This window comes from Humulus lupulus, chromosome 3 (genome assembly GCF_963169125.1).
Source record: "Humulus lupulus chromosome 3, drHumLupu1.1, whole genome shotgun sequence".
NCBI lineage: Eukaryota > Viridiplantae > Streptophyta > Magnoliopsida > Rosales > Cannabaceae > Humulus > Humulus lupulus.
This window is the reverse complement of record NC_084795.1, coordinates 12,511,152-12,581,168: the sequence shown is the minus strand read 5'-3', so window position 1 is coordinate 12,581,168 and position 70,017 is coordinate 12,511,152. Positions and strand designations below refer to the sequence as shown.

The window sequence follows — 70,017 nt, the reverse complement described above, 5'->3', positions numbered from 1 at the left end:
ACATTTCATCTCTAACAAACAAAGGTAAGTAAACATTCTTAGCGAATAGGAACAACATGCCGATAGTGGGGCCAAATCCAAATTCCAAACTCAAACGTTACTGCTGACGTGGCTTTTTATACTGTTTTCTCCATTTTCTGCTCTCACAAAAACAATTTTGCAGTTTTATATTTTTTTTCTTCTGCAATTTTGCTTCAATTTTCTGCTGATACTCTTTTCTTAAAAATCTCCTTTCTAATTTCTAAATTAGGCTCTTAAATTTCATAACTCTGATATCTGAACCCCAAAACTGAAATTAAATTTAAAAAAAAAACTTTGAAAAGCCTATGAATGAGAGAGATGAGTGGGAACGAGTTCCGGTTCTTCTTGTCCTGCGATATCAATCTTCCGGTGACTTTCCGAATCGATAAGTTGGAAGGGAATTTGCCTCCTTCTAAATCCCTTGATTCAGGTACCAATTTCAATCCCTAATTCCTTTTCCACTTTACTTAAATTCTTTGCGTTTGAGACTCCGATGTGAACTCAGCGTGTGATTTAAGTAATTTAACACTTGATTGCGATATTGGGCAATCTATTTTGTCAGAAAATTTTCTCAATTCGAGCAAAAACTATTCAATTCTAGCAAAATTGATTGTCTTAATTAGCCTGTGAGTTAAAATTCTTTCGTTGCAGATGATGATTCCACTACGGACGAGAGAAGAGCGGAGCTATATGTGGAGTGCGCTTTGTACATTGATGGTGCTCCATTTGGCTTACCCACAAGAACTAGGTTTCTCCATATAAATTCTATACTCATTTTTAAAAATAAATAATTTCGGAGGTTTTTCATATTTATTATGCTTTTCAATCGTGTCTACTGAAAAAACATCTGAGACTTCTATTGTGCCAACCTTACTGTTATACTGTATGGTTTAATTATTTTATGATTTTGTTTTTCTCTCAGGTTGGAATCTGCAGGACCCACATATTGTTGGAATGAACTAATCACATTTAGCACCAAATATCGAGACTTAACCGGTCACTCACAGCTTGCTTTTACAGTAAGCTGGCATTCTCACCCCATATACTTGTGTCACTCAGTGAAATGAAATGCTCCTTCGTAAATCGTATAGAATTTATGAGCTAAAACTTATGTGGAATATTTGCTGACGTTTGTTTATAAATTATTAAGAGATTTGTTTGCTAATAGTTGGTTGTATTTATATTTGTTTCTAACTTTTGAAAAAGATATAGAATTTTTTTGAAGTTTTGCAGTCCTCTCACTTTTGTTGATCTTTAGATCCCCACTTGGATCAATAGTTTTATGATTAGAATAATCTTATGTTGATTTTTCAAATTATTAATAATTACTTCTTTTTGTTAAGATTCAAGGTCATAGATATTGATGCTCGTACTCTTGCTCTTGCTGGTAATGTAGGTTTGGGATGTTTCACGTGGGAAAGATGAGGGATTAGTTGGTGGGGCAACAACTCTTCTCTTTAATAGCAAAAAGCAGCTCAAAACTGGAAAACAGAAGCTTAGGCTTTGGCAAGGAAAAGTTGCTGATGGATCATTTAGTACAACTACTCCGGGAAAGGTTTTGTAGCAATTTCTATTGAATTCAATCTGTAAAACTATGGATCATTTTGTAATAATGTTTATGTACAGGTCCCTAGGCATGAACGTGGCGAATTGGAACGCTTGGAGAAGCTTATGAATAAGTATGAGAGAGGACAAATCCCACATGTTGACTGGCTAGATCGTCTTGCATTCAAATCTATTGATAAAATCAAGGAACGTGAAAACACTAGAAATGGAAATTCTAATTTATACCTGGTTGTTGAGTTTTGTGGGTTTGAACATCGAGTTGTTTTTCAGGTAATGCTAGTTTGTCATGTCAAATTCAAAGAAAGTTGTTGTTGTTGTTGTTGTGTTTTTTTTTTTGCCTGAATTCAAAGACAGCTGTTAGTTAATGTATATATGTGTTTGTATCTCTGTACTATTTGCTTTTCCAGAAAGACATTTTTTTGAGTTCTTTGGAATTGTCGTGAAGTTTATTTATTTGAAATGTAGGAATCTGGAGCAAATTTCTTACTACCATCACCTATTGCTTCAACAAATGAAATTGTCATTGTTTGGGATCCAGAAGTGGGAAAAATAAATCCCTCTGAGCACAAACAACTAAAGCTTGCAAGGAGTTTAACCCGTGGTATTATTGACCGTGACCTTAAACCTAGCTCCAATGAAAGAAAGTAAGCTTCAAAGTCTTACAGTAATCTTATTAGCCTTTTTTTCCTGCTAGTGTGTCACTTGATTTATTTTTAAGTAGTTTGAGGATCTTGAGGTATATGATTCTTCCAATGTTTATTGTTAGGTCGATACAAAGGATTCTGAAATACCCACCAACAAGGACTTTGAGTGGAGATGAGAGACAATTATTGTGGAAATTCCGTTTCTCATTGATGTCTGAGAAGAGGGCTCTTACAAAATTTCTTCGATGTGTTGAGTGGAGTGATGTTCAGGTCATTAATCCATTTTTTATTAAAGTGATTATTGAGCTTGTTAAGAAGGCATGTCTTGAATTCTTGAAGATAAAAAGAGATTGTGCCATTGATTAACCATCGCTATCTTCACGTTGATTTTCAATTGAAATAGCGGGACTTACTATTTGGCATTGTGGACTGCTGGATACAAAACTTTCTCAAGATTTCTATATTGATGTGTTTGCAGGAAGCAAAACAGGCACTAGAGCTTATGGGCAGATGGGAAATGATTGATGTTTCTGATGCATTGGAGCTGCTATCCCCTGTTTTTGAAAGTGAGGAGGTCAGTGCGCAAGATAAGACAGATCTTTTTAGCTAATATGGAGACTATCTTCAGGATTTTGGAATTTCTTTCAAATGTTTAGATTTACATTCTACAGTGCCTTAGATTAACTTCTTGTACCAGGTTCGTGCATATGCTGTCAGTGTCCTTGAAAGAGCGGACGATGAAGAGCTTCAGTGCTACTTACTTCAACTTGTTCAGGCTCTTCGATTTGAGCGCTCTGATAAATCTCGTCTTTCTTATTTTCTTGTGCAACGCTGTATGTACTCTTGACTTGTTATTTGTGTGTGCATGCACGCATGCATGTTCCAGCACAACACTAACAATATTTTCAGTTTACTTGTTAATTATCTCTGAGCCTTTGGTCTTTTGACAGCATTAAGGAACATTGAGTTAGCCAGCTTTCTCCGCTGGTATGTTGCTGTGGAACTTCATGATCCAGCATATGCCAAACGTTTCTACAGTACCTATGAGATTTTGGAAGAGAACATGATAAAGGTGTGAGTTCTACTTTGCTATGCTTATGCTTCTACCTTCGTATAATCTTGAAGTCATAGCATACCTTTCTTGTGCATTGTACCATGTTTCTCTTTGAGAGGGAATATTTTGTACTTCTAGTCTCACTACATGAATATTTTGTAGCAGCAATTTGATAGTACAAGTAAAAAATATATATGTATGTAAAGCTTGATAAAAGTAAAAATGGCTTTAAGGTAAAATTAATGTCTGATTGAATTATTGTGCAGTTCAATAACCACATCCTCTTTGTAACAGTTGCCTCCTGGTGTGAATGGGAGTGAAGATGGATTTAAATTATGGCAAAGTTTAGTTCGTCAGACAGAATTGACTGCTCAATTGTGTTCTATTACTAGAGATGTAAGAAATGTACGTGGAAATACCCAGAAGAAAATTGAAAAACTTAGACAGTTACTTTCTGGCCTTCTCAGCGAGCTTACTTATTTTGAAGAGGTGTGTTTTAAGTTAAATGTCTTTGCAAATGAGCAATTGAGAGTCCATTTTAAGTGTGTTTCTGCTTTGACATGTATAAGATTTTTTTGCGGTATCTATATAATTCCATACAAATGCTTAGAATGGTATAATTAGCTACATTTTCTGTGTTCCTTAAACTTTAGCCTATACGATCGCCAGTGGCTCCTGGTGTCCTAATCACTGGAATCGTGCCATCAGAGTCATCCATTTTCAAGAGTGCATTGCATCCTTTGCGCCTTTCCTTTCGAACAGCAAGTGGTGGAAACTGTAAAGTCATTTTCAAAAAGGGGGATGATATTCGACAAGACCAATTAGTATTGCTCTGTTTCTTAGTCTCCTTTTGTGTCACACACAGACACATGTTCTGACCATAATTGTGTTGTTTGGTGGTCCCTATAGGTTGTTCAAATGGTATCTCTGATGGATCGATTGCTTAAGCTAGAAAATCTTGATTTGCACTTGACTCCATATAAGGTACTAGCAACTGGACAAGATGAAGGAATGTTGGAATTTATTCCATCTCACTCTTTAGCACAGGTATTAAAAATTTAAAGATGCTACTTGTTGAATGGTATCCGTTTACCTTTTCTATAATGATAATATTCAAAATTAACATAGCCATTATTTTCAGAAATTTCTCTTGTAGGAATGAGATGTATATCATATTTAACACACTATATCTGATAATCTGTACACATTTGAAGCCCAAATTTTTGGCTGTGCTTAATTAGTTGTTGCTCAAAAATCAAGCATAAACCTCCAACCCCTTTTAAATAACTGAATTACTGAGGAATTCAAGCCAGTAATTTCTGTTTATTGTCAAGGAACTAAAAACTATCAGTTGAGGATTTCAAATCAGTAATCTATGGTTATTGTCTATAACGAGCTAAAAGTTACCAATAACCAAAAAAATTCATTCTGAGGAGCAAGTGATATTAACCTCGATAGGTCTGTACTGTAGGGTTGCACTTATGCCATTTATTTTAAATAATGCTACTCTGCCAAAAAGTTTGCACGGAGACAATTTTTTTTTTAAAGAAAAGCTTGTACAAAGATGCATATATGCATAATGCAATATGTGACTCACTTACTAATCGAAGTATTTTTTTTTGTTTTTAGAGTTTGCATTGATACGTTGCTTATAGAGTATGCTTTTTCCCCCCTTTTCCAGATTCTCTCAGAACATAGGAGCATTATAAGCTATCTTCAGAAGTTTCATCCAGATGAGCATGGACCATTCGGTGTAACAGCCACCTGTCTTGAAACATTTATAAAGAGCTGTGCTGGATACTCTGTCATCACATATATACTGGGCATTGGTGACAGGTAATTATGAAGAAAAAAAAGTCGCGCATTCCAACAACATAGATATAGACTTAAGTAAATTGTTCAAATTAATGTTGGAATTCAGTTTCCTGACAGGTTATTAACTAGATTTAAACAATATCTTGGTGCATAATTGATATTGGATATTAGTTATCCTGTCCTGTTCAGGATTGGAGCATTTGGGAAACACTAACTTTTCGGTCTGCACTCTATAGGCACCTTGACAATCTCCTCCTCCAGGATGATGGACGTCTATTCCATGTTGATTTTGGCTTCATTCTTGGTCGTGATCCTAAGCCATTTCCTCCACCTATGAAGCTTTGCAAAGAAATGGTTGAGGCCATGGGTGGAGCTGAAAGGTATTTCTTATGAAATTTGACCCTTGTGTTTTTATCTGAACATGTTTGCTGGACAAGGTTCCGTTTGATTCATGACATCGGAATCATCATTGGTAAAGCCACATCTTCATGTTAGGTTTCAACTAATTAATTATTTTTCCCCTGCAGTCAATATTATACAAGGTTCAAATCCTATTGTTGTGAAGCATACAACATTCTCCGGAAATCTAGTAATCTTATCTTGAACTTGTTTCATTTAATGGCGGGTTCCAATATTCCTGATATAGCTTCTGACCCTGAAAAAGGCATTCTCAAGGTAACTTCATATTTTACTCTTCTTTTTATATTTATTATTATTCTTATTAAACTATTTTTTCCTCTTTGATGGAGAGTTTGTTGATGTAATATGCAGCTTCAAGAGAAATTCCGGTTGGACTTGGATGACGAAGCCTGTATTCATTTTTTCCAGGATCTAATCAATGAGAGTGTCAGTGCTTTATTTCCTCAAATGGTTGAGACCATTCATCGGTGGGCACAATACTGGCGCTAAGTATCATACACACAATTTATAGTTATAGACAGGTAAACTCTAGTGAAAAGGTATAACTGTATAAGGTTTGAAAATTGGTTCGTTACCAATCAAAATCATAGTAGTTTCATAGATTTATTTAAATCTGTCCTTGAGTACTTATTACATGTTTTTTGGAACCAATCTTCTATTAGTAATAAGAGAGTATAAGACGAGTTCCTGAAATGGTTTCTGTTTCAGTTTCTCTAATATGTAGAACAGACTGCAGTCAAGTCAAGGTTGAAAAAGAGTGCTTTACAACAGTGGTGTGGTTCTGGATGAAGAGAGAGATCCAGCCAAAGTTGTGCTCAGTATACAGAAGTGTGTATACTTCCATTTTTTATGGTAGATTTTTGTCATAGTTTAGCCCTTAACTTCATTTAATGTCCTTAAGAAACCAAAATTCATGATTTTATTCTATGTGTATATAAGTTAATGATTTTAGCTCTTAACTTTATTTATTTGTACATAAACAAACTACGGAATACTTTCAGACTTTTGCATGTAATTACACACAATGGGCAAAACTGATTATTTCTACAGACACATAGATTATGGACAAGTATAGTGGTTGGCTTAAGCTATTGCATTTTTATATGATTATATGTGGAGATGTACAATATATTAATGTATTATAGCTCATCCAATGTAGACGCGTTTTAAGAGTTTTAAGTTATATTTTAGCTAAGTAACTATTATAGCTCTTTCACCGGAGTGCTCTGATATAATTCACTGAATCCCTTAATAGAACCTTACTGCTAAGTATTGAGTTAACAATACTATGTGTCGGCAGCATTTTTAAATGAAATCTATGTTTTTATAGTTGGTGCAATCATCGTGTAATTTCCTTTCCTCAAAAGAAGATTTTAAAATGAAGAAATTAAAAAAATATATATCATTATGTATTGTTTCGTTAAAATCTTGTGCCCAATAATTCAATAGTTTATTTTAGAGTAAATTTTAGGATACAAAATTTATACTCGTAACATATTAATCAAAATCTTTAGATAGTTATTAGTGACAAATTTTAAGTACAGATTTTGTATTTGCTCCTTTACAGTAGCTACGGTAATGCAAAAGCAACTATGGAAGTCCCATTCTAAGACTTTGGGGAGATAGTATGAATGATGGAATTTTTTTTTTTAGAAAAATGTGGGTTATAGATTTAGAAGGGTAGATAATTATTTAATTATGAAATTATTTTAGGGTGCTTTTCCGGTGCAATTTCTATTTATGGGTATATCAGTGCATTCTCTTCATAAAATGTTTGGATGATTTTGTACGCAATTTTTTTAATGATTATATATATTGTAGATGTTTAGAGTATCTTGCAAATTTTCAAGAAATTATGAATAATTTATCGCACCGAAATCATGGTTCAAATAAGCTATTTTTCACGCGCATAACAAAAATTGTCACGTGTGCAACAAACTATTAAATTTGCAGGATGTTCTAAATCATAAAAAAATTGTGCCAAAAATCATTTAGGTATCAAAAACAACATGAAGTGTATTGATATACCCAAAAATAGGGACGCATTTTAGAATTTCTCATTATTTTATATTCTTTAAAAACAGTTATTTTACTTAAAAAAAATCTCAAATCCTTCTCTTTGTGTATGGAAAATAAGATTTGTCACAGGCTTGCATTTCAGAAAAATTATAAAAAAATATATATTTTTCTTTTTTTTCCACAAACATAATTTTTCTTCCAATTTAATTCCAAAGTGAAATTGTTAATTCAAAAAATTAATGTAAAAAGCATATGCATTTTATTTTTCTTCACTTTATATTGTTTTATGATACTTAATAAATTAAGAATGTAACTAAAAATAATGATTTTCTAATCCTATATTTGGTGAAAATAAAAAAGATAATAAGAATTTTCATAGAAAAGATAATAAGAATTTTCATAGATATCAACCGTTTTTTTTTTTTGGGAATAAGAGTATTGAAAAAGAAAAAAATATTAGTCAGCCTCAACGCAAGTTGCCTTTAAGAGTGCTTGTTGACCATTTCTGACAGACCATCACTTTATGCGATGGAGGAGTTGAATGCTTGAAGAAAATTAAGGCACCGTTTCCACTGTGAGGCAACGGTGCTTTTTTTTTTTTAATTGTATAAATATATATATAATATTTTGCATATATGTATATATATATAAAATTTGTTACTTTTTTTTACCATTTTTTAATTACCGTTTATCACATGATTTTTTTTTTTTTTATAAATACTCATTTATTTCATTTAATTTTCACACCATTACATACATCTTCTTCTAAATTATCAATATCACAAAATTTCTTTTTTTACCAATGGATTCCCAAAATTTTCCAAATTCTCCAAATACCAACTCCCAAAATCTAAATTTTCAAAATTCATCATTTTCTCCACATACCGATCCCCAAAATCCAAATTTTCAATATTCTCATTTCAATCAAAATTTTCAAAATACTCCCTCTACTAATCCTCAAAATCCAAATTTTCAATATTGTCAATTTAACCAAAATTTTCCAAATTCTCAAAATTATCCCATGTCCTCTTACCCTTACCAAAATTTTGGCTCTATTGAGACACCCCAACAAGCTCCATTCTTCACACCAACAAATTCACTACCATATGCATTTCATATGCCTTCCCTACACCAACCCGAAATGGTTTCAAGAAATTATAGGTCAAGTATGGAAAAGTCTAGTATTGATTTGAATCGTGAAACATCATCGACATCTGTCTCTGAAATCCAACTTGAACATAGTGTTGAAGGGTTGGAAAATGTAGTTCTACACAATGAAGATGAATCAAAGCATAAATGTAAAGTCAAATGGAGTAAGGAAGCCAATATACTTCTGATAAGTGGATGGCTTAATACATCTAAGGATGTCATTGTGGGGAATGACCAAACTTCTACACATTTCTAGGCTCAAATCGCAGAATACTACAACACCAACCAAAAAGGCGAGCAAGCAAGAACTGGAAGACAATGCAAAGATCATTGGAACAAGATGAATCAAAAGGTGGCGAGTTTCAATGGGTGTTATAAACGAGTACAACAAGTACATCACAGTGGTTGGTCTGATGAGCAAATTCTTGAGAATGCACATCAATTGTACAAATCTGAAAATAACAACTCAAATTTTCTGCTTGTGGACTGTTGGAGATTACTAAAGGATGAGCCGAAATGGAATACAATGTACCAACCAAAAGGTGGTAAGAGAACAAAGGTGTCAGATACAGGGGCATTTACTTCTTCTTCCAATGCAAACATCAGTGATGATGAAGTACGTGAAGTGCGCCCTACTGGCCAAAAGGCAGCAAAGAGAAAAGGGAAGGAAAAAAAAGACACACATGCTAGATTTATAGAGATTAGTGAACGGAAAGCATCTGCATTGGAGAAATTGGTGGCGATAAAGGAGAAAGAGGCAGAAGATAATAGGATGACAAAATACATGGATTATCTCATCATGGACACTTCGCATATGACTCCTGAATAAAAGAAAGATCATGAAAACTTGTGTACTTATATTAAGAATAATATCCTGAAGTTGTAATTGTTATGTATTTTTATCAACCGCATTATTATGTATTTTATTTTATTTAAATAAATTATCATTTATGTTAACGGTTACATTTTAACAGCTATATTTTAACGGCTACATTTTAACGGCTATATTTTAACGGCTACATTTCAACTGCTACATTTCAATGGCTACATTTTAACGGCTATATTTTAACGGCTACATTTCAACGGCTATATTTTAACGGCTATATTTTAACGACTACATTTTAACAGCTATATTTTAACGGCTACATTTTAACGGCTACATTTCAACAGCTATATTTTAACAGCTATATTTCAACGACTATATTTTAACGGCTACATTTTAACGACTATATTTTAACGGCTACATTTTAACGGCTATATTTTAACTGCTACATTTTAATGACCACCATGTCTATAAATACCAAATTTCAATATTCCTTTTACTCAACTCTCCATTCAATCCTTCATTTTACTCTTTCATTCCCAAATATCATATACTCTAAGTTCAACAATGGATTCGCCAAATTCTCCGAATCCATACGACAATATGAGTCTAGAGGATATCATAATTGCAGAGTGTATTGACGATCATGATGATCAATATTTCAAAGCGCTCATGGATGGGGGTAGCTCAACAAGACAAGGAAGAAAGAGAGCCAACATTGATAGAGGTCATGTAGAAGGACACCAACATTTGTTCGATGACTACTTTTCTGATGAACTGGTGTATACAGAATATCAATTTCAAAGAAGATTTAGAATGCGTAGACATGTATTCCTACGCATAGTGCAAGCTCTAGAAAATCATTCAGAGTATTTGTAACGACCAAAATTCACTAATAAGGCTTAAGGGCCTTGATTAGTATGCCTGGAGGGCATAACGGAGATTATGTGTGGTTTTAATAATTTAGATGCATGATTATGATTTAAAGCATGTTATATGATTACTTGAGTATTTGAGATGCATGACTATGTGTGTTAGTATGCATATAGGCCCAGATTAGGTTAGAAGGGCATAATCGTAATTCTGGCCATTATGGGCATAACTGCTTTGATATATGTGATAATTGTTGAGACCACATTATTATGTGGATATATCCGCGATCAGTGACTCGAGACGATCCTAGTGAGCAAAGTAGCGGAAAAGTCATAGCGGGGATTTATACCCGGCTCGAGGTGAGCTCAGGGGTATAAATGGGAATTTAGTGGATAAGCTGGAGATTATTATGACATTGAGGAATACTATTGGTGATTAATTAGGTATCGGGAATTAAGCGGGAAATAATAGAGACACTCGAGGAAGTAGCGGGAATTGGGTAAAATGACTAAAATGCCCTTAAGTGGACTAAAGGATTAGAGTTAATAGGGAGGGTATAAATATCATTTGACTCTTAAGGATGGGTATTACTGAGGTTTTAAGTTAGTGGAATTTGTAGAATATCAAAGAAGTCTGAAAAAGAAGGGAAAAGAAAGAGGGAAAGCAGAGAGAGTTTCTCTAAGTCGGTTTACACTTTCCTTCACCTGTTTCTTGAGAATTTCTGGAGTAAAACTTAGAGGAGAGCTGGGATAACTAAACATCAAGGATCTTGACCTAAGACTAAGGAATTGGCAGAGGTTTAGCAGGGTTTCACTAACACTTGAGGTAAGATTCAAGAGTTCATCCATTTCTGTTTCTGGTTTTTAAGTTGTGGTACTTGAGCTGAATTGAATGGAACTTTGGGGAATTCAGGCTTAAGGCTGAGGAGTAGCAAGCCAAGGGAGCCTAGGGATAGCTTGTGGGCGATATTCTATCAAAGGTATGAATTCTAAGCTCTAATTCTGATGTTCAGCTGGTTTATGTTGGGTTTTAGAGTTTGGAGGTGGCTATGGTGAATTTTGGGTTTGTGATTGCATGTGCTTGGGTTTTAGATGTTTAGGGTGCTTGGGATGAGTGGAGTGTGGTCATGAGGTTGTTTTTGAGTTTGGGTAAGAGTTGGAAGAGGCTTGGTTGAGGTTGGCTCGAGAAAATCGCACAAGGGAAATTTTGGTGTTGGGCTGTCTGTGACTAGCGCTACAGCGCTACCCTTTGGGCGCTGTAGCGCTAGGCCATTTTGCTGGAAGGGTTTTGGCTTCTATCTGTAGCGCTATAGCGCCCACCCAAGAGCGTTGTAGCGCTACCCTGCCTTCTGAAGGGGATTTTAGGGTAATTTGCAAGGGTTTTTGACCTAAGGTTTGGGGTTTGGTTCCACCACCTTGTTTGGTGGAACTAGGACATCCCGGGGGGCTCGGGGTTGGCCCCGGGGCTAGGTTTTGAACTTGAGGGTTGATGATGACTTTGGCCATGATTGTATTTAGGTGAGCGCTAGGGCTCGAGTGGGATCGTGCTCAAGGTGTCGAGGGATCAAAGCTATTGAATTGAAAGGTAAGAAAACTGCACTTGGTTATATGATTGTGATGGGACTAAGTGCTCCCGAGAATTGTATCATGTCAATGTTGGTATCACGCCATGGGACATGTAAAAGCGGCCTAAGAGTGTCGTACATACTAATAGCGCACAGAGCGCGACTCGGCCACTGGGAGCCATGAACACTGGGATAACAGAGGGAGCAGCCTGTGAGCGCTAGCCCTGGTTATCGTTTATAAACTGTGCATGTTATGTGTTGATATACCTAGTATGTGGAATACTTGACTATATTGAATGGTTATCTGACTGAGGCTATGTGACGCAACGTGAGATATTGACTTGTCTGATAATTGCTTATGCTTTATTGTTATTGTGTTTTCTTGCTGGGCCTTGGCTCACGGGTGCTACGTGGTGCAGGTAAAGGCAAGGGCAAGTTGGACTAAGCCTGAGGTGGAGAGCTCCGAGGTGAAATGTACATAGCCAGCTGTTCGATCACCATGGTCGAGGAGTGGACCAGGACAGAGATTTCCTAACCGCTTGTTTTGCCTTAGTATGGCTGGATATTGTACCTGAGTCTTGCAACTTTTGTAAACGATCTTTGAGCTTGTATTTTCGGGATCCCGTATAAACAAATAGTGTTTCTTAATGAAAAATGTGACTTTTGAGACCAAAATGCTTTTTGTTGGGGTTTTATGCCCTAATTAAAACCCAAATTCTTTGTAATCTCATTTTATTATCAATAAAAGAATAGAAATCATTTTTTGACTTGGTCAATCACTTTGCTCACATGTTTTATTTTCATGATTATTTATTTAATATAAACTTCTATTAAATCCCGAGCATATAGCTAATCTTATTTATAGTGACGTAATCACAGTGGAATATAAATATGATTATATGTTCAAAAAATAAGTTAGTCTTAAGATTAGTCAGTGCACCGGATTTACACTGACTTGCCAATCTACGATATGATCTACTTACACATTACAGTGTTATGTTCTTTCCAGAACATTAGCAAAGTAGATAAGATCGGATGTATTTGTTACATCGGACAGGACCGATATTGACAGTTGATAAGATAAGTAAACATACCGTTATTATCTATTCTAGTCATATCATATAGTTGACCATAGGTCAATTCAATCTCAATTCTGAGTGGTTAGTATTCTAACTGATTGTATTATTTGAGTTCTTTGACTTGTTCGTTACCAGCTTACCCTACGGACTAGCCCATACTTACATCTTGGGAACTCGGTAGTATAATTGAGTGGGAGTGTTAATCATAGATATGAACATCTATAGCTTCTGATGAAGAAGTGAAACGATGGTTTCCTTTTAGTTTGGTTCAAGGTGTTAAATGATAGAGATCTCATTTCAGTAATTAAATTAGTTTACTGAAATATCATTTACAAGGAACTAAGTGTTTTAAGGATAAAATACAATGAGGGGTAAAACGGTATTTTAGTCCTATCTCATTGTAGACCGTCTATAGAGGATTGAGTGACAATTATGGTTGTAACAATGGATAATTAATAGCGTATCTATATTTGTTATAGAGCGTTCTATGAATTCAAGAGTGCAATTCCAAGTCTATAGTGGAGTCACGAGGAATTAATAAGTTAGTAAATTTATTTGTTAGATTTATGATAACTTATTGGAGCTTGATTTCATAGGCCCATGGTCCCCATTGTACCTTGGATAAAATCATCTAGATAGTCTCAATTAATTGATTTAATCATCAATTAGAATTATCAAAGTTGACCAGGTCAATTTTGGATAGTTTCACAGAGTTGTGTAATTTTGAGAAGAAAAGAGAAATTATGGCAGATTTATTAATTAAGATAAATTGGTATCTAAATTAATAAATAAATTTAAATCAAGGTTCAAATTATAAATAATTAATTTGATAAATGATTTAAATAATTATTTAATTAATTAAATCAATAGAAAATAATACAGGCCTTGATTTTAAGTCCAATGGGCTTATAATCAAATGGGAAATTTCACGGGCCTATAGCCCATGATAATTTCGACCTAGGGCTTCATAATGGCTGTTATTTTATTGATTTTTTAATTAAATTAAATGGCCTAATTGAGTCTATAAAAGGAGTGCTTATAGAGAAGTCAAAACAAGGGGTTTTTGATAAGTCAGATTTTCTGATAGTTTTATATTCTCTCTAAACACAAGTCCTTTTCTAAGCCTCTTTGTATTTTCTCTTCTTCTCTCTATATCTATCTCATGTGTTGAGAATTGCCCACACTAGTCTAGGTGGTTCTAAGGATACATTGGAAGATCGTGAAGAAAATAGAAGATCGGTTCAGTTTCTTGATAATACTCTGCGACAGAGAGGATACAAGAGTTAGAGAAACTGAAGGAAGGACTCTTAATTCCGCTGCGTATACTGTAAGTATTATATTGTTTGTTTCTCTTTGAATTCAATTTAGAAACATGTTTTAGGCTATCTCGTATTAATTTGTTTAATATCAGATATACATGAAAATAAATAAAGATCCTGTATAAGTTTTTCCAACACTTTTAACCCTAGTTCCTTTGAAACTTCTGCGACACAATTTTAATTAAAAGACTTGATTAGCAAGTCCGGCACTTTATAAACACACAGTGTAACGGTCTTGGCTAACCAGGGCGTTACAGTATTTCCATACGAGGTTTGATGCAGTCGGTATAAGAGGGCTTTCGCCATTACAGAAGTGCACCGCTGCTATGCGAATGTTGGCATATGGAGCGCCTGCTGATTATGTTGATGAGTATGTTCGAAGTGGTGAAACTACCGCTATTGAATGTCTAGTCAATTTCGTTCGAGGAGTGAATGATATTTTTGGGACCGAATATTTAAGACGGCCCAATGCTGGGAACATTCGTCACTTACTTCAAATGGGGGAGGTGCGTGGTTTTCCAGGCATGTTAGGAAGCATTGATTGTATGCACTGGGAATGGAAAATTTGCCCAGTTGCATGGAAAGGTCAATTCACGCGAGGTGGTCACGGCAGACCAACAATCATGCTCGAAGCAATTGCGTCACAAAATCTTTGGATATGGCATGCATTTTTTGGTGTTCCAGGATCCAATAATGATCTCAACGTGTTAAATCAATCCCCAATATTCACTGATATCTTACAGGAGCAAGCTCCGAGAGTTGAGTTTACGATAAATGGCACACAATACAACAAGGGGTATTATCTAGCAGATGGTATCTATCCAGAGTGGGGTACATTTGTTAAAACTATCCCACTGCCTCAAGGAGAGAAAAGAAAATTATTTGCCCGATGCCAAGAAGCGGTATGCAAAGATGTTGAGCGAGCATTCGGAGTACTTCAATCTCGTTTTGCTATTGTACGAGGACCAGCACGTTTTTGGCAAAGAGATGTTCTCAAAGATATTATGTATGCATGTATCATATTGCACAACATTATTGTCGAGGATGAAAGATATGCATATGAGAGTTTGTTTGATTTTAATTATGATGACGGCCCCGCCAACACCCTAATGGTTGAAGTATTGCATGGTTTCTAACTTCCCGACAATGCTTCAAAGAAATGCTGAAATTCGTGATAGAAACATTCATCCCAATCTTCAGGCGGACTTGGTAGAGTACATATAGTCAAAATTTGGAAATCATTTTAATTAGCATTTTTTTAATTATGTTAGATTGATTAATTATGATTATATCATTTTATAAGCTCCTTTAAATTTCGTCTAATTTAAATTTGATGTAATATTTATTTATATTAATATATGGATTTAAAAAATTTAGTGTGACAATATTTATAATTACAAAATAATATATTAAATAATAATATGTGGGGCCATAGTTGACAACTTTTGGGGTGGCTTAGTATTGGAGCATTTTTATGAAAAAAGTTGTCAAAAGTGATGTGGATGAGAGAAAAAATAAAAAATTATATTTTTGGATGATTTGAACATATTAAGCCACCGTTGTAGTAGCCACCATTGGAGTTGCTCTTACAAGAAATACATGGAATATTGGTGAAACATACTAAAGAAAAAAAAAATAGATACTATAGTACAAAATAGGTAAAAGAAAAGATTACTCCCATATGATCATTGGTAAAATGGCCCCCTTGATCAGGTTGTATAGATGGTATCCCGTGTCAGTGGTAGTTGTGCTCTAGTCTTTTTAGTTGGTGGTGGTACTTTTATTCACTTTTTGGATACTCTTTTATATAGTTGTTACTAAAGATGAGCTGACAACACTGGGGATCAAAATCAAACTTAAAAAAATTATGGAGCTATTAAAAATGTCTTCTATTGGGTTGTATTAGGTATTTCTGTTAGGAATTAATGTATCATAATTACTAAAAATATTTATGTATATATATATACATTTCATCAACGGGATCATTTATAATGTATTGACATGTAGTATACTATAATGGATATGTCTTTGTAGCATATAATGAATTCTGAAAAAATAAAATAAATAAATAAAAGAAAATTACACTAATTATCATATAGTTTTAGAAATGTGTTTTTTTCTTACTTTCTAATAATTAAATCTTTTTAGTAAACATTTTATTGGGGCTAAAGATTGGTTATCAATTATTTTTGTTGTACAGTTGAAATTTGTATTTCTTAACAATAATTGCGGAATTATAATTGATGTAACTGAAGCAGTTCCTCTAACACTATGTTAGAATCACTTGTAGACATATCAAACATGAGTCTTGCAACACTTTTTTTTTGTTCAATATGAATGTTGACAATGTCATGCATGTTGATCAAGGAATTAATGGCTATCAAGTCACTATTTACTGAAGAAAAAAAATAGATGCTTTGTCTTTTTTCTCAAGTCTCATTGAACTTCTGGTTCTTCTATAATTTCTACAATAGAAAATGTTGCGACAATAGTGTGTAGAAAATGTTGTGACAATAGTGTTCAATCCAACTTTGTCTCAGCACTTTATCTCTTCTCGATAGAGATTTTTTCATAAAAAAATTATAAACTTATTAGCTATCCTTTAAGGTGTTACTATTTTTTATGTGTTGCATCTTTATAATAATGATGCACATGAAATAAGCAATCATTCACTTATAATAGAAAATAAGTTAAGATTGGAAGTTTTCCTTCATGTATTATGATCTCAATACTTATGACTAGATGTAGATATAATCTTTTTTAATATTTATTAAATTTGAGACTCGTTATTAAATTGTACTAATAATCATATAGCTTCTCGGTGTTCTCTAATTTTTCATTCGAAAAAATAGAAAAGTTAAGTACATGTACTCTCCCACTACCCAAATTAGGGGTGTGCACAGTGTGGTTTGAGCGGTTTGAACACTTTTTAATACACTGCGACATAAGTGCGGTGTAGTAGCTAGAACACACCGTGCGGTGTGATTTCGTTGCACCAAACCGACCAAACCAAACCATTTTTTGCGGTGTGGTTTGGGTGGTTTTCCATGGTGTAAGTGTGTTAAAAAATATATGTGAGATAGAGATGATGATAGGGAGGAGGCGCAAATGAGATGAGAGATGAAGAAGTTGTTGTCGTGTATGATGTGTTAGCACTACCAGAGAATTGCTGAAAACATTCAGGACCAGTAAATGATTTGTCAAATCGATAAAAACACTGCTTTACTGTATGACCCAATTTGTTGCACAGCTGACATTGGGGTTTTTGACCCCAAGGATTGAACTGTCCACGTCCTGTTGAAGCTGCTCCAGGTTTGGGACCACTATATTGACCACGTGAAGTGGCAGGTGGGGCAGATCGTGAGGGGTATGGGCCAAAGCCAGGAGGAGCAGCCACAGATGGGTTGTACGAGACGCGTGGAGATGTAGCTGAGGGACCACTGTACTGATTGCCACGATAGGTAGGGGGTAGCCTGGCTAGATTAGCTTCATTCTTGATATCCAAATCTTGAGATCCTTTTTCCAACCTAACTTCTTGAGCCATTAAAAGAGCTTCAATTTCAGCCACTGTGTAAGCATCAGTCCTTGTATTAAGAGAGGTAATGAAGACTTCGTAATCTCGTGAAAGACCATTGAAAATCGCCTCAATGTGATCTTGCTCAGTCAATGTATGTCCAATGGAGGCAAGAGTATCAACAAGACTCTTAATCTTGAGAAGGTAATCACCCAAGGAGCCCTTCATACGAGTATTACGCAGCAAAGTTTTGTATTGGCCGATGTTGGCACGATTGAGAGCAGTGAAGTAGTCTTGAAGAGTTCGCCAGATCTGAGCAGCCGTGTTGCATCCAACCATTCGAGTTAGGATTTTTTCAGTCATTGAAGATAGAAGCCAGGACACCAGAATGCTATCTTGTTGGTCCCAATCATCGTAGTCGGGATTGATGCGTTGTGCGAGACGATCTTCATCGGAGAGGTACATCAGCGGTGTGAGAATGGGATCAAGAAACTGTTGGAGTCGACTGCCTTTAATGGCAGCAAAAACTTGGTGTTTCCAAAGTAAGTAGTTGTGTTCATCAAGGCGTACAGAGAGCATGTGAGAAAATGTCGCGGGAGAAGCTTATGGAAGAAGATTTGGGAAAGAGTTGGACGAATTTGGACGAAGAGAATCACCATGGACAGGATCTGAAGTGTGCTCCATAGCTCACAAAAGAAAGAGCTCTCGTACCATATTAAGTAAAAAACTATCAAAGATACTGAATTGTATTATCTCATTGAACAAATGAAAAGGATTACACAGTATTTATATTCAGTAAGGCTAACGAGAATTAGCCTTTGATTACAGAGAAGGTTGTTGAGTAACAACCTATAACAACTATAACAGAATACAATTAGTAGAGCTAACTAACTATTTAACTAACTCCTTAACATACCTAATTTAAGTGGGCTTCTAATTTAAGTGGACTTCTAGTTTCAGATTGGGTTACTAAAAAATAATAAATATGTAAAGTTTAATTTTTTTTATATATTTGTAAGTATACGTTGCGGTGTGGTGCAAACCAAAATTTTACACTGTCAAACCACGCACTTTACTGCACCGCGTGATTTAACTAAGAAACAAACCATACCGAACCATTCCACTTTTGACACCGCAATTTATGGTGTAGTGTGGTGTGGTGCAGTCATTCGCCGCGTTCTAGCGGTTTAGATGCTCACCCGTAACCCAAACAACCTAATACAATCCTCCTCTTACCGAACATGAGAATTTCGTGTCTCCATTCATTTCTTGCCACTTTACTCCTCTTTCCAAACAAATCCTAAAACCGCTACTAATCTCTTCCTTCAATAGATCTTTTGGCATAGAGCTTCGGTTACTCAGCCATGGCGACCAACTTCTTATCTCGCTCCCTTCCCAGAACCTTAACCATAGCCTCCTTAGTTTGTCGGCCCTTCTCCATCACCTCGGCTTCCGTCTCCATAGTTCAATCTCGCTCGTCCCTTTCTTTCCTCCACCGCCTCCGCCCTCTCGTTGGAGCCTTCGCTATTCGCGGAAGCGTTTCTCCGCCTCCGGTGCTGCGATGCTTTTCAACCAACGTGACGTCGTCTTCTCTCAACGATCCCAATCCTAACTGGTCTAATCGCCCCCCAAAGGAGACGATCTTGCTCGATGGTTGTGACTTTGAGCACTGGCTTGTCGTCATGGAACCGCCTGAAGGTGATCTTTCCAGGGATGAGATCATTGATAGCTACATCAAAACCCTAGCCATGGTTGTCGGAAGGTGATGTTTCTATTAATTCATGTGTGTGCGTGTGTACATAAATGTGAACTTCGTTGTTGTTCACTGGATACTTTTGAAACCAATTGAGGAATAATGTCTATGTATGAGGCTTTATATTCTCTGCATTCAGCATAGCCGCCGGAATGACTTTTTTGTCGAGCTTCTGGGATTTTTAGTGGAAGTTTCTCCTTTTTGAAATTTTTGTTGGTGTCCATGTAGAAGTTTTGGCTTGTGCTTAATTAAGCTGTGAATTATTTCATGGTTTCTCTAATTTGTTCTATGCATCTCATTTACAGTGAGCAAGAAGCTAGAATGAAGATCTACTCAGTGTCAACTAGGTGCTATTTCGCATTCGGGGCTCTGGTGTCTGAAGAACTTTCATATAAAATTAAGGGTTCGTGATTTTTCTTTTCCTAATTTTGAATTTTGAGTTCTTTTCTGCTTTGTGTCTCTCATGATTATTTTGATTGAATTCTTTCAGAATTGCCTAAAGTGCGCTGGGTTCTTCCTGATTCGTACTTGGATGTTAGGAATAAAGATTATGGAGGTAAGATTATATTGGAGTCGTGTGGTATGTGGAAACTAAATCAATAGCATACTAGTTGATATATTTTAAGTTTTATTATTAATTTGTTTGAAAATTTGAACACTCTGTAATTAACTGCTGAAGTTCATATTCGTGTGTTCTGGTTTTAAGAATGGTCATTTCTTAGCTGGTAGCTTGGTACTATGACTTTTATTTCTGACCCTTTCTTTGTGAAATTGTGATATGATTTTAATCTTCTTGAACAATGCTAAAAAAAGGTTCCTATGGATTTATCATGGAGTAGAGAAAGCTTGATTAGTAGAAATCTTTGTAACTACTATCTTTATTCAAGCTTATTTTTTGGCATCACTTGACTTTTAACGTCTATCTTCTTTCATAAGTACGTGTGTAAATTTGTAGGATTAGGTGAATTAGTATGTCTTGCTTGAAGTCATCCAAGAACCACTATGCCACTCATGCTGAAGAAAAAGCAATGGTCATTGATGACAAAAAAATAAAAAGAGAGAAAGGGTTTATCATTTTTACCGTGTGCAGTGTGTGCTTCTGCAATGATGTTATATAAGATTGTTATTATTCTGTTAACCGAGGTGTTTTATGAGAACATTAGAATTGTATTGAGCATGAGCTGTGATTCTTTTTCTTTTATACCGTTTATTTACCTTTTGTCAGGGGAACCTTTTATTAATGGTGAAGCAGTTCCATACGATCCCAAGTACCATGAGGAATGGATAAGGAACAATGCTAGAGCAAATGAGAGGAATAGGCGTAATGACCGACCTCGCAATTTTGATAGATCTAGGAACTTTGAGAGGAGGAGAGAAAATACGCAGAACCGAGATTTTCAAAGGGGTGCACCTCCTATGCCAAACCAGATGATGCAGAATGCTGGGCCAAATTCCCACAGAACAACCCCTAGCAGCAACATGGGACCACCGCCTCCCAACATGGGTCCACCGCCTCCCAATATGGGTGGAATGCCCCAGAACAACATGGCTGGATCTCCTCGCAACAACATGAACCCACCCTATAATTACGGTGGAATGCCGCCAAGAAACAGCTGGAATGGCACACCCCCAAACAACTATGGAGGAGCACCGCCCAGCCATAACATGGAAAGTGGGCCTCCAAGCATGGGGGGAATACAGGGTAATGGGGGAGGGTCTGGCAATGTTCCTACTGGAGATTACCAGAATAGTTACACTCCTGGAAGGGACGTGGGAAATGTGCCTGGAAGGAACAACAATTCATCTTAGGAAAACCCATAAAGAATTTTTTGGCTGTAAATAAGCAAACATACCATCCTGGATTCTTTAGACTTTCTGTTACTACTAGATTGAGATACTGTTTGTGTTTGATGTGTAGCTCAAGTGACTGAGAATCATGTTCTGATACATTCACTCTGCTGTATTCACTCCAAAAGGTAGCGAACTTTTAAGTCATAAAGGTATATTCCCATAATTTAACTGACACATTCTTGTTTCAATTTGATATGGAAATCAATCATGTTGTAAGGGACAGGTTTTCTTAACTTATTTACAGACATGTGCCAAATTCACGATGAGAGCTTTACACGGTCAAGTTAGATAGGAAAACAATGAACAAAAGTGAAGCGAGGGCTACGGTTTTATACTGGAAAGAGCAACAAAATATGATAATTAGGAGTGGTTGACAACTAGATCCTTCAATAGGGTATTTTACTATTTTTAGTCTCATGCATTTAGTGATATTCTTGAGATTGACAAGGATGAGATTCCTTCTCGAGTGGTATTTCTTTTCCTACTAATCTTTTATATGTGATTCCATCTCATGTGTTGTTGAATTTCTTTCGGTATCAAATTTGGGAAAACGTATCTGATTTGTCCAGTGGAGATTTGAAAAATAATACTCCAACAGAGTCCAGCTTGAAGTTGTAGTGCACAACTTACCTTCTGATTTTTTTTATTCCATCAATTGTGCCAAGTTGTTTGATCAACTATCTTCCCACCGACTTAGTTTTGCAATTTTATTTACTTAGATCATATCCACCGCAAAAAGTAAATTTTGTGAATTTGGCCAGCTATGACTCAACAATTTATTTAATGTTTATTGATAATACTAAGTACTAGTAAAGTTCTGTTTGTTTAGTTTTATTTATTAAATTTATTAATTATTTTTATTAAATTTATATTAATGTCATATAAATTTTGAAATAAATATCCAATTTTAATTAAATAATTTATTTATTTTTGTTTAAGTTTATGTTTGTTCTAGTTTTTGAATTTGAAAGTGACAACAAGAGATTATGTATTATATGTTTAATGTATTATTAAATATTATATGTAGATTTTAAATTTAAGTTTTATTATTAGTTCAATTTGGTGTCAATTCACAGTATATTATATTATTCTAATAAGCGAGTTTAATTTTAATTAAATTTTATTTAAGTTATAAAATGTATGATTTTATTATTTTTAAATAATTATTATCGTAAAATATCTCAAAAATATTATATTTTAATTTTTTTAATTATTTATTATTTTTAAATAATTATCATTGTAAAATATCTTACAAATATCATATTTTAATTTGTTTAATTATTTATTATTTTTAAATAATTATTATTGTAAAATATCTCAAAAATATCTTATTTTAGTTTTTTTAATTATTTATTTTATTTAAGTTTAAGGGTTTACAAACTACTGTTAAATATAAGAATATTTTGTTAAATATAAAAATATTCCGTTAAAGTTACCATTAAAAAAATAAAAAACTATTAAAACCAATAATTTTCGTTATCTACACACTTATTATATAAAAGAGATACAAAAATTAATATTTTTTCATTTTATATTGTAAATAAGATGAATAAAAAAAGTAATATGGTTAGTCATTAAATTTTAATTAATAAATTAGTGACAATATAGTAAATAAAAAATATATTTATTGTTGGAGAAATTTGTGGCGAAAATCATTAAGTAATCTGAAAAGTTGTACTTAAGTCACTAAGTAGTTTTTTTAGCGGTAATAGTCAATAAATAGGTTGAAAGGTTACACTTAAACCATTATATAGATTTTTTGGTGGCAAACTTAGTAAGTAATTTAAAATATTACGCTTAAGTCACTAAGTAGTTTTTTAGTTGCAAAAGTCATATTTTATACTAATTTTATTTCAATTTTAATTAATTAATAAAAATATATAATTCTAACATTGAAAAATTATTTGAAATTTATTTTAAAAATCAAAAGTTATATCATGAAAAATGATTTCATTTTAAATAAACAAAGTTTTAATTTAATTTAAGTTGTATTATTTTCTAAAATTTAATTTAACTAATATTGAATAATGTTTTTATATTAGAAGTTATTTTTTATTTTTAAAAGAGATTTTATTTATTGTATTGATGTTATGAATATATATTTTTTAGACATTTATTGATTAATTAAAATTAAGATAAATTTGTGTAAAATGTGACTTTTGCAATAAAAATAACTACTTAGTAACTTAAATGCAGTATTTTAGACTATTTAGTGACTTTTGTTGCCAAAAAAATTACTTAATAACTTAAGTGCAATATTTCAGACAATTTCCTTACTTTTGCCACAAAAAAATCTACTTAGTAATTTAAGTGCAATATTTTGAACTATTTAATCATTTTTGCTACAAATTTCCCTTATTGTTGTGTCAAATTTAGCTCATGCTATATTTTGTGCAAAATTTGACACAATTTTTAGTATGTGCCAAATTTGGCACACTTTTTAAAACACCATTAGAATGATACTTTTATTAAAATGTGTTAAATATAACAATGCATCACATTTTTGACACTACATTGAATATGCTCTTATATGTTTGTTTTGCTGAATATTCATATTGTGACTAGTTTTCCAGGAATTATGTTCAAAAGTAATAATATGTGTACCTAAACGTATGTAGCAGTTTTTTCTAACTAATCACATTTATTTCAGATACGTAATATTTTTGTACAATATATTGAATACCCATATCATTACTATATGTTCAGGGCTTAAGTTTTGTTCCTTTCGAGGATAAATCTTGTTTGTCCATAATTGTCCGACCAAAAAGAATTGTTAAAGGGTACTCTATAGTGCTGAATACCCTATGACCTATACATGCAAGATTATATTAAATTGAACCAATTATTTATATGTCATGGCATAGGGTGCCCAACAATAATATGTCTTCATAATAATTCATGCTTTAAACTTAAGGTCAGTTTGGTTCAACTGTGAATTACCGAGTGTTTGATAAATTACTAATTTTAAAATGAAAAATCTTATAAGAATATCATATATTTTTTTAAATTTTATTATAAAAAATTCACATATTCAAATTAAATTATTTTGACAAAACCAAATTTTAACTTGTGCATAAATTATTCCATAAACTGTTTTCTATTATTGAACAATTTTTTCGGAAAGCAACTTTTAGTTTTCCCTACCAAAACTTAAGTCTAGAGTAAATAAAATTTAAACCTACATATTTGTTTCCAAATTTAATGAACACTTTTGTTTACTGAAAATTCAGACAGTAATACTTGTACTTGAATTGTTAAATAGATAGTAAGTCAATAAATTCTCCAGGGGTTTCCATTCATTTGGGTTCAGGAACTTATTTTTACTTGGTTAAATAAAGAAAGAATCAGAACTAATTGCGGTTGTTCCACCAGTGCTTCTAAATTTATGGCACCAACAAAATCGTTCTCAACTATTTAATGGTATGCACCCTTCAAAAAAAAAGATTGACCTTTTGAATTTGAACCACCACCAACGACTCTCTTTTCTTTGGTCAGAGAAATTAATACTCAATATCACTACTGTTCTTCCTCGATTGAACAAATATGCAAAATTTTCATCGTTTACTGATGTTATTTTCTTTTATTTTTGGGACAAAAGGGAAGTCTCTTGCCTTTTAAATTTAAAGCCGCGACAATAATTAATAAATAAATAAATAAAAAACCACGACCTAGGTGGCGCCCTCGCGATGACGTGGCAAGCACTGGTTGGAAAAGTAGCGTAACATGTCGCTTAAAACGTAAGCTGACCTGGGGGTGTTTTAGTAATTTCGCTCGGTATGCTCCAGCATCACCTGGTAGTATTTGATATATAAGCGCTCAAGTTGACAATTCTTACTTCTCATTCCATTTAATACGCGTTGGTGTGAAGCTTGCTTCGTTCCTTCACCTCCTCTCTTTCTCTCTCTTCGGTTTCTCTCACTAGATCCCTCTGCGAAATCTCTCCTGAGAAGGTAAAAGCTTTGAATCTCAGATCTCTACGTGTTTTTCTATTCAGCTTTCTAGATTGATCTGAGTTTTGTTCGATAGCATATTGCTCATTTCTGGTTCAAAAATTGGATTTCGCTTTATTCCTCATTTCTGCTTTGTTTAGATTTTCCTGTGCCCTGTAGCGCTGGAATCGATTGCATTTTGTAGAAGTTCGAGTTTCTCTTATCATTTCGCGGATTTATTTAAAAGTATGGTCTGAATGAAGGTTTATTTATGCTATCTGTGTTGTACGTTTGAATTCTGTGGTGGATCCTTAGGTAAAATGGTTTAGTTTCTTGGATCTCTTGGATTATGCGATCTGTTGTCGAAGTCTGATGTAATTTGAAATTGAATTGTTTAATGGATATTTTGAGGTCTAATTTTGTGGCCGAGATGCTTTGATGTTGATTTATAGCTTTTTGGTGTTAGATTTGTCTTTACCTTCGGATCTATTAGATCTAACGAAGCATCTGGATGAATTTCATGTCACAAGCAAATCGTTATTTTGTTTGGCAACATTTGATTTAGGAGTGTTTCATGTTTGTAAATAATAATATAATGTTGAAATATGTAGGGATCAACAGCCAAAAAAAATGGGGCTGACCTTCACCAAGCTTTTCAGCCGGCTTTTTGCCAAGAAAGAGATGCGAATTCTGATGGTTGGTCTTGATGCAGCTGGTAAGACAACCATCCTCTACAAGCTCAAGCTCGGTGAGATCGTCACCACAATTCCTACCATTGGTGAGTTCTTCCATACGTATTGACTCAATCCAAGTGCTGGTCGGTTTTGCTATCTGTTGTTTGTTTAAGGAATGAGATTTTTAGTTTGGCTATTCTGTGATCTGATGATAATATGTAAGATCTATAAATTTTCAATTACACATTAAGACATATAAATGCCAAATATTTTATAGATTTCAGAGGCCTTATTATTTTCATCCAGATATCCATGTCTTGTTTTTTCACAACAAGATCTTGAAGTAGTTGTATTTATGCTGTACAGTTTGATGTAAATCAATTTTTAACATTTTGAATGCTAATATAAACTTTCCTCCAAGGATCTTGGGAGGTTTTTTCATTTTAACGACTGATTGACATAATTAATTACAATCCTTCTTTCACAGGTTTCAACGTGGAGACTGTGGAATACAAGAACATCAGCTTCACTGTTTGGGATGTGGGGGGTCAAGACAAGGTATGAACTTTTGATGCTTGTTTCCACACCATACATAGCCATAAAAGCAAGTTTATGAGCCTATTCATTCTCTAATGCTTTAGTTAACCTTGTGAACTTGATAGTTCAACATTGTCAATGTTTGCTGCTGCTCTGGAAATAATGAGTTAATTAACGGGGTATTTCATTTCAGATCCGTCCCTTGTGGAGGCACTACTTCCAAAACACGCAGGGTCTCATATTTGTGGTGGACAGCAATGACAGAGATCGTGTTGTTGAGGCTAGGGATGAATTACATAGGATGTTGAACGAGGTATGTGGACATTTGGCTGGAGCTTTTAATTTTGTAAAATTTTTGGTTAAAAAATATATATAGCTATAAAGTTTTTCCCTACCAATTTATATATTTGCTTAGAACCAATTGTAATCTGACTAGGCCATTTACTAAGATTTGAGATTTGCATGATTTAGTTAGAAAATGATTCTTTTATGTCCACTTATTGTATTGTATTGTATTGTATTATCAATTGCCGCTCACTGCATGTTCTAGAACATGCTGTTTATTTCCTTCAAAATGTTTAATTTTTGTTGCTTAAATCTAATTTTTCATTTACCACTTTTTTTTTACATCATATTATAAATGCAAGCACATCTGAACTATTTATCATTAGTTTATTGTTTTAATTAATATCAGCTCTCTCTTGCTCCAAATTTCAATTTGCTAATTTTCATTTATATATTGAGTTGTACAAAATAAGTGCTCAACTTAAAAGACGAATATCTTAAAATCAAAGTTTCGCTGATTCTACAGGATGAGCTGCGCGATGCTGTTCTTCTTGTTTTTGCTAACAAACAAGATCTTCCAAACGCAATGAATGCAGCTGAGATCACTGATAAGCTCGGTCTTCATTCTCTCAGGCAGCGCCACTGGTAGCCATCTAAACTTCATTCCTTTGTGTAATTTACAATGCTTGGTATTACAGAATCTAATATTCTGTTTAATTTTGCAGGTACATCCAGAGCACATGTGCAACTTCAGGAGAGGGATTGTACGAGGGTCTGGATTGGCTCTCCAACAACATTGCCAACAAGGTCAGCATTTAGTATTATTAATTTTTGTGTGTTTATTGTTTCATTTGTACTCTATTATAGGAAAACTGGAGCAAGCGATTTCCAAGTTCATCAATGACCATTTTGTTTGTAGTTTAATTACCATATTTTATATGTTCAAATAATTCATATAGTTATCTGCTATCCCAAACATTATTGAAAAGATCTCTTCTTACATTGTAACGAACTTAGAAATTGAATAGTTTTGCATATCCTGAAAGTTGAATATTGCTATACTTAATTGTGTTTCTCGAATTACAGGCATAATCCCTATGTGGACAAGCAATTCTGGATGCAGGGGTGAATATTATCTAGTTTTTTTTTTCTTTTTCTTTTTTGTCGAGACAATTGAATTGTTGTGTGTATTGTCGTTTGGGCAATCAATTAGGATTTTCTAATGGTTATATTGTAATAGAAGAATGGTCGGTTGGATATATGCCATTGAGCTTTTGTTTGGGATTTAAATACAATGCTGAGTTGTAATCAAACTAATTCGACGCTTAATTTCTTTCTGAATTGTATCTGGCTATATGTTACTATTTCATTTTATTAATTCAAAAAATGATTTCAATCATCTAAATGTAAACCTATGATTTCATTTTGTCCTATGAAACTTTACTTTTAGGGTCAACAACAACAAATCTGTGCTTCTGATTTCACCCCGTAAACCAATGCTTAACATAACAAGGTTGTGCGCGTATCAAAAAATGGTGATGATTTTCTCCTCTTGAAAAGGAAAGCAACACTCGTACCAATCAACATCAGATTTTTTAAACAAAAAAGATCACAGTGCAAGTTGCGTTTGTCTACTCTATATGTCGGCCTTAAAATAAAGTTCTGGTGAAGTCTTGGATAGGAGAAAGACAGCTTGGAATTTCTGCGGCTTAATTTCTAAAAGACTATGAGAAGAGCTATAAGGCCTGGCTTTTTGGTTCACACACTATTCTAGTAACCTGGTTGGTTGCCATATAATATAGTGTACTGCCAAACAATGTTAAGCCACATCCTCAATTGAAATTGAGATGGCCAAGAAAAGAATGTTAATGCCCTTTTAGTATCATAGGTTCATAATTGAGCTTGGTAGTTTGGGACCCTCCGAAACGACCGGTCGCCTCTTCCAGTTCATATGTATAGATAAGGAAGTGAACACGTCGAGTACAAATGTCCAAGTCTATGAAAATAAAAACAAAATCAATTGTACCTTCGATTCATTTGTAAGTAGCATCTGGGCAAGAATGATCCAAATAGCATTTTTCTTTTGCTTTTGTCCGTATTCAAAGTTCCACACATAGCCAAGTTAGTTCCCTTTAGGCTTTAGTCTTGTACTAGCAATTTTTTATTCCTTGATATCATGATATGTGAATCCACTAGTGCTGGAGTTAGAAGTGAAAAAGTCGCAATGAGTTATTTGTTTTTTCATTTTTTTTCCCAGTCAGTTGTCCTTTGCAATGAATTGGGTAAAACATATATTGCATGTATTTTGATAGTACTACAAATCCAACTGTTTTCCCTTCTTTTAATTAGTACCTGTATAAGAATGAAATCAAAATGAAATCAAATGTTATTATACATAGAGATTTAAAATATTAATAAGTTACTAAGCATTTTTTTTATTAAACACGCAAATAAAGTCTTAACCAATAATTAAATCATGCAAAGCTAATTCATAAATTTATTTGTTACTTTAATTTTATCATGTCATTTTTACCTAATAAATTATAACGGTTTGGGTGCCTCTATTTTTTTAATATTAATTTAGATTCTTTAATTCAAATCATTACAAATTAGTCTCAACTTAAGGCGTGATTGACATAGCTTTTAAAAACACTTTTATGTGTATTAAGTTTTAAAACTTGAATTGAGTGTTTGATTGAAGTTCCAATAAAAATATTTTTTTGCTTTTATAAGCTATTTTTTATAAGCTTAAGCTTAGCCAAACAAGGTTTTAATTTAATCAACTATAAACTTGAAAATGATATGGATTTTCATTGCTAGTTTGCTCTGACAAATTGAGTTCAGTAGAAGAGGAAGAAAAATGTGAGAAAAATATTCTAAAATGCTAAACAAAAAGTATTGTTTTGTACCAATTTACAAAACAGAAAAAATCCAAAATGATATAAATCTTATAAATCATGCATATCTGTGAACTGAAATCTTATAATGGTTGAATCAGCCTCTATTATTATAATTTTAGATATTAAAATAATAAATTCAACACCTCACTACTAAATTGAATTTAGTTATTTTGTAGAGAAATTAGTGGGGCCTCCATTGAGCTAGAGCCAATGCCCAAGCAAAAGAGTTACTTGTTATTTCATAACCTGAATTAAGTACAACAATATGACTTTATTTGCTAAAGTTTGTTCTCTATTTTTTTTTCTTTTATCTTTCTCTTTTCCTTTAAAGCAAACTATACCACCTAGAATGTTAACAAACTAATACCATGTCTTGCCACAAATTCTCAATAATGCTTAATTTGAATACGATTCTCTTTCATACCAAAAATAAATAAATCAATCAGTATTTCAAAATATGGATCAGATCAAATATTTGTTGGTATTAGTGAAAATTCTTACAACATGTGTGACATATATCTTTTATTCACAATAGTTGATCTGTCATTGTATTTCACCAAATATATTTTCTGTCATGATAGCAGCTTCTTCTCTCTCTCACCCTAAAAATAATAATAATAATAATAATAAATATATAAAGATAGTGGTCGGTCCTATTAAGAGATTGTTTTTACTTTATTAATTTACATATTTATTACAGTTAAGCCAACTTTCAGTTTCCTCTCGAGATTTTCTTTAATTCACAATTTGCATATATTATATGAAAAGCTTGCTTGAAGTGCTAATGTAATCTATAAGTTTGGTAAAAGTAAGAGTACTCTACTCTTTTTTTAGTTTATTCTTCAGAAGAAAAAATATGTGGTATATATTCAGATATCTTTATCTTTTTCATATGTTCTTTTTTTTTTTGTTAACTCTTGTTAATCCTTTCAATCAACTGAAAGAATCAATATAATTAACGTTACATTGATTTAGTTAATAATATTTTTTTTGTTTAAAATTATTTCCTTTTTCAACTTATATTTTAAACAATTTTTTTAAGAGATAAAAAAATGTTGCAAGTTAGTCACATCAAGGGTAGAAAAAATGAGTAATTAAAAAGAGACAATTCATAATTTTTACTGCATACAACTTCTATGTATCTACTAATACTTTGTGCTTGGTTGGCAAAACTTAAAAAAACCATTTTATTTTTATTTTTTTGAGCCTAGAAGTTTTTTTTGAGGTTTCTTTTGATTTATTATTCAAAACTCTTGAAAATTTATTCCCCAATAAGCTACAAGAATTAGCTTAAAATAGATTTTGATTAGTTAAAATTTAAAAGTGGAAGCTTAGCCAATCAAACTTTTTTATCGACTTTGTTCATATTAAGAATCATTCAAGCGAGATCAACTTGAGTGGTGGTAAGCGTTATCAAGATTCGAATTTGGTTATTTTTTATATTATGATGTAGAAGGGTGCTTGTCATAATACATCTATATGGCAATGAGAAACATCTTTTTATTGCAAATTAAGATAACCTTTATTATAAATAAAAAATGCAAATTAAGATAGCCTTTATTAATAAACAGTGGCTTAATCAACAGCAACTCACAAACTGTAAAATATATACACCTTCAACCTGAATATGTATAAACATCCATCATATGGGAGCATATATAAACAAGGAAAAAATAGTAATCTATATCTCTTTTTTATTTACTTATTTTTCGCTGTAATTTTAGCTCTTGTTAAGACTTAATTTACAAAAATACATTAGAGAATATCTAATTAAATAACACGTGAGTGTATGATCTACAATTAAGAAAAAGCACAAAAGAAAAAAAAATAATGAAAAACATAATAATGAAAGTCATATATAAATAAATATTCTTTCCATTGAAGATTCACAAGTGCTTTTTTTAATATATATGTTCAACCAATTAGACCATTTCAGAGGGGAGAAGAAACGAATAAAGATATCATTGTACTATACTATAACTTTGCTTGAGAAGACCGGTATTTCAATTTCATTCCACCCCACAAGTGGAAATTTGCACGAGTAGGAATTCAAATTGACATACAATTCAACAGGAGAATAATATTTGACCATAATTATTTATTTGTTCATATAATGTAATATTATATATGAAGAGGAATCCATTCTTTATTTGCCAAATATCAAAAATATTCTATGTTTTGTTTAGTTCATTTCATTTATTCCCAACTTAAAAATTACGTACTTGTCAAATTAGTGTAGCAATTTTTATATAATGAATAGCATTTCATCTAAAATTTGTAATGACTTGTTAGTTTGATTTTTAAAAATTTATCATTTCTATTTTTATAGAAATTATTTAAAATAACATGTAAATTATTTAGTAAGTACGTGGAGGTGAATTGACTCACTAAATTAATGAATATTTGATGAGTTCGATCAATTAATCCACCTAGCCAGAAGAATTGTCTGGTGTATATACATAAATTTTCATGGTCAAATATCAATCATTACTAATAAAATAATTGGCTCCAATGTTCTACCATATTAGTCAGATTGATTGAAACGAAACAACTAATTAACCAAATTTAAGTTTATTTATTAATACAACAAAAGCACCTTTCCGATGCTGGACAATACAATGATTTAGTTTGTTATTTATGGTTGAGTTATTGTATCTTCATGAGCCAATGGAGTATATATATATAGGGTTATTTAACATGAATTCAAGTACGTAGAAAACTCTGAAAAAAGAATAAACTTTGAAATAAATTTATATATATATGATTATAATATATATATTGGCTGACCCTTCCTTAAAAATTTGGCATCCAACTTATTTTCTATCTAGTTCTATATAGTACCACTTCAAAATCAAGGCCCCACGTAGTTGGCCTAAGATGCATTTTTCTTTGATATGTTTCTCCAAAAAGGAAAATGACTTATTCCCACTTGGTTCCTTTACGATTTCCCTGGCCGTAATTGGAGTGAATACAATTTATATATACATAAATAACGGCATTGATCGATCCATATCGATCATACTCGATCCGAGCCATCCATCTTGATGATAAGGCTCTCTATAGACGATTGGTGGTTTGAACGACAAATTTTGTTCATTCATTTTATTTATTTTTACAAGTTTTTTTAATACGAAATAATAATAATCAATTCAAAAAAATTGATAAAGGTGACAAATTTGCATCTGGGTTTCATTTGGGATTCATTTAAACCTCATTTGACGCCTATATAATCCTCTATGACCCGCCTTAGGTAGGACTCAGGAACAACTAGGTTAGTGGAGTGGCTTCCTCAGTGTTGCTAAATTTTACTTTCCGAATAGCTCCTCATACCATTAATAATAAAATGGGTCCAGAAGTGGCTGTGGAGGTGATCAACGGTAAGGTCTCAGCTCATGTGAATGGTGGGACTACATACTCTTCTAGTAAAAGGGCTTACGTAACTTTCTTAGCTGGTAATGGTGATTACGTGAAAGGGGTGGTGGGATTGGCCAAGGGCTTGAGGAAAGTGAAGAGTGCTTACCCACTTGTGGTGGCAATACTGCCTGATGTGCCTGAAGAACACCGTCACATTTTAAGGTCTCAGGGTTGCATCGTCCGAGAGATTGACCCCATCTATCCACCTGAAAATCAGATTCAGTTTGCCATGGCTTATTATGTCATCAACTACTCTAAGCTCCGTATTTGGAATGTAAGTATTTATATGTTGTATTGTCACTACTACTTTTTCATGTGATGATGTATATAATGATGTGTAATTATTGTATATGTTTTGATTAGTTTGTGGAGTACAGCAAGATGATGTATTTGGATGCGGATATTCAAGTGTTCGAAAACATAGATCATCTATTTGATATGGATGATGGGTACTTCTACGCTACGATGGATTGCTTCTGTGAGAAAACATGGAGCCACTCAGTGCAGTTCAAGATTGGATATTGCCAACAGTGCCCTGATAGGGTTAAATGGCCAGCTGAGATGGGTCCTCCTCCACCCTTGTATTTCAACGCTGGCATGTTCGTGTTCGAGCCCAGTTCTTTAACCTATCAAAACCTTCTTCACACTCTCAAAATTACTCCACCCACTCCTTTTGCAGAACAAGTAGGTCTTCTCCCTCTCTCTCTCCCTCTCTCTCTCTCTCTCTCTCTCTATATATATATATATATATTAATAATAATATAAAAGGTGGATATTGTTTTCTCTCTTTACGTAACAAACAAAACCCTTCCAAGTACTAGTGGTATATATTATATCAATGTATTTATCTGTGTGGTTGTGACAGGATTTCTTGAACATGTTCTTTGAAAAAGTGTTCAAGCCAATACCCCTTGAATACAACCTTGTTTTGGCCATGTTATGGCGTCACCCAGAGAACGTCGATTTCAACCAAGTAAAGGTGGCGCACTATTGTGCTGCTGTAAGTACTCTGCTGTGCTCACGATCATTATATATAGAGAAAAAATACACGTATATATGTAGACTCAGATATGAGATCTACGATTTTATCAGTAATGTGTCGTAGATTGTTTCTTGTTTTCTTTGATATTGAAGATACCTTGTTTGTTGATCTCTTGGCCAAATAATAGGGATCGAAACCATGGCGTTTCACTGGCAAGGAAGCTAACATGGATCGAGAAGACATTAACATCTTGGTGACCAAATGGTGGGAGATATACAACGACGAGTCACTCGACTACAAGCCCGAAAACGCACTTACTGCTAATGACGAAGACACTAATTTCTCAAGGACCTCATCGATCATGGCTTCAATGCCAGAGCCAAGGATGGCCTACATTCCAGCACCCTCTGCTGCCTGAACGTCGATATCTTAGAGTACTATTATATGATCTATGAACAAACTTCTCTCTTCGAAGTTGGTGTGCTCCTACCTAATTTTGGTACCTCGGCCTAGTCCTTCAATATACTCTTTTCTTTCAGGCTGTTTATTTTTACTAGTTATGAATCAAGAATTAATTAATACTCTCATAGATTCCTCACTGTTTTTTTACCAAGATTTTATGTTTGTTACTTTACGTCTTTAGTGCGGAGAAAAAAAAGTATATAAATATATTATATAAACTTGTATTGAATGCATAAACGAAACTTGTACTTTTGAAGTACTTGGTGTTTAATTTAATCCTCTAACTCTGTCAAGAACTTTTATTTTTCAGAATCCTAATTCTACTTTTAGTTTTTTGTACTTATTATATACCAATCTTAAATCATAAGCAAATCTTTTAACAGGCCCAGAGTGATTATTATGTTTTCCTTTTTAAATTTAATAACGTGTTCACATTTGAGAAGCAATTATTAGTTATCAAGTCAAAATCTTATTAGGAGGACCTTGAGGAAGACAAACTATACATGATTCAAATTATAAAAATTTGACACAAATTGATCAATAACTAGAAGAAATACAAATATCTAATTAATTTGTCTTTGTTTTACTTGTAAAATATCACTCTAACGTACGGTGTGGATTCGATGTTCAAAATGGATATTTCGCTCAACAAGATCATTACATGATGATGTAACGAAATAGCAAAGACAACCCAAAACGATTGAACGAAATGAAAATAAAATATCCTTTGTTAAATGTATGGCTAAAAACTGGGTTAACTTACACGTTGCGGCTTTGAATTGGTCTAGATAATTTTGTCAAGGTCATCATGGAATCGACCTTTATTGGATTGTTGCCCGGTTCTAGATTCCCAAATGGACCCACTCAAATAGGACCTTCGGGATCAAAACAACCCTCTTGGTATCTAGAAAGGCAATCATCGTGAAGAAATAAGTAATCACATTCCCACCATGCTGGATGAAAAGGACATGACTAGTAGTAGTGGTTTAAGAAAAGGTCCCCCCAAAAACAGCTGACTTTATATAATTGAACTCGTAGTTTTCTGCTATAACAAACAGAGCGCTACTCTATATATATTCCCATCGGATACTGAATGGGCTATATATAAGAATGTTTTGTTGCGTTGCTATGAAATAGAACAAAGGGTAGTAATACCAAAACAACGGTCGATATATAGGACCCGAAGACTTATAGCCGAAGTCTAGAAAGTATAATAATTGGAGGCGTACCTTAGGAGTTACCAAAACATCGGTCGATATAACTGCTATTTCACTAAGAGATGAAGATAAATTTTACTGGGGGAGTCCTCGAGTAGATTGATCTCTTTGAGAGATGGTAGAAAGCAAGGTGTGTTGCTGGGTGTCGTTATGGAAGGAAATGATTCCCTTTTACAAGAAAAGAGGCAAGCTCTAGAGTCGTTGTATCGTTGGGGTCCCAAGTGGCTTAAGCATCGTGCGATTAGGCTACTAGGTCAACTCGTAGGCCTAACAAAAAAGGGACTTGTCCTAGGAGACCAAAGAGAGGTTTCGCCATTTACCAATGTGACGATTTGGAAGGCAATTCCCTTTACTCGATTAACAAGCTGGGGTGGCGTGTAGTGTGCTTTCCAAACTTGCATGCACGCAATCTTCACTTGTTGGTTCCCAAAGTCAATCCCCTTATCATTGTACCGAGGTCAACAGTTGGAACAATAGCTGCTCAGAGGAGAAGTCACTCAATGTATACCCGTAGTGCATGGGGGAGCCCCATGCAGTAGTTCAAGAGTCGGGGTGTTGAGCGAAGTCTACTATGTAAACAAATGAAATGAACAGAGAAAATGCTCAAGATCAAAATCATGATCAAATGAGTTGAAGATGTGCATTATATAGTAAGAGTTGCAGTAAAAAAAAAAATCTGTTACAACATAATACCAAACTCTCTTAAGCTGACAAAAACCAAAACCAACTGAAATAATACAACTGAAAATGGAACTAACAGCAACAGTAATAGTCAGTTAACAGCCCCCTCAAATTGATTGGCCTGGGAAGGACAGTCAATTTGGCACATAATTGCAGTAGATACTTGGTTAGTATATCAGCGACTTGGTGCTCAGAGGACACATGCTGCACAGAGACATCTTTGCGCTGAACCATGTCTCTAATGAAATGAAAGTCAATTTCTACATGCTTCGTCCGAGCATGAAAAATGGGATTTGAGGCAAGATGAGCAGCTGACATGTTTTCACATGATTGGTGAGGAGGAGAGTATCAAGCGTCGATCAGCAAATAAGCGATGATACCAAGAGAGTTCAGCAGCAACGTTGGCAAGTGCTTGGAACTCAGATTCAGTGCTGCTGCGAGAGACTACTTTCTGCTTTGCAGACGACCACGATACAAGGCTTTCACCAAGAAAAACACAGTAGCCGCCCATGCTGCGCCTGTCATCAAGACTGGAAGCCCAATCTGCATCAGTGAATGCCGAGAGGTGAAATGTATCAGCTGCTTGAAGTGTGATGCCATGAGATGAAGTTCCTCTGAGATACCGAAGTATACGCTTAACAGCAAGCAGATGAGATGATGTTGGTGAATGCATGAATTGGCAGGCACAATTCACAGCAAAGGCAATATTGGGACGCTTCATTGTAACATACTGTAATGAGCCAACTATCCGCCTATATTCAGTTGGATCTTCAAGGAGCATACCATCATGTTGAGACAAGGGTTTACCAACCTTACCAGGTGTAGGGGCTGGTTTGGAGTCGAGCATGTTGGTAGTAGAAAGGATATCATTGATATACTTCTGCTGGGATAGATGCAATTGACCCGAGGTGCATGTTACTTCTATGCCGAGGAAGTAGTGTAGAGGACCAAGGTCTCGAATGGAAAATTCTCGATGGAGAGTAGTAACAAAGCGATCAAGTTGAGTGGGATCACTGCCAGTTAATATGATGTCGTCTACATAAACCAAAAGAAACAAGAATAATGTAGAATAATGTAGAACAAACAGAGATGGATCAGCCTTGGAACACGTAAAACCCCATTGATATAAGGCGGTACTTAGCTTAGCAAACCAAGCTCATGGGGCCTGCTTAAGGCCATAGAGTGCCTTGATCAATTGGCACACATGAGTCAGATAAGTAGCTGATAATTATGCAAAGATACAATCCATAAAACCCAAATGAGAGATAGCAAAAAGATGAAGAGAGAAAATGGAGGCTAGAGTGTATTGCAAAAATAGAGAGAATGTATTCTAGGTTACAAAACTTATAAGCCAAGCCTTTTATATAAGGCAAAAGATATAAAATAACAATGATTAAGAAAAGACTAAAATACCCTCAAATAATAACTCTAACACCCCCCCTCAAACTCACGATGCAGCAACAATAAGCATCGAGAGTTTGCCAACTAGAAATTGAAAACGAGAAATAGAATGAGACTTAGTAAAAAAGTCAGCAATCTGTAAAGAAGAAGGAACAAAAGGCAAAGTGATAGTGCCAAGCTTCAGGTGGTGACGAGTGAAGTGACAATCAATCTCAATGTGCTTGGTGCGTTCATGAAAAACTGAGTTGTGAGCAATCTGGATGGCACTCTGATTGTCACAATACATAAGAGTGGGTTGAGAATGACATACACCCATATCTACAAGCAGCCATCTTAACCAAACAATTTCTTTGGTAGTAGATGACATAGCGCGGTACTCTGCTTCAGTGGAAGATTGGGAGACAACAGTTTGTTTCTTACTTTTCCAAGAAATAAGAGAATCACCCAAAAAGATACAGAAACCAGTAACAGACTTCCGATCCGTGGGATCACGACCATGATCAGCATCAGAGTATGCACGCAGCTCCAAGGAAGAAGTGGAGGGAAACAAAAGGCTTTGAAAGATAGTACCCCGAAGATACCTCAAAATGCGAAGAACAGCTGCCCAGTGAACAGTAGTAGGAGAGGCAACAAATTGACTAACAATGTGAACAGCATATGCAATGTCGGGGCGAGTGATAGTGAGATAAACCAAACTGCCAACAATAGTGCGATATAAAGTAGGATCATGCAAGGGAGTGCCATCAGAAGGAGAATACTGAACATTGAGCTCAAAAGGAGTGGCAACTACTTTTGTATCTGTAAGACGAGCACGGTCAATAATGTCAGAAGTGTATTTTGACTGAGAAAGAAGATAGCCTTTTGGGGAGAAGGCAACTTCAATACCCAGAAAATACCGAAGAGGCCCCAAATCCTTCATCTCAAACTGAGAAGCTAATTGAGACTTTAACACTGCAATTCCATCTAAATCATCACCAGTAATGATCATATCATCAACATATAAGGAAAGGAGAATACGACCTGCATTGGTACACTTAACAAATAGTGCTGAGTCATGATTACTTGAGAGAAACCCAAGAGAAGTAACAACATTGGAGAACTTCTCAAACCATGCTCGAGGAGCCTGTTTGAGACCATACAGAGCTTTCTTAAGCTTACAAACTTCTCCATGATTGTGAGGGACCCCAGGAGGAGGAACCATGTAGACCTCTTCATGTAAATCGCCATTCAAGAAAGCATTCTTAACATCCAACTGAGATATATTCCACTGACGAGCAGATGCAACTGCTATAAGAGCACGGACAGTAGTCATTTTTGCAACAGGAGCAAAAGTTTCCTCAAAATCCATACCATACTGTTGAGAAAATCCCTTAGCTACCAATCTAGCTTTGTAGCGTTCAACAGACCCATCAGACTTGGTCTTGATTTTATAAACCCAACGAGAACCAATTGTATGTTTACCAGGAGGTAAAGATACCAAATCCCAAGTATCTGTCTTGTGCAAAGCTGAAAGTTCCTCATTCATAGCATGCTGCCAAAGAAGGTCAGTAACTGCTTCTTTATAGGATAAAGGCTCAGAGAGACAATGAATAGACGCTAAAAATGAAGTGAAAGGGATAGAATAAGACGAATAAACAAAATGTGGTAGTTTAGTAGACTTACGAGTGCGCTGAGGATAGCGAGGAGGATCTACAGTATCAGAAGGATCTAGAACAGCTGTAGGCGGAGGTGTTTCAGAAATGTCAGCCTGCGAAATACCAGTATCAATAGCTCGAGACCTGCGAGAGTAATGACGTGGAAAAGGGACTATAGGAGCAGGAGAAGATTCAGACTCTACAATTTGAGGAACTTGAGGAGAAGAGGTACTTGTATGCTCGCAAAAAGGATCAATATGAATAAGATCTGATTTGGTCAAGTTGTGAGTAGTGCCAGGAATAGAAAAGAAGGGTATATGCTCAAGAAAAACAACATGGCGAGATACATATAATTTTTGAGAAGTTGGATCAAAACAACGATATCCTTTTTGGCCATCACCATAACCAAGGAACACACAAAGTGCAGAGCGTGATGACAGTTTTGTACGCTCTACACTAGGACGAAGAACAAAGCAAGTAGAACCAAAGACTCTCAAAGAAGAATAATCAGGAATATGTCCATATAGTTTTTCAAAAGGGGACAAACCTGAAGTGATTGAAGATGGAATCTTATTAATAAGATTGACTGCAGTGAGAACTGCTTCTCCCCAAAACTGACTAGGCACAGATGAGGACAATAAAAGAGAACGAGCAGTTTCAATAATGTGTCTATGCTTTCTTTCAGCAACACCATTTTGTTCAGGGGTATCTGTACAAGAAGTTTGATACACAGTTCCATCTAAAGCAAGCAAATTACAGAATTTATTTGAAGTATATTCACCACCTTGATCACATCTAAAACATTTAATAACAGAAGCATGTTGAGTTTTTACATAAGCTCGAAAACGATCATAAATATCATAGAAATCAGAACGACATTTCATTAGAAAAACCCAACAAAATCGAGTGTGATCATCAACAAAAGAGACATAATATCTAGACCCTCCTTTTGTAGCAATAGGAGAGGGTCCCCACACATCAGAATGAACTAAGTCAAAAGGTGCAACAGAACATGAAGTACTTTTACTGAAAGGTAAAGCAGAAAATTTTGCAAGTTTACAACCACTACAATCAGAAATATCATGAACTTTCAAATCTCCTAAGGTTCCTGTAGAAGCTAAGAATCTTAGACGGGAAGCTGAAACATGACCAAGGCGAGAGTGCCATAAATAAAAACTAGACGATGATGGAGACAATCGAAAGGAAGACAGATCAGCACTAGGAGCTGCAAATACTGGTAATTTCAGCTCATCCAAAACATATAAACCCCCCCGCCTACGGCCGGTCCCAATCAGCTTCTGAGACTGCGGATCCTGCACATGACAAGCAGTAGAAGAAAAAGACACTGAGTAACCAGAATCACACAATTGACCAACAGATACAAGGTTTAGTGAAAGCTTAGGAATATGGTAAACATTAGGAAGCGATAAATGATGACTGACAACAGAACCAACACCTGCTAATGGCATAGGAGTACCATCAGCAGTCATGACAGGCACAGATGATGCAGGACACAAGGAAACAAAAGATTTCGAATGTGGAGACATATGGTGCGAGGCTCCAGAATCTAAAATCCATGTAGAGGATGTCATACCTGAAGAGCTAGTAGGGGGCTGACCTACCGAAGAAGAGGCAGACATGGCATGTGGCTGCATGGTAAGAAACTTCTGAAACTGTTCTGAGAGGGCAGCAAGAGCAGGATTGGAAGATGAGGCCCCAAAATCATACGAGTCAGATGGAGGTACAGTAGCAGCGGCATTAAATTGCGGAGGACGGTATGGTCGAGGTTGTGAGTGGTTGCCAAACTGTGGTTGGCTACCATAATGAGGCGGTTGATTACCGAATTGAGGAGGTCTGAGTTGATGTCTTTGTTGCTGGGTTGCACGATTTACTAATTTAGGACACTGAGCCTTCCAGTGACATTTTTGTTTGCAAAAGCTGCATTCATCAACTCCAACCTTTGTGTGAGGTTTATTCTCATGGTGAGTAAAGTGTCGAGGAGGAACTACCAAAACAGAGGGACTGGGTGCTGGGAGGATGCCTTTTCCTGCTTGAGACTTAAGACGAATTTCATCTGCCAATAGTTCACTAACTACTGAATCAACCGAAGGAAGTGGAGAACGATGCAAAATAGAGCCACGGAGTCCCTCAAAGTCATCACGAAGTGCCATCAAAAACTGAACCAATCGTTGTTCCTCCCTACGAGCAATATATGGTGCAAAAGCTCGTAATTCTGCAGATTCAGTAAGGGCCAATTGATCCCATAGATCTGTCATAACTGAATAGAACTCTTGAATACTCATATCTTTCTGTTCAAGAGCTCTAATATCTGATTCTAATTGATATTGCTTTGCAAAGTTAGACTGAGTATACAGCCTTGCAAGATGGTCCCAAACTTCCTTCGCTGTTTCATACTTGGCTAGTTGGGTACCTATGGAGTGTTCTACAGAGTTGTTTATTCAAGTAATAATTTTTGAATTATCCACTTCCCAATTTTCTAGCAAAGTTGCATAATCCGCTTTGTCATTTGTTGGTTTAACCAAAGTTCCAGAAACATAACCCCACATCTTTTTCCCTTTCAAAAAAATTTTTCATCACATAGTTCCAATAAGAATAATTCTTTCCATCTAACCTCACACTAATGGATTGAAGGGAATCATCTCTATTACTTGCCATTTCAGAAACAAATTTCCAAATGCTATCTCAGACAAAAGTTCCCAAATTCTGCAATATGACGAAACCCTAAAATTTCAGAATGAACACGAAAATCACATACCGAGTTACTGCAAAGATGCTTCGACCCAATTTGCTGCAATACGAAGGAGACCCAAGCCAAAAGCTATGGTTACGCTTAAGAAATTCAATTCCATAAAACCTTCTCTGATACCATGATAATTATGCAAAAATACAATCCATAAAACCCAAATGAGAGATAGCAAAAAGATGAAGAGAGAAAATGGAGGCTAGAGTGTATTGCAAAAATAGAGAGAATGTATTCTAGGTTACAAAACTTATAAGCCAAGCCTTTTATATAAGGCAAAAGATATAAAATAACAATGATTAAGAAAAGACTAAAATACCCTCAAATAATAACTCTAACAGTAGCCTCGTGGAATCTCGAAGGTTGAGACATATACACAGTTTCTATGAGATCACCATCCAAGAATGTGTTGTGCACATCGATTTGACGAAGTGGCCAACCTTTGGAAAGAGCTAAAGTAAGAATCACTCAAATTGTGCATGGCTTAACAACTGGAGAGAATGTATCAAAGTAATCTACACCTGCTGTTTGTGTGAACCCACGCGCAACTAGGCGGGTTTTGTGGCGTTCAATGGAGCCACCAGGCTTATACTTGAGCTTGAAGAGCCACTTGCAGCCGATAATGTTTGTAGCAGGCAGACATGGGACAAGCTGCCAAGTGGAATTATGTCTCAGTGCTTGTAGTTCAAGCTCCATAGCATGTTTCCAATGAGGGATCAGAAGAGCTTGCTTGTAGGATTTGGGAGGCATGTGAGGATTCAACTCCTTTGTGGTAGCAAATGCTTTCGATTTGTGTATGCCACTCTTTGCCCGAGTAACCATGGGATGCAAATTGACATTAGTAGGTGTCTGCACAGAAATGTTAGTAACCTGATGTTGCTCAATAGTAGGGGAAATAAGGGTGTGTAGTGGGGAGGAGGAGGTGGGGATGATGAGGTGGAATGTGATATATGTGGCGAGGAGGATGAGGATGCAGTATGGGGGGTGGTTGATGATGAGTGTGCAGGTGTGGGAGGGTGAGGGATCAAATCGGCAACGGAGGTAGGGAGAGGTAATATAGCAAGAGTAAGGGTGTTGTTTGAAGGGAATGAGGGAGGAGTATCAACCTTAGAAAAGGAAGGAAATGAGTGTTCAAACACTACATGCCTAGTAGCATAGATATCCCTTGTGAGATGTGCTATATCCAAGAAAAATACATGGTGTGGAACAATATTGTAGTATGTGTTTATTATAAGGTCTTAAACAAAGAAAACATAGACATCCGAAGGCACGCAAGAGAGAGTAATCAGGAGTTTTAGTGTATAATACCTAAAATGGAGACTTGGAATGTAGGATTCGAGTGGGTAGCCTATTGATTATATATGTAGCAGCACGGAAAGCATAGAGCTAGTAGCTCAATGGAAGTGAGGCGTGAGCTAATAAAGCAACGCATGTTTCAACAACATGGAGATGCTTTCGCTCCACACGGCCATTTTGTGCCGACGCGTAAGAGCATGAAAATCTGTGGTGAATGCCACATGATGTAAGGAAAGGGATGAAACATTTAAACTCTCCACCATTATCAGATTGAATTTCTTTAATAGAAGTGTTAAATTGATTTTCGACTAACACTTTAAATTGTTTAATAGTAGGTAGTGCTTGGTCTTTAGCGTGTAAAGCATATATCCAAGTAAAACGAGAGTAGTCGTCTATGAACAAAAGGAAATATCGTGAGCCATCTGTGGCTACAACTGGGGAAGGACCCCAAATATCAGTGTGTATGAGTGCTAGTGGTTGTTTAGCATGAGTGAGACGCAGAAATAGAAAATGGTAACCTATGACTTTTGGCAAGTTGACAAGATGACTTTTATTATATGTAAAGGATTGATTAAATTGATGCAATACAATATTGACTATCTCAGAGTTAACATGACCAAGCCAAGCATGCCATATGGCAGCTAGGGTCTGTAGTACAGTGTGAAAACTAGAGGAAGTTGAGACATCAGCAGTAAAGTAGAGAAGAATAGTGTGGTAGGCACATTTGAGTGGAGTGGTGGGAAGGGCTTGCAAGGCAGTGGCCGATTGAAGTGTGTAGAGACCGTGGTCAAGAGAGCCTTGATGCAACAACCTCTTCGAATGGAGATCCCTTATCTTGTTCAGATTGGAATAAAACTCAACAAACACGTGATTGTCCAAACAAAATTTTGAAATAAAGAGAAGAATAGTGGTCAGCTTAGGAACATGATAAACATTATTCAAATGAAAGGAATGATTACTTGTTAGAAGATTTGAATGACCAATGGAGTTAATAGAAAAAGAATTACCATTGCCAAATGTGACAGAGTCGGAACTAGAGTAAGTGGTAGATTGGTCTAGGGTATTTGCATAAGGTGTGAGATGGTGCGAAGCCCTAGAATCGAGCAACTAGGTGTCATCGGCGATTGTGTTAGAGGTGGCTACCATAGCCGTGGCAGATGAAGATTGTGTTGAGTTGGATGGAGCTGGCAAGTGAGGATCAAATCGCTTGTAACAGTGAAAGGCATTGTGACCTGGGTGCTGACATAATTGGCAAACAAGTCTTGGAGTGAAATTGTTGTTTCTTGTAATGAGGCATCGATTGTTGTTAGGCTGTGAAATGGGGATGGTATGTGACCCACGTCCTTGATTGGATCGATGCCATGGTTGATATCGCGGCTGCTGAGGTTGGCAATAGGCAGCATTCGCAGTGATGGGAGCAAATTCATCAACAGAGTTTTGTTGCTCCAATCAAGATTCATGAGCGAGCAATAAGCTAGTGACATGCTCAAAGGTGACAACCTTGGATTTGGAGGTAATCGAGACCACGAAAGAGTTGTAATTAACACTAAGACCAGAAAGAAGGTAAAGCACTTGATCTTTTTCGGAAACGTTCTCAAAGCAAGTGGCTAACTGATCAGCAAGAGCTTTAACCTTCAAGAAGTAATCGATCATGGAAGTGCCTCCTTTCTTGATGGTTTGCAACTGTAGTCGAAGTTGCATCGCCTGAGCATCGGATGTTGAAGCATAGATTTGACGCAAAGTTGTCCAAGTTGTGGCACTAGTTGTATGCCCAACAATTTGGGACATAATTTCTTGGGAGAGTGAGGAGAAAAGCCAGCTGAGGATGAGACAATCTTTGCGCCTCCAAGTGACAAAATCTGGATTGAGTGTGGTGGATCCTTCAATGAACTGAGTTCAGGTTACATTGGTTACATCAAGAAAGTCTTCAATGCCATTGGCAAGAATAACATTCTCCATTTGAGCACTCCATAGAAGAAAGTTGGATCTGTCGAGCTTGACTGGTAAGGCATGATTGAGAGCTTGTAAAAGTTCCATAAATTGTTGTTGTTGAGCAGTGAGAGCTGAGAAATTGGAAGAAGAGGTCTCCATGGTTGGATTGGTTGAAGGAGGAACTGTAGTGGAACCATAGGTGCAGTGGCCATTGATGTAGAGAATCAAGATCAAGAAAGTGAATTGGAAAAATTGGATAGGAAAAGGGCTGATATCATGTAAACAAATGAAATAAACAGAGAAAATGCTCAAGATCAAAATCATGATCAAATGAGCTGAAGATGTGTATTATATAGTAAGAGTTACAGTAAAAAGAAATCTGTTACAACAGAATACCAAACTCTCTTAAGCTGACAACAAAACCAACTGAAATAATACAACTGAAAATGAAACTAACTAACTAACAGCAACAGTAATAGTCAGTTAACATTCTAAACCTAAGGGATGTCCACACAAGTGCTCTGGGCTGACCACATAATCCTTGCTGGGACACAAGGGTCTGGCGAGCCTAGCCATCCTGACACATCTTGGGCCCCACTATCTTCTTTCAAGAACTATCCCCAACAAAACTCCTTAAGTTGTTCAATACTACATGATATAATATTTTGTGTGTGGTTGATAGTATCCAACACTACTTATTAAAGATTCAGTTTTAAATTCAACCACACAAAAAGGTCCTTTATTATAGCATTAATGGTATACTGTATACAAGTCGTATTTGTCCTCTTCTTCAAACTCCAAGTCTCCACTCACTCTAGGCTCATTTATGGAGAAGGTGATCCATTTTAAGCCGCTACAAAATACTGGCTAGTTTTCAAATCAAGTACTCAAATTGTTTCCTTTTTGTTTTAGGGGAGACACCTAAACTATATGATACAAATCCAAGCTAGCTAGGTAAACAAAACAAAGAAATAAACTAGACCACGAGAACTTGTCACTTAATGTATGTAACCTCAAAAATTAGCTATCAATTATATATATCCATGGGACTAAAAGCATTCGCACCTTCATATTCATCGTATTCCAGCCCTGATTCCAGAAAGCCACCATCATCTTCAAAAAGAAACGGAGCTACATCTTTGCTTCTCTGTGGTTTTTTGTCATTCGTTTCAATGACTGAAATAATCTTTTCATTTATGCAAGCTTCAACGGTTTCACCTCCAACACCTTGAGACTCCAAACCAAGAAGAGAAAAGCATTCTGTTTGGAAATCTGTGTCTTCGGAGGACAAGATTAGGCCGGCAATTGTTTTTGCAAGATCAGGAGCATAACTGCGAATCTGAGAATGAATGCAACCGTTTTTAAAATTAGCTGAGCATAAGTGTACTTAAGAAATTCAAAAAATGAAAACTAATACTGAATAAACTACAAGTCAAAACCAACTCATCTCAAAGTCAATTGATAAGAAATACCTTGAGAGCATGAGCACTTAAGAGTACCCCGGCATGTTTGTCCCTCAAATCATCCAGTGCAAGTTTAAGTGCCTTTTTAGTAAGATTACTGTCTAGTTGAATCTTTGGCCTTGTTGATGGCACCATGACCTTGGCATCAAGTCAAGGAACATACAGGTGACCAAAAATGCGTACTATTTTTTAGAAAAACCAATTAAGAGCAAGCAATGCCAAAAAAACATTGCATGAGACTATAATAGTATGACATGATGTAGGATATTGCTCATTGTATAGATGGAGAACGATATCTATATGAGCATATGCTGGCAAGTTTTCCCACTCCAATAATACACTGCTACCTCGATTCTCAACACTCCCCAATATCAACCCATAACTTCTCCAGTCAATGCTTCGCAGTGCCTTCAGAGATGATTGAGAGATCGTACAAGATGAGTAATCTTTGAAGTATAAAACCTGAAATGAAATAGTTGTATAATCCTAATTAAACAAACATGGAGGGTGAGAAAGAGGAACAAAAACCACACCAAGCGAGTGTAAGTACTGCAGTAATTAAAGCAAAAGCAACTTGTTCTATTTTAAGTTTTAACAAAATATATTGGCACGACTCTATAACTAGATGGATCGAAGTTAACCTCTGTTCTAGCACTGCATGGTCTGAAGCAAGTACTGGTCTGGTCTATTATCTCACTTATTATAATCACTGCTTCCATCACCAATCCCGTACTTCTACGACTTTTTGTTTGACTTGATATTCCACTACCAACCTTGAGAGTCCCCCTAAGTACCAAGATATTAAAAAAATAGTTCTCGGACCTATCTAAAGAATATACAGAATGCTCCTATCTAAAGAATATACAGAATGCTTTAATCCAAGATAAAGAGATCTCGGACACATATACTATTCTGCATTTAAGTGTATCTGAATCATAATTTGGCTAACGATGACCAAAGTCTTTGTTACTTTAATCCCAAGAAAGATGCAATTTCTTTTCCTTAAAAATTTAAAGAAGGTGCATAATTTAAGGTAACAATGACCTTACTAGATGAGACAGCGATTTATGTACTGATGTGAAAATTCAAATTATTTATCAAGATTTTAAAACATCAGTAGAAAAAAAAAATAGGCAGCTAGCTACCTTTACCATGATCTATCCTACAAATCCTACAACAATGCACTTTAAGATCCAAACAAAAAACACACACACAGAGAGAATTGGCATGAATTGTTTATAAACTTACGAACTTGGGAAGCATGAGCGGCACTGTGTATTTAATATATTTCCATGCTTCAATACATATTCTTCAAGACCTGATTTTAAACGTTCAAGATTTGAAGCTGAGAAAGGCAAGGGATTGCACTCATTTGCTAAAAAAATATATTCGTCCTTTGATCCAGGAGTATCTTCACGTTCAACCACCAGCTCAATTGCAACACTCTGGAGTAAAGACATTAAAACAATCATGCATACTTTACATTTACATTATCACCTTTTTATTCACATTAAAAAGAAATATTGCTATAAAAATAATCTATTGCTAAGTAAAAAGACTTGATCATTGAAACAAACTGCAATCCGGTTGGACCATTAAAATCTTACAGAAACATACTTGAATCATCAGTACACATGCTTGCTTCTTCAGTGAAATATAAGTATTTTTTATATGCGAAACCTATAAAAGTTCAAAGTATAAGAACTCACCGGAATCTTCAAAATGAGCATCTGTAAAGCAATATTAAACACACTCGTATTAGTAATCAGGGAAATCTAGATGGGAATAGAAAGTGAAATATAGTTCAACATCAAAAGTTGCAAGGTACTGGATTGTAATCTCCAAATGTTTTCTTTAATCATTATCGGCCTTCTGTTTCCAGCTACTCGATCATATATAGCATAACAAAACAATCTTATCCAAATACAAAGACATCCAAATATAAAGGATTCTGAGAAATAATTTACAAAGAAAATCATTAAAGTATTAAACCTTTTGTAAGAAGCACTTGATCTCTCCCACCAAGACATCCGGATTTTTGGAAACTAACAAGCATACTTCAGTCCCGCTGAATAATAATAATAATTATAAAAAAAAAAAAAAGATAAGCTTATGAATAAATTATAAAACCTAATTGTTTAAAATATCCAAAACAAAAGTTAAACAAGTCATTTCCATGCCTGAATTTCCCACCATTCTTCGGTTTTGAAGGTAGCCTTGTCAACCTTCTTTCAGAAACACATTCTTTCGTACTCAACCGGTAATTGTGTATCTCATCATCAGAAATACCTGACATTCCAACAGAAATCAGCAGGAAAAGATTGTACAATCAAGAATTTGTTCATGTACACTAATTCCTTAGAATCAAAATCTTTAACTTAAGAAAGCTTTGGAGCATTAAAATCTCACATCCACTTGTTTGATAAAATTTAAACAAGATCATAGCACACACTTCACATAATCATGGAGCAAAACTTCAAACGGAAAAAACCTAAACAAATGAAAAATTATTCCAATCGAATCAACACAAGTCCACCAACTTGTTTTGATAAAATTTGCACAACCAAGAATTTTCTCATGATCTCTAAATTGTAGAAAAAAAGAACTAAGAACAACACTAATGTCTGCTAAACAAAAACTCCAGAATAATAATTTCTTTGATTCCAGATCTAGAAATTGTTCAGCATCTTCAAAATCTTACAACATCTGATCCATTTGGTTCGATAAAAATTTTAAAAAGATCCTACCACACACATTACATAACCATGATCCGAAAAAATGTAAAGCAAATCTTCTGACAAAGAAATCTAACAAAAGAGAAAACTATTAAACAGATTTATTAGTATTACTCACTTGTGGTGGTAACGGAAAGCACTCCATCTGTATCAAAACGGTGACGAATCAGAACTCATCAACACCATATTATATAAATATATATGAAGCATTTCCATTACTTACCCCAATATTCAGAGCCAAAATCTTCCAAACAGAGCTTCAAATCGAGAAACTCGTCTAAACAACTTCCGATACCCGTGTCCGAGACTGTACGTAATATTTAATACAACAAACAATCTCAATTCCAATTCAAACAAGTAAAAAAGAAAAATCTAAACGAAGAATGATGGATCGACTTGAGATTTGAACGTTGGAGGGATTGGAGAGCCTGAGAGTGATGGATAATCTGCAAAGGTGTTCGGATGCTCGGCATCGTTGAAATGCGGAGGATATTAGCTGCAATAATGTTGGTAAATTCATTAGAGGATGAGAATCAAAGAAACGCAAAGGATATATGGAATTTGGGGGAAGAATATTGATGAATACAATAGCCATTCTTACATGTAGACAGAGTGGTTGAGATTCGGCCGCATTCATATTCATATTCATATCTCAGTGTCACTGATAATTTCTTTCAACAACACCAACTCCCGCGCTTTTCAAATTTTATACAACTTTTCCGGCCATCTTTTTTCCCACACATTCCTTTCTGTTTAGTTTAAATATAGGGGTATTTGTAGTTAATAATAGGAAGTTTGACTCCTTACCTAAATTTTTTATTTTTATTTTTAAGACATAAAATTTATTTTCTGAAAAAACAAGTGAGGGTGTTACTTTATTGTTAGAAAATAATTTTTAAAAACAAAGATAAAAAAACAAAAAATTTGAAGAAAAAATAAAAGTTGTTCTCACGTAACTTTTTTAATTATTATTATCTTATATTATTTTCTTTTTCATTAATTTATATTTCCTCACATTTTATCTCTTTATTTTTTCTCTCATCACTTATTATCTCATTATTTTACCTCTCATCACTTTCTATATCTTAATTTTTGTCATCCTCAATTTTTCTATCTCGCTATTTTCTCTCTCATATTTTTTATTTGTATGAATTTATCTCTTCTCAATTTTTCTTCCTCAAAATTTCTATCCTTACTTTCTCTCTCCTTATTTTTCATCATTTTTTCTTTCATATTACTTTATCTCATTATTTATTACAAACTTAAAAAAAAAAATCTATTTATAAATATATTTATTAATTTTTTATTTAAGATTTTTTTAAATAAAACTAAAAAATTATTTTTAGAAAACATTAACCAAACACATATTGTTTTTTGAAAACTACAAAAACTGTTTTCTGTTCTCATTTCTGAAAACACAATTTTGAAAACAAAAAACATAAAATAATACCAAACAAGTTATTTTCAGTTTTATACACTTATGTACCTTTTTTATTTTTTTTACGTTAATGTTATCTAAAAATAGTTTCCAAAAAACCAAACACAAACAATGTTTGGATGATAAAAAAACAAACAAGTTTTAAAAAATAGATTTGAAAGCAAAATAACTAGCGATTTTTACACAATTCATTACAATATTATTTTTAATTACTATATTAATATCAATTAATATATTTCCATTTATATATAAAAATCTTAACCAATTTTTCATTTTATTTACTAAAATTGTCTTTATTATTTCTTATACAAATATTACCGAATTAATTGAGAAGCGTGATATTAGGATATGCATTTAAAACTTACCATTTTAAAATTTTGTCTCTTTTTTGTTTATTTCAAAAAATTTATGAACCTCTACATAAAGCATTTCTTGTATATAGTTCCCCAAACAATGCACATTTTCCCAAATAAAAATCAAAACCCCAAACCTCTTATTATCTTCATTCCCAACCGAAAACTCATGCACTCAAACTTATTTCTATTCTTCATCTTCCAAACCGATGGTCTCAACGAGGAGCTAATTAGCGAGTTTTAGACTTGTTTTAGTGTGTCTACTTAGGAAGTATTTTAGAGGTTTAGGGTTGTTTTGTTCTATTTTACGTTTTTTTTGTGTTGTTTTTGTTTATTTTCAGGTTTTGAAGGATTAGGATAATTTAGAATGAAAAGGATGCCAAATAAAGCACAAAAATTCGTAAAGCTGTCAAAAATGTCTTTTCTGAGAGAGTAGAGCGACCTCGCTACTGTAGAGCGCGACTGTGCTAGGTTGCTGGAAATTGAAATTCAGCTGATTTTTAAATGTAAGGCATTTTGGTCAATTCACATGGGATAATTTAGGGTTACGATTTCTAATGCGATTTTAAGAGGAGAAAAACGTGAATTAAGAGGGGAGACAGAAAACAAGTGGAAAAATAAGAAGAAGAAGCTTGGAGCGAGCGTGGGCGATCTGTGACAATTCCCAATCTAGTTTCATTTTCCTTTTCTTTAATTTTCTATGTTATTGTTTATGTATAGTTTGATTATGGATATGAATACTGAGATTATGAGCTAAACTCCTATTTAGGGATTTGATGGATATTGACTGAGATCATTCCATGGATTAATGCTATTTGATTGTTCTTTCTTCCTTGTTTATGTGATTTGTTCATTTTTGTGCTCAATACATGTTTGAGATTGATGATGGACCCAAAACGGGTATGTTTTAAATATTTATACTCGCAAGCGCACGAATCGTATTTATAGAATAGTTTTCGTGTAAGCACGAGGTCGAACCCAAAGGAGTTGTCTAAAATCAAAAAGAAAACTATTTTAAATCAAAAGTAATAAATTCTAACCTAGCTCCAAAGATTGATGTATTTTAATATTATGAACATAAAATAAAAGATTGAAAATAAAGCTATTTAAGAGAATAAAAATAAAGCAATAATGAGTTGACAATAAGTGTTAAAAGAAAAGATTATTAAGATACTAGAATCCACAAAATGTAAGTTTAATAATATTTATTAGTATATTGATTCCCAAGTTTTAGTGATAGTTAAAATAATTTAAACTATCCTTTTCCAAAAATATTTATAATTTTAAACACAAATTTCTTATAAAAAGATAGGATTTTTCTTCACTTTTCAAAATTATAATTTCAAAGCATTTAGTGTAAATCAAACTAATGAAATAACAAATAAATCAATGAACATTATTTATAAGGCAAAACATAATATTTTTGTTCTAAGCATGGATGTGTACAATTTAATGACACATCTTACACAAAGAATATTATGTTTATGCACTAATGAAGAACAAAGTGTAAATATGTTCGAACAATCTAAAATACAAGATATTTAAGATGAAAGAAATAGAAGAAAAATCCATAAACTTTGTTGTATTACAAGGGAAATCAACATACAACATAAATATTACCTAGTTACAAGTTGCTTCATCATGATCTTAATAATCTTATGAAAAAGATTAGAAGCACATAACTAGAGTAGAAATTGCAAAATAAATAACATACATACTTGCAAAATGCTCTTGAAAAACCCAAATGGAAGATAGAATGGTAGAGAGAAAATGAGAGAAAAAAGATGGTAACCAAAAAATTAAGCACCCTAAAATGGTCTTGAAAGTCCATATTTATAGCCAAAGTGAGATTATTAAAATAATCAATTTAAATTAATTAAATTGATTATATTAATTAAATAAAATAAATATGGTATGTAGAGGTAAATTATAGGGTGTAATGATGATATAGTGGTGAAAATGTGTAGACAAAATGGTAAAAAGTTGACATTTTTGTCATAGGGGACAAATGAGCAAATTGATGGGCTCAAGGGGATGGTGTACGGCACACCAGGCGGCTGGGCAGTGAGACTCGGCTGGAACACTGCTGGGCCGAAGGACAGGCCCACGGTTGGAGGCTTCATGTGATGATAGGCCAAATTGCTTGGGCCAGGAGTGAAGGGAGCCTTGCTATGATGATGAGATGGGAGTCCCACGTGGAGGCATCAATTGGTAATGCTGAGAAGTATTGACTTGGCTTGGAGAAGGCAAGAAAATTGGCAGGCGTTGGAGGCAAGCATATGAGGAGATGCTTGGGATTGATGGTGGTGTGAGCTTGTGGTGGGCTTGAGGCAGGCGTGGGCCTGAGTGACAGATGGGCTAGGATTTGAAAAATGCCCAACTTCCTTGCTAATCTCTTCAAAAATGCCATTTTTTTTCTTTCTTTTCCTTCTTTTTCAAGCATACAACATAATTCCTACAAGATGAAAATAAATTAAATAACAATCAAATATTTTCAATTATAAATAAATCATATTAATTATTTGAAAATATTGATTATAACTTAATTTAATATAGCATTTAAGTTCAAAAGAATTACACTTTTAACTTCTAACTTAACAATACAAATTTCATATAATTAAATTACAACATATTATAATAAAATATCTATAAAAACATATAAAAATATATAAAATCAAAATAAACCTAATAAATTCAAAATTACTTAAAAACTTAATAAATCAATTAAAAACTCAAGAATTAAGCAACAATTAGCACATAAAAAGTGGTAAAATAACTCTATTTTGTAGAGTTATCAATTGATCACCTTAAGCATGATTCATGATCCTAATATGAAATCTGAAAAGTGAATATTAGGAATGCTCTAAATGAATAAACATAGGTTTTGATGTGAAACGAAAGTATTTGCATAGCCTGTGTGACTTTTAGATTATTGTTTAATGTGAATTGTTTGTTGTACTATCTCAGAGATGCAGTAGTTGACATGCAATTTAGTACCTTTATGATCTGAAAAGAGTTTAGGTGATTTTATAATCTATCATCACATAGGAGGAAGAAAAATAGTTAACTAGTATTAACAATTGGGTAATCAAAGCAATTGAAATCATATTCCTAATTTCACATCCATTGTTAAACCCCTTTTTAATTGTTGTTTTGTTTTCTGCAATTATTATTTTAACACCAAATTTTATTGTTGCCAAATAGAAATATAGATCCAATTTGGTTAGTACTTAGCTGCAATTCCCTTTGGTTTAACCTCACCTGTGTGAGCTACTACTTGTATGATACGTGCACTTGCGTGTAATAAAATATCGCAACAAGTTTTTGGCGCCGTTGCCGGGGAATTCTTTAGTTGATATTACGTTAATTGGATTAAATTCTAATTTGGTTTTCTTTTCACTTTTTGCTAACTTGTTTGTGTCAAATTCCTCTTATCTCATCTCAGGTACCATTGGTTTATGCGACGTCAAGGACCAGCTGCAAGAGTGCCTGTTGATTCTGAGATAGAGAAGACTTGTCGGCAAAACAGAAGAAACAAAAGGTTGGAAAGAGTTGTACAAAGGATTGAGCAAGAGGAAGTTATGGCCAACAACGGTAATAATGGGGGTGTCGTAGAAGACCAGGCTAATGGTCAGAATCCACCCGACCGTAGCCTGAGGTACTATGTGTTGCCAACAATGGCGGGGGTCCAGTCTTGTATAAGACCACATGTTGTAGATGCAAACAATTTTGAGATAAAGCCAGCCATACATCAGATGGTTCAATCCACAGTCCAGTTTGGGGGACTACCCACTGAAGACCCAAGCATGCACCTCTCTAACTTCATGGAGCTCTGTCAGACATTTAAGATGAATGGAGTCAGTGATGATGCTATCAGACTTAGATTATTCCCATTTTCTCTGAGGGAGCGAGCTAAGAGTTGGTTGGTATCTTTGCCACCTAACTCAATCAATACATGGGATGATCTAGCGCTGAAGTTCCTTTCCAAGTTCTTCCATCCAGCTAAAGCAGCTAAGTTGAGAGGAGAGATCAATAATTTTTCTCAGTTGGATAATGAGTCTCTTTATGAAGCTTGGGAGAGATTCAAGGAATTGATAAGAAAGTGCCCGCATCACGAAATAGAGAAATGGATGCTAGTCCATAATTTTTATAATGGGTTGTGTGGTACTACTCGCACACTCATTGATGCAGCAGCTGGTGGTGCGTTTATGAGAAAGAACGCCAATGAGGCATATGACTTGTTGGAGGAAATGGCCATGAATAATCAGCAGTGGCCAAGTGAAAGAAGCTTTTCAAGGAAAGTGGCCGGTATGTATGAAGTGGATGCAATTTCGAAGTTGACTGCTCAAGTTGAGGCCTTGACTAAGCAATTGCAAGGCAATATAATAACATCTCAAGTGCAACAGGCCCAGACTCTGTGTGAAGTATGTGGGGGCCCTCATGCCTATGAACAGTGTCAGTATGCTAATGTAAACAACATGCCTATGGAGCAAGCTCAAGCTATTGGGAATTTTCCTCGACAAAGCAACAATAACCCTTATTCCAATTCCTTCAATCAAGGGTGGAGGAATCATCCCAATTTTTCTTGGAAGAATGATCAGCAAGGCCAATCTTCAAACCAACTGTTATATTATTTTATAATATAATGTAATATTATATTATTTTATAATATAATGTTTTAGATTAAATAAATGTGACATAGAGTGTCACATATTGTAACATATAATAGAGAGTTACATTATTTGGATATATGTGAAATATCCAAACATGTAACATATTTGGTGTTACAAATTCATCACAAATTTGTAACTCCTAAATATCACCCATTATTGTGTAGATTTGTTGTTACACAATATTGAGATGAATTTCTTAAAGCCATATGAGAAATGGCTGATAGAGATGTGATTTTAACTCCCATATTGTGTATGGAAGTTACAAAATCAAGTGGGAATAAATTGAAACGTTTTGGAAAAAACTGAAAAAAGTGTTGCTGAAATTGACTGAGGGCCGCGGCGCCTGGAACTAGCGCCGCGGCCCTAATGCCTGACAGCTTCTATAATTTCAGTTTTTTATCCAACTTTGAACGATTCCAACAGCTTAGTAACTCCCAATTCTCTATTTTAATTCCATAAAACACCCAATTAATCATTGGTAACAGCCATGGGGGTTGGTGGAATTTGAAATTCAAAGGGTGTCTCTAAACTCTATAAATAGGAGCCTAATGCTCACTTGTATGACACACCATTTCTATCCACTAGAGCACTTGGCTAGAAACACCTTGAGGCTTGATTATTCCAGAAAGCATTTCCAAAATCTGAGAGAGATCCCTTAGTGCTTGAGTTAGGGGGAAATAAGCTTTTGGACAAAGGTTTTAAACCTTGTTCAAGTTGGTGATCCCCAATCCTCTTCACTTAGGTTGTGTAAGTGAGAGTTTGTTTGTGGTTTATGTTATTCCTTTTATTCTATTGTTCTTCTTCTTATTCTCTTGTTTTATTTACTTGTATATTTTGTTTAAGAGTTGTAATCTCTTCATTTGGTCCAAACACTTTATTTTACTTGTAACTTTTGTTTTGAGTTGTACTTTACTATTCTCTTCTTCTTCATCATCTTCTTCATTTCCTTTGTTTTATTTGTATTTTCAGTTATAGAGTTGTAACACTTTATTTAATCAATCTTATCCATTGTAATATTTTGCATAGAGTTGTAACATTATCTTACCATTTCCATTGAGGCAATATTATTTTTCCTAACACCAACAACAGTCATTCCAACAACAGCCACAGGGGTTCTTTTAGCCGAGATTTAGGCAGCAGCAACAACCTCAACCGCCCACTCATCATCAGCAACAACAAAATTCTGGTGGAAATTCTAATGCTCAGTCAGATGTGTTAAAGCAATTCATGGCTGAAACTCGGTCTTCTATTAGAAATCTGGAGACCCAAATGGGACAATTGGCTACTCCCATGGCTAATCGTGCCCAAGGTAACTTGCCTAGCACCACTGAAGTCAATCCGAAAGAGAATTGCAAGGCAATCACGTTAAGAAGTGGGAAGAATTATGAGGGACCAAGTGAGAAGCAGCCAGTTGAAGAAGTGGGTCAGGATCAACAGGCACAGGCACCGGCACAAGAGGAAAAGAAGCACAGTGAGAAAAAGGCTACTGAAGGTATACCAACAAAAGAAACTTTGCCATCAATTAGTATTGAGCATCACATAAAGATTCCCTACCCCCAAAGGCTCCGTAAGAACAACATGGACAAGCAGTTTACTAAATTCCTGGAAGTATTCAAGAAACTGCACATCAACATTCCATTTGCGGAGGCCTTAGAGCAAATGTCGAGCTATGTCAAGTTCATGAAGGACATCTTGTCCAAGAAGAGGAAGATGGAGGACTTTGAAACTGTGGCATTGACGGAAGAGTGTAGTGCTATTCTGCAAAAGAAGCTCTCTCCTAAACTGAGAGATCCTGGGAGTTTCACAATGCCATGCACTATTGGGAGAATTGAGGGAATAAATGCTCTTTGTGATTTGGGGGCTAGTATCAACCCAATGCCATTGTCAGTTTTCAAGAGATTGCAACTTGGAGAAGCCAAGCCAACAACTGTAACTTTGCAACTAGTCGATCGTTCGTTGGCACATTCAAGATGGGTAATTGAAGATGTCCTTGTCAAAGTGGACAAGTTTATTTTTCCTGCCGATTTCATAGTTCTTGACATGGAAGAGGATAGCAATGTTCCCATTATCCTTGGGAGGCCCTTCTTGGCAACAGGACAAGCACTTATTGATGTTCAGAAAAGGTGAGTTGAAGTTAAGAGTGCAAGGGGAAGAAGTTGTATTCAATGTGCTCAAGGCCATGACTTATCCTGAAGCTAGTGACAATTGTTTTTCGGTTGATGTAATGGGTAACTTAGTGGAAGAGAGAAAACTGATAAATGATCCTCTTGAGTTGAGTTTGGTTGAAGATGAGGTTAGTGATCAAGATGGAAAGGAAGCTATGGAGTACGCAAAATGGCTTAATTCTTATGGGCCATTGAAGAGGAAATACTTTGAAGAGCTTGGGGCAGTGCCAAAAAGGTCATTGCCTTCAGTTGAGAAGCCCCCGGAGTTAGAATTGAAGGTGCTTCCTGACCATCTGAGGTATGAGTTTTTGGGTGAAAATAAGACACTTCCGGTTATAGTTTCGGCTTCACTTTCTGATGTGGAGACTGAAAAATTGTTGAGAATTTTGAGAGGGCACATGAAGGCCATTGGGTGGACTTTGGCAGACATTAAGGAGATCAGCCCCTCTACTGTGATGCACCGGATTTTAATGGAGGATGGAGTCAAACCAACCATAGATGCCCAAAGAAGACTCAATCCGCCAATGAAGGAAATTATGAGAAAGGAAGTGGTGAAGTGGTTAGATGCAGGGGTGGCTTACCCAATTTCTGACAGTAAGTGGGTGAGTCCGGTTCAGGTAGTACCTAAAAAGAGGGGAATGACGGTAGTGAAGAATGAAAAGGACGAGTTAATTCCAACAAGAACTGTTACTGGTTGGAGAATATGCATTGACTACCGCAAGCTCAACAAGGCAACAAGGAAAAACCATTTTCCCCTTCCATTCATTGACCAGATGTTAGACAGATTGGCGGGTCAGGAGTATTATTTTTTTTTGGATGGTTACTCCGAGTATCATCAAATAGCCATTGCACCAGAGGACCAAGAGAAAACGACATTTACATGTCCTTATGGCACATTTGCTTTCCGAAGAATGCCATTTGGGCTATGTAATGCACCAGCCACTTTCCAACGGTGTATGATGGCTATTTTTTCTGACTTGGTTGAGAATTGTATAGAAATTTTCATGGATGATTTCTCAGTGTTTGGCTCGTCGTTTGACCATTGTTTGAGGAACTTGGAGATGGTATTGATTCGATGTGAAGAATCCAATTTGGTGCTTAATTGGGAGAAGTGTCATTTCATGGTTAGAGAGGGGATTGTTTTGGGACACGAGATCTCAAAGGAAGGCATTGAGGTAGACAAAGCCAAGGTGTCTACTATTGAGAATTTTCCTCCTCCAGTTTCGATAAAGGGGATTCGTAGCTTTTTGGGTCATGTCGGTTTCTACAGAATGTTTATAAAGGATTTCTCAAAGATCTCCAAGCCATTGTCTAATTTGCTTGCTAATGGAGTGCCCTTCGAGTTTGGAAAAGAGTGTATGGAGGCTTTTCAAACTCTTAAGAAAAAATTGATTTCGGCACCTATAGTCATTGCACCGAATTGGGAGCTTCCGTTCGAGTTAATGTGTGATGCAAGTGACTATGCTGTCGGGGCCGTGTTGGGTCAACGAGTTGACAAGGTTTTTCGCACCATCTACTATGCTAGTAGGACCTTGAATGATGCTCAGTTGAACTATGCTACTACTGAAAAGGAGATGTTGGCCATAGTCTTCGCTTGTGACAAGTTCAGGCCATATTTAATCGGGAATAAGGTTATTGTGTACACAGACCATTCGACAATCAAATACCTTATGACCAAGAAGGATGCCAAGCCAAGACTAATCCGATGGGTCCTTCTCCTCCAGGAGTTTGATCTAGAAATCAGAGATAAGAAGGGTACCGAGAACCTAGTAGCAGATCATTTGTCAAGACTGGAGTTAGAAGAGAGTCAGAATATGAAGGAAATCCAGATAAATGATGAGTTCCCTGACGAGCAGTTGTTTGCTTTAAAGGAAAGTTTGATGGTCCCATGGTTTGCTGATTATGTCAACTTTCTAGCTGCAAACATCACACCTCCTGACATGACAAGACAACAATTGAAGAAATTCTTTTCCGAGGTAAAGCACTATTATTGGGAAGAGTTAATCCTCTACAAGCACTGCGTCGATTAGATAATCAGAAGATGTGTGCCTGAAGAGGAGATGTACTCTATCCTGAATCATTGTCATGGTTTGCAGTGTGGAGGTCACTTTGGTGGGACAAGGACTGCTGCAAAGGTTCTACAAAGTAGTTTCTTTTGGCCAACTCTCTTTAAGGATGCTCATGAGTTTGTCAAGGCATGTGATCGTTGTCAGAGGACTGGTAATATTTCAAGGAGGAACGAGATGCCTTTGACTGGTATTTTAGAAGTGGAACTGTTTAATGTGTGGGGTATTGACTTCATGGGTCCTTTTCCGTCATCGTACAACAATCTGTTTATTTTGCTAGTTGTGGACTACGTTTCTAAGTGGGTAGAAGCAGCTGCAACTCATGCTAATGACGGTAAAACAATTCTTACTCTTCTTCAAAAGTACATTTTTACCCGATTTGGTACTCCTAGAGCTATTATTAGTGATGAAGGGAGTCATTTTTGTAACAAGCAATTTGAAGTGTTACTTGCGAGGTATGGAGTTAGACATAGAACAGCATTACCTTATCACCCGCAGAGTAATGGACAAGATGAGAATTCCAACCAGGAAATTAAGTTAATCTTGGAGAAGACGGTACCAACGTTCGAGGAAAGACTGGTCTAAAAAGCTCGATGACACTTTGTGGGCATACAGAACAGCTTTCAAAACACCTATTGGTATGTCACCATATAGGTTGGTCTTTGGGAAAGCGTGTCATCTTCCAGTGGAACTTGAGCATAGAGCATTTTGGGCCATGAAGACCTTGAACATGGACTTGGTGAGAAGAGGCTTTTGCAATTGAACGAGTTGCAGGAGTTTAGAAACGAAGCCTATGAGAACGCCAAGATTTACAAGGAGAGGACTAAGAAGTGGCATGACCAGAACCTTGTCAGGAAGGAATTTCAACCAGGTCAGCATGTATTACTCTTTAATTCAAGATTGAAACTTTTTCCGGGCAAGCTGAAATCGAGATGGTCTGGTCCTTTCACGGTATTACAAGTGTTTCCTTATGGCTCCGTCAAAGTAACAAGTGAAAAGACTGGCAACTTTAAAGTAAATGGTCAGCGGTTGAAGCTCTACTTGGGTGGTCAGTTTGATCAAGCCAAGTCTGCCATCCTCTTGGCGCCGCAGTAAAGAGGAAATCAGCGTCCAGCTATATGACGTTAACGACAGCGCTATTGGGAGGCACCCCAATTTTTAACAGTAATTTTTGTTCAGTTTGAGACATTCTAAGTTTTAATTTTTCTTATTTATTTATTTAGTTTTTTTTTATATATTTTTTTATGTAATGAAGAACCGTGAAAAGCGTTTAAAAAAAAAAACAAACAAAATCTGGGCCATCAACGCGACCGCGCCAGGAGGGGCGCGACCGCTCTCACAGAGAGCCAGGGCAAACGGGTGCATTAGCGCGACCGCGCTTGATGCTGAACATACGCGGCTTGGGGGGACTCCAGCGCGATCGCTCTATATGTGTCGCGACCGCGCATGAGCGCATCAGAGTGTTTAAAACACGATTTTTTTCACTTTTTCTTCAAATCTCTTCTCTTCTCTTTCAATTTTTTTTCCTCTTCTTCTCCTTTTTCACCCCTTGCTCCGAGTTTCACACTAAGGTATGTTTTCTTGAATTAATCTCTTGTTTACAAGCATAGATTAATGTAATCTTCCATTGTTAGCCTTACATATATGAATTTTGTTTCTTCTCTTGGTTTTCATTGAATTCCATAATAGAATCCGAATTTGTTAATGTTTGGGCTGTGATTGTTGGTTGTTTTCCAGATTTTTAGTGCTTAATGATGATCATGTACTTTGAATGTTCATGGGTTTAAGGATTTCTCTTGGTAATTTGATGAAAAATTGAAAAAAAAAAAAATTGGGGGAAAATTTTGACCTAACAATTGGGGGTTTCGAATTTCTTGATGTTTTCATGAAATTGGATTGAATTTGATGAAATTATTGTGATGCTTGTGAATGCCTATCAATTGATTAGTTGAATTTCATTGAAACTTGAGGGAAATTTGCATTTGACTATTCTAGGGCATGAATTTGAGAGGTTTTATTCCATGTGAGAAATTGGTGCATTAGAGATCAAATTGAGTTTCTTTTTGGGAATTATTGGTCATAATATACATGCTTGTGCTTGGGTATTGTTTCAATTTGGTTATTTTTGCATACATTTTCACATTGAAAATTGTTGTTGGTGCATCCATAATTGTCAATTTCTTAGTGTTTATTTGTTATTCTTGGGTGTAGCCTTTGTGTTCTAGTGCTTTGTTATTTTGGTTTTGTGATATGGCACCTTCTAAGAAAAGAAGTAAAAAAGTTCAACAACAACAAGTGCCTGAAACTCAGGAACCTGACACTGAATTTACTGATCCTAGATTTACTTCTGCCCCTGCTCAGTCTAGGTATAAAATTGAAAAGTCTAGGAGTTTAATTCAGGAGAGGGGATTTGCAACAAATGCTGAGGGAGAGTTTACTGTTCCTGCAGAGTATGTCAATGTCATTAACGCTCACCATTGGAAATATTTTTGTTCCCCACCTATTTCTGCTGTGATACCAATTGTGAGAGAGTTTTATGCCAATGCTTTTGACCATGATTATTCTTGGGAGGCCATAGTTAGAGGGAAATTAATGATTTCCTTAGGTTGCCCACAAATGACAATGATGAGTACCAAGCTTTGAGAAATGAATTGTGTGAGGAGAGTACTTGGGATAGAATTTTGACTGCTTTGACTCCAGCTAGGACTCAATGGACTTATCATGGGCAAACTAGAATAGGATTCCCTTTTAACTTGTTAACTAGAGAGAAAAGAGTTTGGTTAGATTTCCTTTGTGTGAATCTGACACCTAGTGGTCACTTGACTGCTGTAAATACTGATAAGGCGGTGTTACTTTATTCTGTTTTATCTGGCATGACTATTGATGTTGGTAGGATTATAACTTCACAAATACAATTTTTATTATTCAATCAAAATGTGGGGTTATATTTTCCATGTTTGATAACGAGTTTGTGCTTGCAAGCTGGGGTTGAATTTCATGAGACTGAGGAGCTTTTGACTCCTGTGATTTATGACATAATTACTGTTAACAAGACCAAAACAGTTGGTCCTCCTAGTGTTGTTTCTGCAGGTGGTGCTTCGTCTCAGGTCCGACCTAGGCGTCCTCTTTCTTCCTATTCTTTGGAAGAGAGGATGAGTAGGTTGGAGCTCAATTTCCAAGAACATCATTTATGGAGTGTGAATATGGCTCAGTACCAACATGGATACCAGCAGGCCTTTGCGTCACATTTTGGCATTGATACTAGTCAGTTGCCCCAGTTTCCTCAGCCACCGCATTTTGGTTATCCTCCACCTGAGGGAGATGGTGGTGAGGGTCCTTCGTTGTGAGATGTTTGAGTTGTCAGGTAAGTTTCTTTTTCCTTAGCTTTTCTTTAAAACATTGGGGACAATGTTTAGATTAAGTTTGGGGGAAAGGAATTTATTGTTGTTTGAGTGTTTGTCTTTTTTGTGTGTCTTGTGCTAGTGTGTCTTGTTTAGGGTGTTTAGAGTGTCTGATAAATAAAGTTGATGATGATTAGCTGATGATAATGATTGAATGGATTGCTTGTATAGTTGGATGAAATGAAAGCCATAAAATTGAACAAAATCAGTGTGCTTGGTTGAATGTTTCTTTGAGTTGCTTGGGTCTATCTAAGTATGTGAGAGCTTGATCATGATTTTTAGATAAATCTCGTGCATTTGATGATATTTATGCTTGCTTAATTTTGGTTTAAGGAAAGATGGATGATTATGCTTAGAACTTGCTTGCTTGCTACTTGAGGCGAAATCATAGACAATGCATACTTAGGAAGATGATTTAGGCGATTTTTTTTTTGGAACGATTGAGTCTTTCAAGCCAACCTTGATTAATTTAATCCCTAGTTGTCCTTTTTGATCCTAATGTTACATTCTTTGTTTTGACACCTATTTTGAGCTTACTTTAAACATGTTATTATATTTCCTTCCCTTGAATGATTACCGTGAGCATACAAGTGAATGATGATTGGGGGATTGGTTTTGTAATAGGGTGTATTGTGGGGTGTTATAAATAAAAAGATTGAGATTTGTTTAAAAAAATAATAATAAATAAATAAATAAAATATATTGAAAGTAAACTACACTCCTTTTAAACATATAGTAAAAAAAAACAAGTTTAGGGGAGTGTAGTTTGAAAAAAAAAAAAATCTAAGTGTGAATTATCTCAATCTTGAAAAAAAGGAAATACTGAGATTGTGTTGTGAACTGTAATGTGGATATCAAGTGTGGTTTGTATGGTTTGTATGCATATGGTAATTTTGAGCCTAAATGACATCTCGTCTACCCATGCCTAAGCCTATCGTTATAAGCTATAAAAGCCCTATTGATTCTTGAGCATGTGTTGTCTATATTAGTGGAGAGTAGTAAGTGATGCAAGCATATGAGATAATAAGATTTGATGGTTTGTGATGAGTAATTTGGTAAGTTTAAATAGATTCAAATGCATGTTATTTATTGATCATGATTAGGCGAACTTATATTTGTTTGGAATTTAGTGAGTTGAAGAAATATTTTGATCAAAATTCTAGATTATCATGATGGCTGGATTTTCTGAAAACTATATGAGCATGACAAACATAATTTGGAGGCTTGATTTGTCGTTGTCAATTTGATTTGTCTTTGTTTAGTTGTTTTAGGTTTTTAGGTTTGTTTAGAGTTCTTACTCGAGGGCGAGTAAAGGTTAAGTTTGGGGAAATTTGATTAGCGAGTTTTAGACTTGTTTTAGTGTGTCTACTTAGGAAGTATTTTAGAGGTTTAGGGTTGTTTTGTTCTATTTTACGCTTGTTTTGTGTTGTTTTGGTTTATTTTCAGGTTTTGAAGGATTGAGATTGTAACGTCCCTAAGGTAGGGTACGTTCGCCACATACTTGTAATTCTAGAGTTTACGAGTATGTATGGCACTTGACCAAAAGAATTAAATAAAATAATACGAATAAATACAGAAAAATTTAAAACTTTTATATAAACTTATTAGTAGAAATTATTACACGTATGAATACTTTAAATTTAAGGCAGCCATATGAAAATTCTAAACCATTATTGCATTGCTACTGAGTCCGTGCTCCACAAGTTGCTCAACAGCTAAAGCCACACCTGGAAAAAATGTTGGAAAATAACATAATGAGCTAACGCTCAGTAAGCAAATCTCATGCATACACATACACATGAATGTCGTGAGTTTGTAGTGCACATATACTAATATGCTGACTTATATACTTATGCATTTCATTTATTGCTCATGCACTTTCAAACTTTACTTTTATGCTCTTTCTTTTAGTTTCACATTTTTTATGGGCCCAATATCACTTGTGCACACTGTTTGATTCGGCCAATGCCTGCAGGGCTTGTTACACATATCATATAGAATCCCATGGGTTCTCCTCCGGCTAGCCATCATCACAGCTAGGCTTATCATAACACTCATTTCATCGTTGCCATAGTTGCCATACTTATTACACATATGGAGGAGAAAGACGGAAACATGGCAAACATATCTGAATGGTCAACTCTGACCTAGCCCACACTAGTGGGCAGCCACTATAAGTCTTATAGACTTCCGTCTTCTTTACTGAACTTGCTTGATTGCTTCATCAAAACAGTGGCACCCTTTTTAAACATCTTGTTATCACTTTGCTTAAGCCCTGTGTCATTAAAATGTTCACTTCACATAAGACATTTCAAGGCATTTCACAATTTTCCTCATATTTATATGCATGGTCTTATATCACATAATAATGTATCACATAATTGCACATGCCATGCATACATGCTGATGCTGAAATGTCAATGTTCATGTTCATGATTCATGTTTGATGGTATTCAATCAAGGCATTGTATCACATCTCATATAACTCAAAACATCTTTAGTCATAATACATGAAGCTTTGGGTTGGTGGCGTTGTTATACCTTAACGTAGAGCTATGGCTCAGGTCTAAGGTTTCCAGCCTAAAAACTTAAACGCTTCATATATCATAACATATAACAAATCATGAACATAAAGTAATCCACATATCCATCAACATAAGAACACATACTTGCACATAATTCATATCATTCTTAACCAAGTAAGACATCTTTCACATATCACGGAATTCATCAATTACATATCACACAACACCCTTATGGTGTTCATATAACCATTCTTCACATACTTATCATATGCATCATCATCATACCATACTTAACTCATCAGATGTACACAATCAATGTAGTCATGCATCTTACACTTAAGCACAAAAGGTGAGATTTACTTACCTTAGGTCCTTAGCTTATTTTAAAATTGCTCAGCAAGAGTCAATCAATCAAATCCATACAAATCCTATTCAAGGCACATCATTTAATAAATTCTATCAAAATCGTAAATATACACTATTGACAGTGTATATTAACAATACCATAAACTATATGAATGATAATAATAATTATTATCAACGTAATACAAATAACTCTTCATATAAAACATTGCTCATTTAATAATGTACTCTCATGATAATAATAATAATAATAATAATAATAACAACAACAACAATAATAATTATCATCTATAAATAAACTTATTTCAATAATAATAACAAAATACCTCAATAACAATACGTATATGAATGTATATATATTCAAATAGTCATTTTATAAAAGAAATCATATTTTTAACATAAAATTGTAATAATCAATATAATGATAATAATATAAATATAAATATTTATATTATTATTAATTAGTCATAATATCAATTTCAGTAATAAAAAATATACTTTCTCCAAAATTCACTGGTCTTACAAATATCAATAACTGTAAGAAACTAATATTTGATATTATTTTAATATTCAAATATTAATAAAAATATTAATATACAATAATAATGGTTAAATAATAGGTTTACTATAAATCACACTTTTCATATATATATATATATATGAATCTGTATTCTTGATTTACTTAACAAAACAATAACAATAATAATTAAAGTTAATTAATCATAATAATTTCCATATTAATGGAAAATCAATTAAATATGTATTTTATAATTTATTTAATATTTAATATTTTCTAGAAAATTTGACAGCACAACGGCTATAAAGTAGACAATTCCAAAATCAAAACCTGTATAAAAAATACATATAATCCCAGACAGCCAGTATAATTACAGAAAAATATTTCATATATCAAGAATATATAATTATATACTATAAATACACATAATAACAATTATTCTAATCAATCACAATATATAGGTCAAAGAAATTATACCAAAGTGATCGGGTTCCACAACAAGTCAAACGATGATTTTCTGAGACTCAAAATGTACTTCAAAACCTCGAACACTAAGTTTCGACCGTCGGTGTACGGTGGATCGCGGTGGCTCGTGGTGGGCCCACCACCCAACTATGGTAGATGTAGGAACCAGTTATTGGGTTTTGAAGCTCACAACACGAGGAACACGATAGTGGTGACGGATCGGCAAACGGATGCCCGAGGTGGCCGAATCGCAACTTTGAAGTCGCGGGGTGGCCGAACTTAAATCGACTAGTTGAGGTGTTTAATCGGCGAGTGAGCTCTAGATTCCCGCGTGGTCGATAGTTCGGAGGCCTCTGAATCCAACGGTCCGGCGCGTGGCTATAAACGATGATCGCCGGTGGATGTTCGGTGGTCGGGCAGACGCACGCACGCGAGAGAGAGAGAGAGAGATTTTCTAAGGAGAGAGAGAGAGGGGCTCGGGTAAAAAAAGAAAGGCTGAAGCCTTTTCTTTTCTTTTTTTTCATTTATTTATTTTTTTAATTTTTAAAATTACACTTGGACCCAAAATACTAAAATTCTTTTCAAATAAGCCATTTAGCAAAACTTTCTTAATTTTATAAAAATCCCCAATTAAAATTATATGACATTTGGGTCCAATACTTGACTACTCAAGTTTCTCTCTCTTTAAACTCATTAAAAACATAAAATCATATTTTAAACACTATTTTTTCCATTACTATTTCTTAAATTTGTAAACTTGTACATTATATGTATTAAAACTCTGATTTATAATAAATAAATGTATTATGAAAATGTTGGATATTACAGGGATAATTTAGAATGAAAAGGATGCCAAAAAAAGCACAAAAATTCGTAAAGCTGTCAAAAATGCCTTTTCTGAGAGAGTAGAGCGACCTCGCTACTGTAGAGCGCGACTACGCTAGGTTGCTGGAAATTGAAATTCAGCTGATTTTTAAATGAAAGGCATTTTGGTCAATTCGCATGGGATAATTTAGGGTTACGATTTCTAATGCGATTTTAAGAGGAGAAAAACGTGAATTAAGAGGGGAGACAGAAAACAAGTGAAAAAATAAGAAGAAGAAGCTTGGAGCGAGCGTGGGCGATCTGTGACAATTCCCAATCTAGTTTCATTCTCCTTTTCTTTAATTTTCTATGTTATTGTTTATGTTTAGTTTGATTATGGATATGAATACTGAGATTATGAGCTAAACTCCTATTTAGGGATTTGATGGATATTGACTGAGATTATTCCATGGATTAATGCTATTTGATTGTTCTTTCTTCCTTGTTTATGTGATTTGTTCATTTTTGTGCTTAATACATGTTTGAGATTGATCACCTTAAGCATGATTCATGATCCTAATATGAAATCTGAAAAGTGAATATTAGGAATGCTCTAAATGAATAACATAGGTTTTGATGTGAAAGGAAAGTATTTGCATAACCTGTGTGACTTTTAGATTATTGCTTAATGCGAATTGTTTGTTGTACTATCTCAGAGATGCAGTAGTTGACATGCAATTTAGTACCTTTGTGATCTCAAAAGAGTTTAGGTGATTTTATAATCTGTCATCACATAGGAGGAAGAAGAATAGTTAACTAGTATTAACAATTGGGTAATCAAAGCAATTGAAATCATATTCCTAATTTCACATCCATTGTTAAACCCCTTTTTAATTGTTGTTTTGTTTTCTGCATTATTATTTTAACACCAAATTTTATTGTTGCCAAATAGAAAAATAGATCCAATTTGGTTAGTACTTAGCTGCAATTCCCTAGGGTTCGACCTCACCTGTGTGAGTTACTACTTGTATGATACGTGCACTTGCGTGTAATAAAATATCGCAACAAGAGCGTCGGTGATACTCTTTCTATAGACTCACCGGAGAAGGAAGAAGAGATGGAGGATGAGTCTGAACCCGAGGAGACTCGGCGGTGATACTCTTTAACGTGACTGTTTGTTTATTTTTATAAACTGAATAGTATATTTTTATTTTAAATTTAATATATTGGTTATTATTAGTAGCAATTTTGTTTATTTTTATATTTATACTCATGATGTCATTTTTAATTTTTTGGATTCTTTTGTATGTTAATTTTTTTTTTCTTTTATGAATATAAAGTTATGTTTATATTTATTTTTATGAATATTTATTGCTATGGATATACAGATATGTTTATGTTTATTTTTTGGAAAATATTGTTTATTTTGTCAATGTTAAATGAATATATTGTACTTTAAACAGATTTGTTTATTTTTTAA

General features: G+C 35.0%; 9 protein-coding genes and 1 non-coding gene across 10 annotated transcripts; 6 read left to right on the top strand and 4 right to left on the bottom strand.

Annotated features, from left to right (window-relative positions):
• Positions 1–66: 66 nt before the first annotated feature.
• LOC133822122 (phosphatidylinositol 3-kinase, root isoform) lies at positions 67–6,607 on the top strand. The gene is made up of 18 exons (XM_062254349.1): positions 67–451; positions 673–769; positions 944–1,040; positions 1,418–1,576; positions 1,648–1,857; positions 2,053–2,231; positions 2,354–2,501; positions 2,710–2,805; positions 2,929–3,064; positions 3,182–3,303; positions 3,580–3,774; positions 3,939–4,109; positions 4,195–4,332; positions 4,967–5,121; positions 5,337–5,480; positions 5,628–5,775; positions 5,872–6,041; positions 6,229–6,607. Exons 1-17 carry the CDS (start codon positions 331–333, stop codon positions 6,007–6,009), a joined length of 2,454 nt encoding a protein of 817 aa, XP_062110333.1. The 5' UTR covers positions 67–330; the 3' UTR covers positions 6,010–6,041; positions 6,229–6,607.
• A 3,471-nt stretch (positions 6,608–10,078) lies between these two features.
• Positions 10,079–15,482, top strand: LOC133823646 (uncharacterized). The gene is made up of 3 exons (XM_062256502.1): positions 10,079–10,380; positions 14,594–14,868; positions 14,932–15,482. The coding sequence occupies exons 1-3, from the start codon at positions 10,079–10,081 to the stop codon at positions 15,480–15,482; spliced, it is 1,128 nt and encodes a 375-aa protein (XP_062112486.1).
• A 3,608-nt stretch (positions 15,483–19,090) lies between these two features.
• Positions 19,091–21,684, top strand: LOC133822121 (multiple organellar RNA editing factor 8, chloroplastic/mitochondrial-like). Its single transcript, XM_062254348.1, has 4 exons — positions 19,091–19,622; positions 19,919–20,016; positions 20,104–20,169; positions 20,839–21,684. Exons 1-4 carry the CDS (start codon positions 19,225–19,227, stop codon positions 21,420–21,422), a joined length of 1,146 nt encoding a protein of 381 aa, XP_062110332.1. The 5' UTR covers positions 19,091–19,224; the 3' UTR covers positions 21,423–21,684.
• Positions 21,685–25,258: 3,574 nt separating this feature from the next.
• Positions 25,259–28,235, top strand: LOC133822120 (ADP-ribosylation factor 2). Its single transcript, XM_062254347.1, has 7 exons — positions 25,259–25,414; positions 26,005–26,171; positions 26,555–26,625; positions 26,798–26,917; positions 27,416–27,534; positions 27,615–27,696; positions 27,976–28,235. Exons 2-7 carry the CDS (start codon positions 26,024–26,026, stop codon positions 27,979–27,981), a joined length of 546 nt encoding a protein of 181 aa, XP_062110331.1. The 5' UTR covers positions 25,259–25,414; positions 26,005–26,023; the 3' UTR covers positions 27,982–28,235.
• Positions 28,236–33,037: 4,802 nt separating this feature from the next.
• On the top strand, positions 33,038–34,770 carry LOC133822115 (galactinol synthase 1). Its single transcript, XM_062254342.1, has 4 exons — positions 33,038–33,477; positions 33,567–33,887; positions 34,069–34,203; positions 34,373–34,770. The coding sequence occupies exons 1-4, from the start codon at positions 33,133–33,135 to the stop codon at positions 34,601–34,603; spliced, it is 1,032 nt and encodes a 343-aa protein (XP_062110326.1). The 5' UTR covers positions 33,038–33,132; the 3' UTR covers positions 34,604–34,770.
• Positions 34,771–36,484: 1,714 nt separating this feature from the next.
• On the bottom strand, positions 36,485–50,520 carry LOC133822119 (type 2 DNA topoisomerase 6 subunit B-like). The gene is made up of 12 exons (XM_062254346.1): positions 50,164–50,520; positions 49,991–50,074; positions 49,886–49,912; positions 49,213–49,321; positions 49,025–49,100; positions 48,742–48,762; positions 48,281–48,477; positions 47,674–47,818; positions 47,273–47,494; positions 47,042–47,170; positions 46,635–46,908; positions 36,485–37,580 (listed from the first exon to the last, which is right to left on the bottom strand). Exons 1-12 carry the CDS (start codon positions 50,414–50,416, stop codon positions 36,868–36,870), a joined length of 2,250 nt encoding a protein of 749 aa, XP_062110330.1. The 5' UTR covers positions 50,417–50,520; the 3' UTR covers positions 36,485–36,867.
• On the bottom strand, positions 40,763–42,392 carry LOC133822116 (uncharacterized). Its single transcript, XM_062254344.1, has 2 exons — positions 41,175–42,392; positions 40,763–40,893 (listed from the first exon to the last, which is right to left on the bottom strand). Exons 1-2 carry the CDS (start codon positions 41,881–41,883, stop codon positions 40,856–40,858), a joined length of 747 nt encoding a protein of 248 aa, XP_062110328.1. The 5' UTR covers positions 41,884–42,392; the 3' UTR covers positions 40,763–40,855.
• Positions 42,587–43,428, bottom strand: LOC133822118 (uncharacterized mitochondrial protein AtMg00820-like). Its single transcript, XM_062254345.1, has 2 exons — positions 42,863–43,428; positions 42,587–42,781 (listed from the first exon to the last, which is right to left on the bottom strand). Exons 1-2 carry the CDS (start codon positions 43,161–43,163, stop codon positions 42,663–42,665), a joined length of 420 nt encoding a protein of 139 aa, XP_062110329.1. The 5' UTR covers positions 43,164–43,428; the 3' UTR covers positions 42,587–42,662.
• Positions 50,521–55,016: 4,496 nt separating the features above from the next.
• LOC133823645 (uncharacterized) lies at positions 55,017–58,358 on the top strand. The gene is made up of 3 exons (XM_062256501.1): positions 55,017–55,419; positions 55,528–56,182; positions 57,365–58,358. Exons 1-3 carry the CDS (start codon positions 55,017–55,019, stop codon positions 58,356–58,358), a joined length of 2,052 nt encoding a protein of 683 aa, XP_062112485.1.
• On the bottom strand, positions 55,572–55,678 carry LOC133827751 (small nucleolar RNA R71). Its single transcript, XR_009890402.1, has one exon. It is a non-coding gene; the product is annotated as a small nucleolar RNA R71 (small nucleolar RNA).
• Positions 58,359–70,017: the final 11,659 nt, after the last annotated feature.

Coding starts and splice junctions, on each gene's coding strand:
- LOC133822122 (XM_062254349.1), top strand. CDS start 331: ATGAGAGAGATGAGTGGGAACGAGTTCCGGTTCTTCTTGTCCTGCGAT. Junction 2,502..2,709: donor TTGAGTGGAGTGATGTTCAG/GTCATTAATCCA, acceptor ATGTGTTTGCAG/GAAGCAAAACAGGCACTAGA. Junction 4,110..4,194: donor ATATTCGACAAGACCAATTA/GTATTGCTCTGT, acceptor TGGTCCCTATAG/GTTGTTCAAATGGTATCTCT.
- LOC133823646 (XM_062256502.1), top strand. CDS start 10,079: ATGGATTCGCCAAATTCTCCGAATCCATACGACAATATGAGTCTAGAG. Junction 10,381..14,593: donor GCTCTAGAAAATCATTCAGA/GTATTTGTAACG, acceptor TTGGCTAACCAG/GGCGTTACAGTATTTCCATA. Junction 14,869..14,931: donor GGAGGTGCGTGGTTTTCCAG/GCATGTTAGGAA, acceptor TTGCATGGAAAG/GTCAATTCACGCGAGGTGGT.
- LOC133822121 (XM_062254348.1), top strand. CDS start 19,225: ATGGCGACCAACTTCTTATCTCGCTCCCTTCCCAGAACCTTAACCATA. Junction 19,623..19,918: donor CTAGCCATGGTTGTCGGAAG/GTGATGTTTCTA, acceptor TCTCATTTACAG/TGAGCAAGAAGCTAGAATGA. Junction 20,017..20,103: donor ACTTTCATATAAAATTAAGG/GTTCGTGATTTT, acceptor GAATTCTTTCAG/AATTGCCTAAAGTGCGCTGG.
- LOC133822120 (XM_062254347.1), top strand. CDS start 26,024: ATGGGGCTGACCTTCACCAAGCTTTTCAGCCGGCTTTTTGCCAAGAAA. Junction 26,918..27,415: donor TACATAGGATGTTGAACGAG/GTATGTGGACAT, acceptor CTGATTCTACAG/GATGAGCTGCGCGATGCTGT. Junction 27,535..27,614: donor TCTCTCAGGCAGCGCCACTG/GTAGCCATCTAA, acceptor TTAATTTTGCAG/GTACATCCAGAGCACATGTG.
- LOC133822115 (XM_062254342.1), top strand. CDS start 33,133: ATGGGTCCAGAAGTGGCTGTGGAGGTGATCAACGGTAAGGTCTCAGCT. Junction 33,478..33,566: donor CTAAGCTCCGTATTTGGAAT/GTAAGTATTTAT, acceptor TGTTTTGATTAG/TTTGTGGAGTACAGCAAGAT. Junction 34,204..34,372: donor TGGCGCACTATTGTGCTGCT/GTAAGTACTCTG, acceptor GCCAAATAATAG/GGATCGAAACCATGGCGTTT.
- LOC133822116 (XM_062254344.1), bottom strand. CDS start 41,883: ATGAGTATTCAAGAGTTCTATTCAGTTATGACAGATCTATGGGATCAA. Junction 40,894..41,174: donor GCCCCCTACTAGCTCTTCAG/GTATGACATCCT, acceptor TGTCATGTGCAG/GATCCGCAGTCTCAGAAGCT.
- LOC133822118 (XM_062254345.1), bottom strand. CDS start 43,163: ATGGTTACTCGGGCAAAGAGTGGCATACACAAATCGAAAGCATTTGCT. Junction 42,782..42,862: donor TGGGTTCACACAAACAGCAG/GTGTAGATTACT, acceptor CTCTTTCCAAAG/GTTGGCCACTTCGTCAAATC.
- LOC133822119 (XM_062254346.1), bottom strand. CDS start 50,416: ATGAATATGAATATGAATGCGGCCGAATCTCAACCACTCTGTCTACAT. Junction 49,322..49,885: donor GCTTTCCGTTACCACCACAA/GTGAGTAATACT, acceptor TTGGAATGTCAG/GTATTTCTGATGATGAGATA. Junction 37,581..46,634: donor GGAATACGATGAATATGAAG/GTGCGAATGCTT, acceptor TGGTTTATGTAG/ACGACATCATATTAACTGGC.
- LOC133823645 (XM_062256501.1), top strand. CDS start 55,017: ATGCGACGTCAAGGACCAGCTGCAAGAGTGCCTGTTGATTCTGAGATA. Junction 55,420..55,527: donor ATTTAAGATGAATGGAGTCA/GTGATGATGCTA, acceptor GGGATGATCTAG/CGCTGAAGTTCCTTTCCAAG. Junction 56,183..57,364: donor GGCCAATCTTCAAACCAACT/GTTATATTATTT, acceptor GCCGAGATTTAG/GCAGCAGCAACAACCTCAAC.